Source organism: Xenia sp. Carnegie-2017, unplaced genomic scaffold, assembly GCF_021976095.1.
Source record: "Xenia sp. Carnegie-2017 unplaced genomic scaffold, XeniaSp_v1 HiC_scaffold_6, whole genome shotgun sequence".
Classification (NCBI taxonomy): domain Eukaryota; kingdom Metazoa; phylum Cnidaria; class Anthozoa; order Malacalcyonacea; family Xeniidae; genus Xenia; species Xenia sp. Carnegie-2017.
The window spans coordinates 5,808,325-5,880,413 of NW_025813526.1; the positions used below are offsets into that span (position 1 = coordinate 5,808,325).

The 72,089-nt window shown below is 33.8% G+C and overlaps 3 protein-coding genes and 2 long non-coding RNA genes across 6 annotated transcripts; 3 read left to right on the forward strand and 2 right to left on the reverse strand.

Annotated features, from left to right (window-relative positions):
• Positions 1–12,455: 12,455 nt before the first annotated feature.
• LOC124457516 (putative ammonium transporter 1) lies at positions 12,456–29,546 on the forward strand. 2 transcript variants are annotated; one of them, XM_047007749.1, is made up of 9 exons: positions 12,456–12,686; positions 20,344–20,433; positions 20,917–21,168; positions 24,944–25,158; positions 25,848–25,977; positions 26,435–26,541; positions 26,754–26,892; positions 28,454–28,675; positions 28,779–29,546. In XM_047007749.1, the coding sequence occupies exons 1-9, from the start codon at positions 12,599–12,601 to the stop codon at positions 28,937–28,939; spliced, it is 1,404 nt and encodes a 467-aa protein (XP_046863705.1). In that variant the 5' UTR covers positions 12,456–12,598; the 3' UTR covers positions 28,940–29,546. The 2 variants fall into 2 exon arrangements, with proteins under 2 accessions (XP_046863705.1, XP_046863706.1); XM_047007750.1 differs by lacking the exon at positions 12,456–12,686 and adding an exon at positions 18,101–18,222.
• Positions 12,681–14,905, reverse strand: LOC124457517. Its single transcript, XR_006952637.1, has 4 exons — positions 14,711–14,905; positions 13,919–14,057; positions 13,534–13,611; positions 12,681–13,136 (listed from the first exon to the last, which is right to left on the reverse strand). It is a non-coding gene; the product is annotated as an uncharacterized LOC124457517 (long non-coding RNA).
• A 2,055-nt stretch (positions 29,547–31,601) lies between the features above and the next one.
• LOC124457862 lies at positions 31,602–36,138 on the reverse strand. The gene is made up of 3 exons (XR_006952846.1): positions 36,128–36,138; positions 35,820–35,896; positions 31,602–31,612 (listed from the first exon to the last, which is right to left on the reverse strand). It is a non-coding gene; the product is annotated as an uncharacterized LOC124457862 (long non-coding RNA).
• Positions 36,139–42,489: 6,351 nt separating this feature from the next.
• LOC124458091 (vesicle transport protein GOT1B-like) lies at positions 42,490–55,590 on the forward strand. The gene is made up of 5 exons (XM_047008186.1): positions 42,490–42,635; positions 45,795–45,886; positions 52,660–52,838; positions 54,027–54,108; positions 54,955–55,590. The coding sequence occupies exons 1-5, from the start codon at positions 42,611–42,613 to the stop codon at positions 54,997–54,999; spliced, it is 423 nt and encodes a 140-aa protein (XP_046864142.1). The 5' UTR covers positions 42,490–42,610; the 3' UTR covers positions 55,000–55,590.
• Positions 55,591–62,596: 7,006 nt separating this feature from the next.
• LOC124457006 lies at positions 62,597–63,295 on the forward strand. Its single transcript, XM_047007305.1, has one exon. The coding sequence runs from the start codon at positions 62,597–62,599 to the stop codon at positions 63,293–63,295; it is 699 nt and encodes a 232-aa protein (XP_046863261.1).
• The last annotated feature ends 8,794 nt before the right edge of the window (positions 63,296–72,089 follow it).

A 72,089-nucleotide genomic window follows, 5' to 3' on the forward strand; every position in this document is an offset into this window, starting at 1 on the left:
CTTTACATTTCCAATTATATTTAATAAAAATATTTTCTCAATCCATTTTTAGATTTCATGCAACTAATACAGGCCGTAGGATGAGCATCGAAAAGATGGGCAGAAAATGGATTCTGTTGCATCCCTCTCGAGGCTACATAATTTTTACATGAGTAGATAGATAATAACTTCCTAAACCAGCATCCGTTGCTCCTCAAGCGAAACAGGTAAACAATTGAGAGAAATCTTCCTTCAAACTTTGAAATTTACGCCTATCGATAAATTTGAGCTGCCATTATTTTGTGCTATCTACGCATATGCACACTTGCGAAGCTCGTACTACGCGTTTGGGTATTTAGACGGTGTTATGGAGAAACTTCGCAGAGTTACATCCCAAAGGCTGGAAAATTTTCTGTAGTGTAGGTCGAAATGGGCAAAACTCAAGGGTCAACAGGCTGTAGTAGATAAGAAATAGTACGAAAACATCAATAAATTCGTACAAAAGAACCCTTTGAGCGTTGACTTTGTATTATCATTTGAAATTAGAACTATTTCGAAAAATCACGCATCAATCAGTCACTGACAGTAAAGATCATATCATTACATAACTATGAAATGTATACTCCCAAATATATTTGTGGAAGAGACATGTCTTGGTTCACAATGGACAAGCTAAGATTACCTGGATGACTGTAAATACTACATAATAGTTTTCACTGCATTGTTTTGAATTATCTGACATTGTTTATTAAGTTCCATTTAGTTTATCATTAGTTATCTGACATTGTTTATTAAGTTCCATTTAGACTAACATTACTTCTACAAGACCTTGTAATTCTGCCTTAAAAGCAGTGCATTGCAAATCTGTAAAGCAATTGTGAAGCATTGTGAATCTGCATTAAAAGCATTGTACTTGCCATGGCTCTTAGACATCTGACAAACTCGGATTCAGTAATTTCTCTACAAAGTGGATCGGGACATTATATGTCACATTCCTTTGTGTTGAAATAATAAACTAAATATATAAAACAAACTTTTTTAATACAGACATGTTTTGGCAAACTTATGCCATCATCAGTGTAAATGAATGTGTTACAGAATGTGATACTTAAATATATAAATAGAGTCTTTGTATTGAGTCATAAGACTGCTCTTGCACAGATGAATATTTCCATAAAACAACTGCTGAATATATTCTGAATATAGATGACTATATTCTGCTAATTCATCAAGTCATGGCTATTAGAAATGTTCCAACTATTCTGGCTTGAGATATTGATGATTTTTATGAACACTGGAAAAAAAGCAACTGATAAAACAGAAGTATTGCTTTTGATATGGAACACAGTACAGTAACTGAGTTGCCAAAATGAGAAAGTTTACCAAGGTCAAGTGCCAACAAGTGACATCATCTTCATTTTTTGAGGTAAAGTAAAAGTGTAGATTGTATAATGCCATGCAAAACAGGGAAATTAGAGAAGAACTTTATTTACTGGCACAGGTTGATGCTAAAAAGAAAGACCTTTCATTCTGCCCTAGCATATATAAAGGCAGGATTAACATCATTCCAATTTGGTCAGGATGTAACACCCAGCTAAGTATTTATAGAAGCATACCTACGTATAGAAGAATACCTAGGTATAGAAGCATGCCTACGTGTAGAAGCATACCTACGTGTAGAAGCATACCTACGTATAGAAGTATGCCTACGTGTAGAAGTATGCCTACGTGTAGAAGCATACCTACGTGTAGAAGCATACCTACGTATAGAAGCATGCCTACGTATAGAAGTATGCCTACGTGTAGAAGCATACCTACGTAGAAGCATACCTACGTATAGAAGCATGCCTACGAAGACGAAACTTTGTAATCTACCTGTAATTAATGCTTTCCTAACAGAAATTTTGACAGTGAATAAAATATTGAATAGGAGTGAGGAAATTGTCAACAAATTAAACTGAAAATAACGTTATCAAAAACCAAGATCGGCATCAACAAAATGGATGAATTATTTATCTAATAAGCGTCAAACATATTTTCATTACAGCTATTTAATAAAGCATTAAGTATTTAATTAGAGGTTTCCCAAAAGTTGATATAAGTAGTATTGACAAGCAGGTAAACAATGTCGCACTGTTTTTCCTATTATTTATCTTCAATTTCAAAGCGACTGATATATATGTACTTACCATAAAATGTAACTACAGTATTTATTAAATGTAGCTGATATGATAAGGACTTTTTTGTTCAATATGATTATAAATATTAGCGTAACAATATCGTTCTGTCACTGTCACTTCATAATCTTTGGCAAATTTATATATTCTCCGTCATGTTTGATAAAGATGGTTTTCACCTCGTAAACTTTTACATCATATTAACTGAAAACTAGCAGTTAATAAGACAGTATTTTAACCCAACAACTGACTTTAATAAAGAAATTTATATCGTTTCTCTTTGTTCAACGTGAGAAAATAAGGAAAACAATAGGGAAAACCTTCAGGGAAACCCCATATATCCTAACTGCGCGTGCGTAGATGGCACAAAATGATGACAACTTGTATTTATCGAAGCGCGTAATCGCAAACTTTGAATGAAGATTTCTCTCAATTATGCACCTGTTTCAGGTGGGGAGAAACGAAATCTGGCTAAAGAAATTATCTATCTATTCATGTCAAAATTATGTAGCCTCGAAAGGATGCAACCGAAATGCATCTTTTGGATGCTCATCCTACGGCCTAATATAGCTACAATTTTTTTCAGATAAATGCATTTCAAAAGTATACCAAAAACCTAAACGTGAATTTGTAAATTTGTTCATGCTAGGTTAATTTTTCATCATTAGCATTAGTCATTTCTTTAGAAATTTATAGTTTTTACAGTGAGTGAACACCAGGTGAACACCTGAAAATTTATTTGCGGGCTGGCTACGCCACTGCTTATAACTGAACCAGCCTAGATACAGTGCCCTCGAGCAGGTGTTAAACTCTCGAGCAGGTGCAAACCTGATATGTCCTTCAGTTCTCCCAAGCATCTTGTCGGTTTGCAATAACTTTTATTTCTTAAATAAAGAATTGATCTTGCAAACACAGGCATGCTATTTGAATACTTTTTCAAAACAGGAATTTAACGCGACAAAAGGCAAAAAGGACTGTAACCGTGAGTAAACGATGTCAGTTACTTGTCCTAGTTAAAAACAGCTCAATTTTGCAATAGTTTATCAATGAACCATATAATCTTAACAAAATTTGTGCGACTCAAAACCATTATCATGGGGTATCTTCCAACCCAATAGTATTAAAATGTTTCTAAGAGCACGCAATTTAAAAACACTTATACTATAAAGATATCTCATTATCGTTAATTGTTATTCTTTACTTAACGGTTTTCATAATTTATATGCCTTTTCAAAAAGTAGACAAAGATATCTTGTTAAATTTTTACTTTCTTTCTCACTGAACCCTTTTATAATACACTCTACTTTTACCAGCTACTTTCACCCACTCATCTATATATCTGGCTGTTTAGAAAGATACTTTTGCATGTTGTTCTTGCAACCTGAAGAAACATAAATCAATATTTTATACTGGCTGGCAGGTGTGCAGTAGCTACAACTCATCAAATTCTGTAAGTCTGGTTGTAGTTTGAAAAAAAGAATTGGGTTTTGGACATCTTTCCAAACTCTTTTTGTAGTTTCATAAAGGGTGCAATTCAAAGATATAACGTATTAAATTTGAAGAAGTGCGCTGCCCGAAGCAGAAGTCTGCTCTCTTAATTTAAAGATTTAGGAAACTTGTTATTGATTTTTCTTTTTTTATGCTAGCACGAAAATATCACATAGTATAATAGTAATCCAAAAGCACGTCTTTTTCAACTGATTTGCAAAACACATCATGAAATTTCGTACGATGCTACAATTTATTACCCAATGTAAACAACAACTAATTCAACAAACTGGACAAATATTGAGACTTCGCCAAGTTTGTAAACAAAAAATTACGAAAGCTTAGTTGTCACACGATCTCCTGTCATTGACTTATAACTGAAAAAATGGAACCATAATGGTGGTTTATCAAAATCTCGAAAACTGAATACGCTGTTAGCTACTGTAAATTTTTTAAAAAGTTCTTATTAGTTAAACTTTCTTAGTTCGTGCAGTTTGAAGATTATTGCTGCTCCAGCGAGCGAGGAAGGTAGCAGAACATAAAGTTTTTGGCTGTAAATTTTGAGATTGTAGCTTATGAATACATTTTAGGTGAAATTTTATCTCGACATGCAGTCCTGTCTTTATGTATGGCGAATGTGACTGCACATCTGGTGCTCAACTTGAGTTTGTGTCCTAACATTGTTGAAAATAGAAAACCTGTATATTTATTTCTAAATACATTTTGCCAAAGCTAGCATAAAATTTATTTTTTCAATTTAAATTCACTATATAAGTGCTCATCTATTGTCGTCTTAGTTTATGCCGCATCTTTGCTGTAAACAAAGTGTAAGATTAGATATTAAGCTTAATTTAACATTCATATTCTGAACTAGAGCTTCATTTCTGCTTTATAACGCGAATTTATCACGTTTTTTCCATTTTGCCTTTTGATTTTTGTTTAATTTTGTTTTATTTGATTTTGCAGCGTTTGCAACTCTGCCTCATTGTTATTGTGGTTATTTTCCATTAGTATCATTTTCTTTTATTTCAAATGCTTTTTTGTAATGAATTGTTTCAAAAGGCTATAGAGAAGCTAAGCAAAAGCTTTGCTTTCATGCCGGTCGATAAAAATTATTATAATTTCATATAATTAATAGTTTCATGGCTGTGCTGAAACTATTGAAAAATGTTTTGAACTTTTTGAAATTATTCTCCTGATTTCTTTATGTACCTAACTTCAGCTGTTGACAACTTCCACATTTTTAATAAAATATTCTAAATAAAGTGAACATTTTGAAGCCGGGAGTATCGTTACATGTTTTAGATGTATATCGTCCAGGTTAGTAGAGTTCTGAGAAGGACTGTTTGTGTTCATTTTGAGTAACTTGACTCTGAAGATGACTACTGCAATGGTTGTGGAAACGTCAGTCAACATCAACACCAAAATTCCTCCTCAGGACTCTACTAACTTGGACGATCTACATCTACAAACTTATAAAAATATTCTTGGTGGTCCCTAAAAATTTAGCAATTAAAAAATTCTGTTATTCTTAGTTGTTTTTGAACTATATATTTAGTGTAGTTATAATTTGATTGATTGTTCTGTAACATTGTAGGTCGTAGTCGTACCTTTTTTAACTATCTTTCCTCTTTGAGATGACGTCAGAGTTGCCTAAAATACCACGATGTTTGTCAGCATTTAATTGCTGTATTGGAATAGGAAATGTTTGCAATCGAAAGTGTTCTATAAATTAATGGAAATAATTAAGATTTTGCAACATTTCAATGCAGTGTTGTCTGCCGTGTAATTGGTCAAGGCATAATGCGGTTAGCAATTCATTTTCATTAAAAACATGGATATTTACATAATAATAAATTACATGGTGGGATGAAAACGTGTTAGTAATATTGAATAAGATGGTATGACGTGGGATAAGTAGAAACACGAAAGAAACAAAAAAAACAAACACGAACAATCATAAAGTATACAGACATGAGGACGGACGAAATTAGATTAAAGCAACTGAAGGACAATGGAGATTCCTTGGACGTTAAGAGATGGTTTCATTTTGTTGATTAAGAGGCTTTCGTAAATAAAAAGTTCTTGTGAGTTTGAGCATGAAGAAAGTATTTTAAAATCCTCGAAGGTGTGTCCTGTGAATTTAAGGTGTGATAGTATGGAGGAATGACAGGGATGTTTAGAAGGTTTACCAGTCAAGGGGGTGATTCCCAAATGCTCTGAAATTCTGGTGTGTAGGTGGCGGGTGGTTTGACTCACGTACGATGCGGAGCAGCATCGACACTTAAAAGAATAGGCAACATTTCATTTCAGAGTTTTGGGCAATTTGTCCTTGTAAGGAAACAGGCTGGAGAGGCGTTTGGTGGATCGAAAGAAGAATCGTATTTCACAGTGTGGGAAAGCGGCACGACAGAGGCGATTGATTTGTGTGCGGATTGGGATGAGTGTAGACCGGTAAATGGAAGGCCGAAATACAGTATTTTCTTGGGTACGGTATGAACAGGTGGTTTGGGCTGAAAGACTTTGTCAAGAAACATTTTTACACAGTGATCAAACATGTGATAGGGAAATGAATTGGAAATAAAGAATCTGCGTGCTTTTTCGATTTCAGTATGGAAGTTTTCATAAGTGGAGCAAATATTAAAGAAACGATGAACTAAACATAATATTAAACTGCGTTTATATGTTAGTGGGATGAAGCTGCGGAAATTAGTAAAAAGACCAGTGAACGTAGGTTTTCTGTATATGGACGTGAAGAGCTTTCCATTAGAGCGATGAATAGTGATGTCAAGAAATGGAAGTTTTCCATTGTGTTCGATTTCACTCGTAAACTTAATATTGGGGTGTTTGTGGTTTAAATAGGTAAGAAAGGGTTGCACATGGTCAGCAGTACGAAAAAGGAGAAAACAATCATCAACGTATCTTCTATAAAGCAAGGGTTTAAAGTGACAGGGACAATTTTTGAGCCATATTTCTTCATGGAATGACAGGAATATGTTAGCGAACAAGGGTCCTAAGGGGATGCCCATGGCAACGCCATCAACTTAAATAAAAATGACAATTCTTAACTGCAAGGTTTAAGAGATTGGTAAAGTTGGGGCGACTGAGGCTTTGAAAATAATTATGGTGGGTTAACAAACGGTTAGTAATTATTTCAATGGTTTCATCAAATCGCTAACATATTCCTGTCATTCCATGAAGAAATATGGCTCAAAAATTGTCCCTGTCACTTTAAACCCTTGCTTTATAGAAGATACGTTGATGATTGTTTTCTCCTTTTTCGTACTTCTGACCATGTGCAACCCTTTCTTACCTATTTAAACCACAAACACCCTAATATTAAGTTTACGAGTGAAATCGAACACAATGGAAAACTTCCATTTCTTGACATCACTATTCATCGCTCTAATGGATAGTTCTTCACGTCCATATACAGAAAACCTATGTTCAATGGTCTTTTTACTAATTTCCGCAGCTTCATCCCACTAGCATATAAACGCAGTATAATATTATGTTTAGTTCATCGTTTCTTTAATATTTGCTCCACTTATGAAAACTTCCATACTGAAATCGAAAAGCACGCAGATTATTTATTTCCAATTCATTTCCCTTTCACATATTTGATCACTGTGTAAAAATGTTTCTTGACAAAGTCTTTCAGCCCAAACCACCTGTTCATACCGTACCCAAGAAAATACTGTATTTCGGCCTTCCATTTACCGGTCTACACTCATCCCAAATCCGCACACAAATCAATCGCCTCTGTCGTGCCGCTTTCCCACACTGTGAAATACGATTCTTCTTTCGATCCACCAAACGCCTCTCCAGTCTGTTTCCTTACAAGGACAAAGTGCCAAAAACTCTGAAATGAAATGTTGTCTATTTTTTTAAATGTCGATGCTGCTCCGCATCGTACCTGGGTCAAACCACCCGCCACCTACACACCAGAATTTCAGAGCATTTGGGAATCACCCCCTTGACTGGTAAACCTTCTAAACATCCCTGTCATTCCTCCATACTATCACACCTTAAATCCACAGGACACACCTCCACCTTCGAGGATTTTAAAATACTTTCTTCATGCTCAGACTCACAAGAACTTCTTATTCACGAAAGCCTCTTAATCAACAAAATGAAACCATCTCTTAACGTCCAAGGAAACTCCATTGTCCTTCAGTTGCTTTAATCTAATCTCGTCCGTCCTCATGTCTGTATACTTTATGATTGTTCGTGTTTTTTTGTGTTTTTTTTTGTTTCTTTCGTGTTTCTACTTATCCCACGTCATACCATCTTATCCAATATTTACTAACACCATGTAATTTAATATTATGTAAATAGTTATTATATATATACCGTCTATACTTGTAATTCAATATTGTCTGATGATGTCTTGAGAGTCAAGACGAAACGTTACACTTTTAAATAAATATTTCTTCTATACATTACATGGCTCTTTTAAAAGCACTTTGCTGGGCTTTGATATTTATATTTAAAGTTCGCTTTCCGCCCGGTATATCCCTGGTCACAATTCTAAAAATACATGGATAACCAAAAAAGGCAGGAGGCTATTTGGTTCACTTTTTAATTTAGACACTGAATTTACGGTAGGCCTTGAATGAGACATTGTTTGAAAGATTGCTCAATATGCTTGTAAAGGATTATCAAATTCAAACGTTCAAAGTCTCCCAAAAATTTCAGCACCTAACTGGGGTAAAACTTGGAAGAACAAAACCACAACCGGAACTTTAGAATTTTGTCAAAAAAATATAAGTTTTTATAAAAGCAATGAAATCCTTTTATGGTGAATTCAACCTGAATAGCGATTGAAAACATAGATGCATACGCTATCAATGACGTTGAATTAAAAGTCTAGGCAGTAAATGTACCTCTGATATGAAAATGGAAAAGATGTAAACATTCCAGTTTAATAAACAGCTTTTAAGCTTTGATTGATTATGACACCAACAACTATTATAATTTTTTTTTCACATTAATTTTGTATTATACGAGTTGGCATAAAGATTTTTTGTTCCATATTCGTACAATGCAGGATGCTTCTTTCATAATTAATATCAATTTGACATTTAAACAAAGGCTTATTCAAAAACGGTATTTTGTGACGGAGCTGTTTTATGAGTCACTGAAAGTCTGTTGGAAACCATTTACGACACTGTTCAGGTTAGTTGATGACAAGAAAAATGGAAAAATTGTTTTTCATCTAATCACACCTACAAGTACAAGTTTTTTATTTGGATTGCGTGCAATTAGTAATGCATTCACCATTGTTGACCATTGCTGACCATTGTTGAAGCATTATTTATCTGGCCAATATGCCCAAATGATGTCTGCAGCAACTTCACTATTATGACAATCATCTCTTAGGCACAGCTTAGTAACATAATACAGTAAGATAACTACTAACACTTAAAGGATTGTCTAACTTTTCATTGTTTCTAGCTTTCCATAATAAAGCAAAAATAATTTAGTGAGGGTTACATAAAATTGATAAAAAAGGTCTTTTCCACTCATAATGCGAAACAATTGTTAATGAAATATGAAACTAAGTTGTTTTAAAATAAAACATATTAAGGGGAAAGTTGTTTTGCAACTTTACAATTACAAAATTATATTCACATCAAAACACATTTAATTGTTTGATTGCAGTACTATAGGGTACTCCAATATATGTTTTTAGAAGAAAAGTTGTATTACTCCTAAGATTCAATGACTTTTGTTTTTTTAGTGCATGCTTATATGTTCTATGAAACACTGTTTATCGAGAAAATTGCACAGTCCGCATACGTTGCAGGTTAGCAATGGATGTTTAAGTAACAAATTATACCTCAAATTGACTGTCGTAAAGGTCTTCATTTAAATTTTTCAGCTTTACTTCGTTTTTGTAATAAATCAATTTATATTATTTCAATTTGAAAGATTGTAATTTATTTCACAAAATTCAATATCAAAAATATTGAAAAGTTAAATGCGTGATGTTTGTCAAGAGATGTGGTACAACCCACGGCTTTATCTCACACAATCACACAATCATCATGACAACATTGAATCACTTTCATTTTGCTCTATCTTCTATTATATTTTTGTCAAGAGACAGCAACTTTCACTTTGGTGAATGTTAATGTAGCAATTGCTGTGCCAAAAAAATCAGATGTCTGATAATCAAATCAAACTTTATAAATCAACCGGCAATTCTCTCATATTTTAATGGAGCCAGCTTCACACATGCTATTTTATTCAGTGTAAAATTTTCAGAAGACCAAACGTGTCTCAAATTTAGTGATAGTCGTACCCATATACTTAACAATCGACACTTGAATAAATAGACTACACCAGATCTCAGAGGTTTGGTAATTTTGTCCTTAAAGGGGAAGAAAGAAGAGATATGTTGAGAAAGGCGGAAAACAAATTTAATGGATATATGTGGGAAGGCTGCAGCACAAAGGCTATTGATTTGTGTGCGAATTTGAAAGGAGTTTATGCCGGTGAAAGGAAGACAGAAATAGATGGGCATTTTGTGAGCAGTCTAGACAGGTGGTTTAGGGGCAAAGTTATTATTTGTCTGAAGATGTCTTGAGTAAAGACGAAACGTCACAATAAATTTAACTTTACAATTCGTTTTTTTTGGTCTATTTCTATGGCTCTAATCAGAACTTTATGTTGGGCATTAATTTTTATCACACGAATTCGATTTCCGCTCGGCAAGTCTCTCGCTACAAGCATTTATATAATTACAATTAAGACATGAAGATTATGTTTGACACTCCTCAATAATTACTTCATTGTCATAGCATTTATATTGCACACTTTATCTTGATTTTACCAAACATTAAAGCAAGAGGACAAAAACAACTCAAATTTAACATTTTAAATTTACTCAACTGATAGTGCGTATATTAAAGATGCAAATATACCGTTAAATAATTTTCGACAACATGCACTGTTACATAATAAACGGAAGACTTGTTATGAAGAGCGTGTTGCATCTATTTGGTGAAGTATAAACGCAATTTTAAGACCACGGTGCAAACTGACTGAAAGCACTATTACATCACAGCTATACAGGTACACGTAAAAAATAGAATAATTTCGAAAATGTATGTGTAGCCATTGCTGTTTGAAAAATAAGAATAAGAAACCGACAATTTAAACACGATTAACATAATCCTATTCTTTTACACTCTTATGAATATGTCGTCTCTTAATGCATGTATGCACTAATAAAGTTCTTTCTGATGGTACAAATTCTTTGCTACCATATAAAACAGAGCACGAAATGTTATACAATATACGTAAAGATATAAGTAAGTGTTCAGGTTGTATATAAATTGATGACTTGGCTTATTTCCTTAGCCTGTATGTTTTTTTGCAAACTCTTAAACTTTCGTATCATTTTAAAATGTTTACAATGAGGGATAATATTCTCAAATTATATGACAACAGAAAACTTTGTCATTATGACATGGTATCCGTCATTTGAAATTCAAGCGTCTTTCAATTTCTTCAAAGTTACCAAGATACACAGCCCACGATGTTTTACTTCGTGATGATTGAATATTAATGAATTCACTTTGCTTTATATTCGTCGCTGGCACACGAACTGGAATTCTTCCATTCTTTTATTTCAATTACGAAAGAAGATATGAAATGCTATTCATGTTTCTAAAAGAAAAAACACCATAAACACTCTGCTAAATCAAAAGAAATAACTGAAAGAGACTCTTCTCACACATGATGTTCTCTTACAGATTCACTTGTTCTGTTATTGTGCTTACGCAACACATTACAGTTTTTAACTGAATACTAATTCCAAATTTTTAAGAACAAAGTCCAGCGATTAAGAAACATTATTGAAATTCCAAGGAAATACATTCAAATCATAAGTCTACGTTTGTATATACTCCCATGCTGAAAAAAATAACTTTTTTGTTTGATGACACCCTTCCTCCACGACAGAACAATTCAATGACGTCTTAAGCCTCTTATAACATTTTTCTGGATGCAATTAATTGTCTACAATAGCAAGTGTCATTAACCCACCCTCGATGATTGTCATACATTGCAGTTCTGTTTGCTGCGTCACAAACACCGTGTATAAGCATTTTTTTCCTTTTAAACGCAAAGAAGAAAAGGTTATCTATTATTATTATTTCGATATTGTGTTCATAAAATATATCGAGTGCCATGCAATTTGATTTGACTAACTTCTTTTTGTAAAAAATGCTTTGTCTATTTAACAATATGCTCTAAGTATCTCGAAATATTTTGTTTTTAAAGTATACACACACTATGAGTAAAAACAACATTATTAATGTAGTAACACTTGGCAAGCTTCTACTCCTTTAACTTTAATATGGCAGCAAAAGGTTTATTGCTGCCAGCAGTGACTAAATTACCAAGCAAAGATAATGAAACAATAACTATTTCTACAATTTACATTGATATAGCAACGATACGACAATGCGGTGTGTACTCTAAAATGTTGCGATACCTTTATTTGTGTATCTGTCGTTGAAATTAAAGTTAAAAACTACGCTTCTTGCTATTCTATTTTTTTAGTGAATTTACATTTCCAATGTGTTACGTATTTTTAATAGGAGTTATTTATTTATCGTGAACAAGTGGGAAATATTATTCCACAAAGAATCTAGATTATATTTCTTTTCAGATGTTCTCATTTGCCGTAAACTATGTGTCAATACGTAATCATTAAGCTGCTAAATTTAACACGCAGCAAATGACATAAAGCAATTCAGTTTTCAATTCATTGATATATTGGTATTACATGCATTTTTCCTACACCCCCCCGAATACATTAATAATTCGCCGGGTTTTGTTATAAGGCCTTCATTTTTGCAGAAGCTGTCGCAGTGTAAAGATACTTACAACTATAGAGAGAAGAAGCCCTTCATCGAGGAAATTTGTGCCGTTGGTTAAGAATGGATAATTCAACCAATTCAACAAGGACAGAACTCCATGACAATATGGATCAATTTTTCCTAATAGTGAATGGATTCATAGTTGTCTGTAAGTGATAATTATTGAAACTTAACATAACGTAAGCCCCCCAAAACAGAAAAAGTATGTTATTTAGATATTTTACATCGATTCTTTTCTTATGACTTCTTTACGGCAACTTTTGCCATAAAAGATACAGCCATTTCAAAGAATATCTTTTATTGAATTTAGGTGTTTGAGGATATTTTGTCGAATTATCTCCAGTTATTTCAGCAAATTATTATTTATTGATGTTATTGGCAAAATATATGTTTTGTATGCTCAAAACTTTTTGAGGTTACTATGTGCATTTAAAGATTTTAATTTTTACGCCCACTGCTCTAAATTTTTCACCCACTGTCGTTTTCTATATTTATCAAATCTTCATTATTAAACTACACATGCAGATAGAAATTTTAATATAAGAAGCTGCTATTGTACTAAAGCATGATGTAAAATCCACATCACTTGTCCTTCGTTCTAAAAGCCCAACAAAGAAAAAATGTTTAGTATTTTTTGAGATCTGCATATTTCCTTAAAATGACAATGAAACAAAGACATGTTTAAGTGACTGTATCATGTTTCAAAGTACGAACTTTCACGTGAATAATAAGATAAGATAAATTCTTTGTGGTCGTTTATATGAAAACGCGGAAAATGGTTTAGCGGAAAACGTAGAGAGAAGCGGACCAAAGTTAGAATACAAAGATTAAATAAAACATGCATTGTAAAAATTAACATTGCATGATTATTATGTCTTATTTACATTATATTTTCAATTTTTAAAATCTATTAGAAATTATCGACGCACTAAAATTTTTCTGAGTTTATCCAACGACATTCCACTGATAACTGACGTTTAGTAAACTTTACTCACCTGATACTAAGAGTGGAAAAAACTGTGAAAAACTCTGGATCAAATTTTTCTATTTCAATGCATGAAAACTTGATAAACCTGAAGGTTTAATAAAGTTATAGTTTAAAGAAATAATCATACAAATTTTAACAAAAATTTTCACGGGAAAATAATTAAGTCTTGAAAAATATATATTACAGTATCCGCGTTACCCGTAACTCGCTGAGAGACCCTTCCCCAATGTAGCCGGTTTTTCAACAACTTAAATGTTTCATTTAAACGATTTACGTTAAATTGCACGAATGTTCAAATCATTTTAGCTACAAATATTGCAAAAATTGTAAATTTGGCAAAGAATTTCTATCGCCGAATTGCTATTCAAACATACGTGATACGTTACACATACCAATATTCGGCAGACACAATTTCATCAAAGTTGTTATGATTATCTGCATATATTGGAACTCAAAATTCTAGTTATTTCGTTTATTTCGTTAAAGACAATAATGACAGTTGGTTGTGAGTATTCTTTGCTTGACAATATCCTGAGAAATCAAAGAATGTCATAAGTATAGCTAAATAGTATACTTAAATATAAAATTGTCAAGAAATTTAGTATTACCCAAAATATACAGATCTCTAGGCTCAATTTGTTGATCTTATGACATTATGATTATTGAATACAACTTTGGCACAAAAATTTGTTTCTTGTATTAGTAACTTTCTTCTTAAATTAATCATTCATAAACTCCAATTGAACGATCTACAACGTTTACATGTAGCTGTGTTCATTGATTTTTGTGCTTTCTTTCAATTCACCAGTTTTTGCTGCTTGCTAAGGTTTTTATAATAGCTAACATTGACAATTACTCTCATTGAAAACTTAAACTTTTAAAAGATATATAGGCAACTCTTGGTGACAATCAAGCTGCATTAATTTTAAAGATAATTATTCAATGAGTTTGAAAATCGAAATTTGTCGACTTTTTAATTTATAACACTAATCTTATTAAAAATATCATTGCCGCTGTGTCTCTAAAATGTTACGATGGCTAAATTAGCAGGCAAATTGCAATTTTATGAGCTCTTTTGACACAATGTACTTTGCCCATTTTGAAATAAAACTCTATTTTTACTAACATAGCAATGTTTATTTGACAAGCCGAACTTAAATATTCAATATACTATAGTAACATACCAACGATAGGGCTATTTTGAAAGCTATTTCTTGAAGGGATAACACAGTAGATACTTCCAAACTATCCAATGGTTTGGCACAGGGAAAATTATCGCTGATGAAAATCTCAAGAGCAGTGTACAAATGATATCTTATGCCTCAAAACAATGTCGCCATTAATTGAACATTCTCAATATTTCACAATTTGCCTCGAGCCTTTCCTCACGTGGTCTATTTTGATGACAATATTATTCTAGCAAAAATACAACAATAGTATCTAATATTTCATTAAGCATCCCATAGCATGTAATATCTCTTATTCATGTTCATTTAAGCAGTACTCTAGGTATGTTTGATGGAAACAAACCATTACCCTATTATATGTCACAGGATTGCTATAAGACGATTTTCATTTGATTTGGATGTATGGTATGTAACAGGAAAAACTGTTTGAAATGGATATTGTAAATACCGTACGAAAGATTCCATACATTTTTAAAAAAATTATGTTTTTGTAGTGCAATGTTTGCCTAAATGTAAGCGGTGCATCTTAAAATATCACGTGAAATTTCACGCTAACTGCATGTGAATTTTAGACTTGGAATGGACTTTGAGAGCAACCCACTGTTTTACGAAGGATAAAATATGTAAAGACAAGAAAACTTTGACGTTAATGTATGTTTTTGATGATCGTTAATTGTTATACTAGTTTTTAAATTTAAGGAGTTGAAATATATATGCGTATTACGAATTTGGCTTGAGGCAGTAATATCCAACAATTTGTAGTGGATTTTGTGAAATTCAACTTTATATAAATAGAATACCATTGTTTTTAAACTAACGAGTTAAGAACTAAAACGTTGCTAAAATTATAATGTCGTCTGCAAACAGAATTTTTTCTATTTCTTGATGATTTCTATGGAATGCATTATATACATGGAATGCAAGAAATTTAACGGAAAATGGAAATGAAAGAAAGTGGCATATTTTGTGAGGACTTCACGCTAGCTCAATTAGTTACGGTTAATACATTGGCAACACCTGGTAGAGTATCGAGTTCAATGTTATTAAGAGATCATGTCCTAAATTGCAAAAACATGTTAAATACAACATAATTGTAGGTTTTCATCTTATAGTTTTTCCCTTCTAATTTAGCAGATGCAGAAAGTAAACAGTCATAAACGTTTATAGCTACTAAATCAATATATTGTCTGATGTTTTGAACACAGTTAACACAAAGCATAATTTTCGGGCAAAATTTGTAAAAGAAAGGGTTTTTAAAAGAATAGCTCTTAACTCACAAGAATTTCAAACAATTAAGGTTTTTATTATTTGGTCATTTTGGTGAGCACTTTCTTCAATAATTCTCGCCATTTCAATGATCAAATGCAATATTAAGAACAATTTCGGCATATATTGTTTTGTTGTAAAATTAGGACTCTGGTAAATTAGGACGCTCGTATTGAGTCATGTGGTTCTGCATTTTAATTTTACTCATCTTACAATTATGACAATATTTGCTGTAGTAATATGCATTCAAAGAAATAATGTATAATAAACCCACAAGTATTTTCTTTCTATTTATAAACAACTATTTATATTCTAGCATGTTCGAACGCAGGATTCGATATTTGACGAATAGTTGATAAAATAAGCGTTTTGTAGGGTAATTTGGTTAGAGACTTACACAATTACGAGTAACTAAACCGATGCATATTTCATACTAGCAAATACAAAGCAATATGACAAAAAAAATATGAAGATACATTCATGTTGCCCGCCGGACGAAAGAGCACTCGTACGCCCGTATTTTAAAAGCTCACTCACATACTCAATAAGTGGGGCTTCAAAATCGCTTCATATTTATTCCAAGACTGCAATTTCACTGCACTTATTGCTTGATTTGAAATATCAAGGAGAAAATCTTGCCATAGATGGAGAAATGACTTTGCCAATGATTACAGCGTGATTTTCTTGTCGCACTTAATGACTGTGAATGTGAGTGGGCTTTTATAATACGGGCATTAATCTTGCATCGATCTTTATCAAATTTAAAATTTTCACTTTCAGCAGTCAATTTTTGACTAAACTCTACAAAATCACAACAACAAACTGAGCCAATATTCATATCAATTCATAGTTAGAAGAATTAAATGATATCATTAGCGACGTTGTATTGTATGAATTAGTTCTGTGTATTAATGACATCTTAGGATACGTTCATGATACACATGTGGCTTTGACGAGATTTGAACTTGCACTTTCGACGAGTTGTTATTCCACTGCTCTACTTGTTGAGCAACCATGCCCAAAAGGAATTTGAAACAAGTGAAATATCTTTTTTGATTCTCTACAATGTCCATCTGATTCTCTGATGGTGGCTTTGCACGACATAAAGCTAAAGCCCGGTGCTATCAATAGACTGCTATCGTATAGCTAGAGTGCCTTCTCCATGTACAGCTTTTAAGAGATTCGACTCGACCGCAATCCCTTTGAGCTAGATAGCTCAACATGTTGAAGTGTATTAGTATACCAGGAGTAAATGTATGAAGCTCATCAAGCAGAGCGGTGGATTAGAAAAGCGAAAAGCGAGTTGAAATCTCGTCTTAAAGTCACTAATTTTTTCATGCGCAGATAAAACCGTTTCAGGATTCATGTTTTGATTATATCTGGTTTCATCATAAAATTTCAATCAAGCCTCATGTGAAGTTTAATGACTTAAAAAATCGCCGATTATTTTCTTTGTGTAAAGTTCGTGCTAATTAGGAACAATGCAATGCCTCGAATGACTTATGCAACACAGCACACATCAAAAAAATTTAAGTGACTTTAAACATTAAAGACATTCAGATGTGCCAGTGTCGTTATGTTTTTTGTTAAAATATGGTCAACAATAAAGCGATATTGTCATGACATGTCATACAACACATGTTGATTGGTCATTTTGTCAACTTAGCAAGCAATAAAGATATATGAGCAAACTTTGAAATAATTTTTGTTGTATGTTTAGCTAAGCAGATAGAAATAATACATCATGATATTGACAGAAAGTTATTTTATGCTTTGTGAATAACTTTGTTCAACCATAACTTATATATCATAAAAAAGCGCTGTCTTTATATGATGATTGTTATGGTAACGAAACAAACTGGAAATTTAAAATATTTTTATAGAAGGCAAACTGCAACGCTTTTTCATCTCATGCTCAAGCTATAATTATATTTTCTTTAATAAATTCTACAATTATTGTGTTGTGAGAGATAGTCGTGCAAATAAAATTTGCGCTGTGGTCTTTTGATATACAATACACCGCCATGATCAAACAATCCAAAAAATGTTTTGTGTTTTTGTAAATAATAATTATAATATATACATCGCTTGAATGAACAAGATACAATAAACAGATAATCCAAGCCTTAGCCAAATTTATTCATTTTTGGCGTAGCTGTTTTAAGTGACACAACTCAAGAAAATGGCTTTAGGAGTTGAGTTAGATCAGTTTTTCCTTATCGTAAATGGCTTCATAGTAATGTGTAAGTCTTATTATCTATTATTCCTTTATAATAAATATGTTTAATTTATATCAGATTATACTATCTGAATCGAAGTGCTAATTAAATTGCTTTGATTCAATCAAAGCTTAGGCAAAATCCTTTTGTCAAATACGAAAGTGACTTATTTTGCGCCTCCAGCTTCACAATTTTACGGTTGACCGTTTATTCTAGAGTATTGAGTCATGTTTATATGGTTGTGAAAAGTACGCAAAAGAAAAAGTTATGAAAGCGGTACAAAATTTGCGTTAGGAAATTTTCCCATGCAATAGCTTATTAGAAAAGGAATCTATAATCGTTGTTTTCTTCATCGCCGTCAATACCAAAGAAGATTTTTCGGTAGCATTTTGCCATATACGTTGTTATGTCATGTATGATGTAATTTGTCCATGACTTAAAACGAAAATTCGTCAAACTTGTAAAACATCATGAATGGGACAAAGCAAGTATCATTTCTTCATCATTATCATAGTATATGATTGCTTATACTAGTTTCTATTAAATTTCATCAAATGGAATATTTGAGGATGAATATTTAAGGCACATCAAGACAAGTGTTTTTGTTTCTTTTATCACCATCGGCACGAAACGAAGAATTTTCGATTGCGTTTTACCGTATGATGATAGTTGACGAAAATGAAAAATAAGAAAGAGTAAGCGCTTAAGAAGTTTGTCTTTAATTTCTTATGGAAGATTTTGTAATTTAATGATTGAAACATTTATGATGATTTCTCAGTAGCAACAAAGTGATCACAAAAACGTTAAATCTGTAAACATTTATCACTATATTTACGGAAATTATGATGGCTACCAGCAACATTCTGCTATAGAATCAAAGTTAATTAAAAATAAAATGGAACATAATCTAAGTTTAATTAAAACTCATCATGATTTTACAAAAATTAAAACATGAAAACATTCATATACAAATACCTAATAACCAAGCAACATTCAGAACAACAGCCGAATAAAATTTCAGAATAATGAAATGGAAGATTGTAAGAATGATAATCATATAGTTTATTGTTTACAGCTTATTGATCTCAAGCATTTCAAATAGAGATAAACAATTAACGTAATTACTGTTTTAAGATATTTTCTCTGAGAAGATTTTTACTGTATTGAGGTTGCCCTAAAGCGGGTTGCTTAGTTATCATATATTTTTACCTTAATTAAAAAGAGTTTATTTCCCTCTTTGAATAAGAATTGCACCCTACAGAGAAATAGGGTGGATTTTGAAATGTAAAATATTTGTGTTCCAACTCATTTTTATGATAATAGAATCTGTCCTGTCGATCATTAAATTGAAAGAGCATTCCAGGTGTAATCGAGGTCTGTTTTAAATACACGTGAATTAAAAAGCAATTAGGAATTCTTTGTTCTTGTGGTAAAATATTTGACAGAAACACATGAAGTTAGTGTGTGCTTTGTGCGTGATAGCCTGTACTTATATTATAAAATAAACATGAGACATTTCCTTGGTATGCCGTACCCAGTAGAGTGACTAAATGCCTTTGAGTTGTATAACTTTTACCCAAAAAAATCTTTCAAAAATTCATTCTCTGGTATTTCATAACCAATAACATTGTCAAGAAGATAATTTGAATTTAAAATTGAGCTATAATAAACTTTATTTCATTTACGCAGCAAATTGTACTACGTTTAACACTTACTTAAACATCTCGGTTTTTATAAATATTGATATTGTTAAAGAGATTACGTCATATTCCAAGCACTATTTCCTAAGAAACAAAATGTCTACAACCCTCTGCTAACATAGAGCGTTCTATCAAATGCGTAAATTATAATTAATTTCTAATCTATAAATGTTGTTTTTTCTTAAGTTCTTTGAAAAAATACTAACAACCTGTTTGAGATCTAATTCTCCTCTCCAATTCTCCCCTTCAACAATTTATTTGTAGAAGTGAGTTTTTATACGTTCACCGGTGATAATTTTACAGTATGTTATGCTCTAATTGTGATATTGACTAATTTGTCATACTTAAATTATATCGAAAGCACAATCAAATAAAATGAGTTGAAATTTTCTGTTGACATAGTTATGTCTGGAATATATTACAACTATGTTTATCTTTAATTTAGTTATGCAAGCCGGCTTTGCATTCCTCGAGGCTGGATCAGTTCGATCTAAAAACACGACAAATATTTTGATAAAAAACACCCTTGATTTATGTAAGTACTCGTACAGGTAACTCGTTGGTTAACTTTACAAAATGATGCGTGTGAAATTGGTAACTTTCAAAGACATGGAATTTTGCACGTTCTGTATGTTTCTGTTACCAGGAAACGCAAAACAAAACTTAACAGAAATGTAATTGAATAAAAATTTGACATGGAGAATGCAGTTGGTTATAAATAATCCAATTTTTGCAGACTTCTTTATTTTGTCTGTGATCAGGCATAATACAATCTTAAGATGGAACGTGCAAAAAATCAAGCTCAATACAGGTTTAGGTACTTTGTGTACAGTTAGATTCGTTTACTCCTTAAATAATTAGGTTGATTACCTTTATGTCGGGTGTATGTAAATGACTAGAATATTATAAATAAGAAGGTTGTGTTGTCGTTAGCTTATTTTCTCAGCTTCATTAGTTCATAGAACAATTTTCTGTGTTAATTGCACGTGTCACATCATTAATCTTTCTCCTTCTTTAGTTATTGGCGGCATTATTTATTGGTTATTTGGTTTTGCTTTTGCATTTGGTGGCAATAACGACAAATACAAAGGAGAGGGAGATAGGTTTATTGGCCATACAGATTTTGCACTTGCTGACCTGGACAGTGACCAGTATGCATTCTGGTTCTTCCAGTTTGTATTTGCAGCTACTGCTGCCACAATTGTGAGTGGTGCCATCGCTGAAAGAGCTGAATTCATGGCTTATCTGATATACTCGGGATTAATTACAGGTACAAAGGCCAAAAGCGAGGTAAAATTTAAAAAACAATAAAAAAAATAAAAAATGTGTTTAACATAAAAATAAAATATTAACATACTAATATTTAATTATACACATATTACCAAACATAAGAAAAACATCATCAATATTCATAATTATCTTTGATAGTTTCCAATAACGGGGTTGCACAAAATATGCAGAAGAGATTTATGTATGTATAGGAAATTTGATGAATCTATATTTCCCTCTTGACTCGTGAACCATGATAAAGCTTGAATAAGTGAAATATCTTGATCATTAGTTAGAAATATATAACATTGGTAATTCACGACACAGATTTGATGAATCACTTATACCGTAATCACTTAAAAAGGTGCCACAGATTGCCTTTTCAACATTAGGTCAATAAACAATTAAACGAAGCATTAGATCTCAGGGGACTGAAAATTGCTTTTACAACTCCATATTCATAAGTAGCTGCAAGAGAGCATGCTAATATTGGCATCATGAACCCTTTGTTTTTGTCTGCTTCAACTAGCTTAGCTTCGGTCTTCAAAGTGAGCAAATGATTAAACAAAAGAAAACGCTAATTTCAACTGCTGAGACAGCACGTGGTCTTCATTTATTCGATACTTTGGGTTTGCCATACGTAATTACGAAAAAGGTATCATTTCATTATCCAAATTGTTGTGATAATAGGCCAAGATTGCTATTTAATAAGAAGTCTATCCTCACGTTAATCCTCACAAAAATCGTTGAACTATTACAAACAAGATGCCTGCTCTGCTTAAGCTCGCTCTCCGGAGATGAAACAAATTTTTTTGGGGATGACCCAATCTAGACAGAAGGGAATGCAGCGAAACGCGACCCAAAGAAGAGTTTTTTGTATGTTTTTCTAATCTCGAGTAGCTTTCCCAAGTGTTTGAATTTAACCATCTAATTTATCAAAACATTTAAAAAAAAATTAGAGTTTTATTGAATACGAACAAGAAGGGGTGTAACATTAGCAGAAGTATGAAAGCTGAATTATTCCAAATGGCAGATTGTAAGACGAAATTCTCTCAAGCAAAGGAAGCAGTAAAATTTTGTAAACAGAATTGTCAAAACGTTTTGTAAAAGACATTTAAATTTAAAGTAAATATCGCTCCATATATTATGTTTTAGCGTAGTTTTGTCTCGTATATAGTTTGCACCCCCTACTATTGTTTGTGAGAAGATAACTTCATTTGTAATTGGACTGCCGAAGAATTACTTTTTGTTACGCATTGCAAATAACGTATTATAAAAGCGCAGTGCAACGAATGCGTACTTGGGCAACGAAGTCGTTTTCTCGACAAGCCGGTACCTCTTCTCTTGTCCCTCCAGAGTAGGAGTAAGAAATCCTATTTGCTTTAGTTTCTACGCATAATTCGGTATTCGAGCATCTCTTTAATGATAAAAGGCAATGTCTATCTTAATTCTCAAACAGCAATAGAAAAATAATAGGACCGACAAAATGTATCTTACTAGATGAGAACGGTATTATGACGGTAAAGTTCGTTAGGTTTATAGTTTGTGATCTACCTGGTCTAGAGTACGAAAACATAATTACCGCAGTTTTGAGTTAAGAAAACACAGTTTCCAATAGTCGGAGTATAGATTTGTTTTAAATAAGGCAAGACCGGCAAGTGTATAAAATCTATAGTAATAAGTTTTAAAGAACTTAAGAAGAAACGGCATGCTCGTCTAAAATGTCTTGGATTGACCATCTGTTTGAGCACTGCATGTCTGACCAGGAAGTCACGTGTTTTCTAAATTTCTTGTATACCATACGTTAGAAAAGTAATCCATTGATTCTTTAATATCAATGCAAAATGCTTTATTGTACTTTTAGCCATCAAAAAGGGCTTTAGCCACAAAGAAAATTTTATATAATCTAGCTCCTCCATATGCTTTATAGAGAGGTTTTTGAATGAATGAAATTTTGCAATTATTACATTTTAGGTTACATTTCACCGCCACTCAATTAAAAATATCCGCCTTCGATCTTGTTCAAAGTATGAGTTGCTTTTTACTCTAGGTAGTTGTAGGGCAACGGAAGTCTTAAATGCACCTGTGTATTTTTGGTTTTTCTTCTGTGCCGAGAATTAGCAATTGCACAAATCAACAGGTATTGTCTACTGGTGGTGCATAACAAATTCAGTACTTTTGCTATTATAAAGTATGAATTTTCAAAATTTTGGCAACAATTCATAATACCTGTAAACTCGTTGAACAGAGCCGAAGAGCAAGGTCAATATTAATCAGAAAAAAGTGTATATTGACCCCCAAGTTCAACCACTGAGTACAAATAACATGTTATCATACTACGTCCGCAGACGTTCAAGGCTACGTTTGTCTAATTTTTGATTGGTTGCTGCGTTGCATTATGTTAGTTGTTTTTAAAATTTCATATGCGCCCTGCTGTTAAATTACATAAGTAAACACAAAACAAAATACCGTGCGTTCACTCTAACTTTTTTTGAAGTAAATTAAGTTAATGACTGTCGTTTGTATGTAAATATATAAACGTGTCATTAAACTAACGTCAAATGTTTAATATTACCAATATTTATTAAAAGTAGCTCAGTAAAATCTATATAAATGTCAATACCAACGGTTGTACGAATTTTAATACCAATGACTGTATGAATGTCAATACCGATGGTTATGCAAATGTTAATACCAACAACTATACGAACGCTGACTCTAATGACTGTATGGAAAACAATTTATTTCGAAGAAAATTAATACCGTAGAACTTGCTTTTATGAATATCGCCCCTCCCCTCTAATGGTCTAGCTGGCTATACCATTGTGACGCAATATATAATGGTAGGCTGTAGAACTTATCGCTACGAAATGTTGATGTGCCTTCAGTTATTCCTGTATGTCTTCATGCAGGAAAGCAATGTAGACACGAAATTGATATGTCGAGGTATATACAGTACTGAGTTTTAACACACAACTTCGTACCCGGAGTTAACGCCTGAGCTGGCATCTTCTTAAAAGGCACGTGACATCATTTTTGGATATTATCTGTTGATTGTTTTGGTACTTCTCAAAAAATATTTAACTACTTGCTAATTAGTTTTTCGGTAAAATGCGTATTTGTTACAACAACTCTAATACAAATTGTAACATAAAGAAGCGAACACTGGAGGATTGAAACCCAGAAATGCACCTGTAGGATTTTTAATTTAGTTTATAATGTACTTTTTTGCTCTTGCACAGAGTTTGAACAGTTATAAACATGACATATTATGCAAAGAATTCTATGACAATGTATGATTTCTAATTTTTAAACATTTGTTGAAAGTGTAATCATATTTGAGAGCTACGTTATTTCTAGAAATACTGTTTGCTCGTAAAAAGTAATTCAGAAGTTGTGAAGTATTTTTTTTAAATCTGCTAGAGTCAATAAAATCTAAAATGTTGTCATAAGTGTTTTAAGAACATATCGTTCCAAAGATAATTAATAAAGGTAATGCCTAAGGCTCAAAAACTGTCAGTGTTCGTGTAATTATTATTTCTATAATTTTTTGAAATACGCAAATTATGGTTTTATTACTGATTACCACTTTCGTAAGTTAATCGACTTGATGTAATTAATTGCTAGTTTGCTACAATCACTATATAATAAGATTTAGATGCCGTTCGGGTAGGTATTATCTTTGAAGAATTTAGAGATGCATTGTGTTACATTGCATAAGTTTTTGGATCTTTTGTAAAAAGTGCGGCAATTATGTAGTCATCTTTACTTTTCAGGATTTGTGTATCCTGTGGTTACACATTGGGCATGGTCTAAAGACGGATGGCTTGCAGCAGAAAACAGTGACACTCCATACATGGATTTTGCAGGCAGTGGTGTTGTTCACATGGTTGGTGGTATGCTTGCTTTAACTGGGGCCATTTGTGTTGGTCCTCGTATTGGACGATTTGATAAGTCAAATGACCAGTCTATACGTGGTCACACAGTTCCGGTGAGTGATTGAATTTGTCTGCTTATTTCTTTTCCGGTTCTTTTCAGAAAGACTATTGCCATTAAAAAGATTTTTCTTAATTTAAATCAAAGAACAAAAAAAACATCTTGCGTTTCTCAATTTTGGCACAATTAAAACTAAGCATTTTCTAGAATTTCTGATCTATTTTATCCATTCGTGTTAAAGAAAATACAAAGGAAAATATAGTTCAGGAATTTCAGAATTTATAATTGCTGCGTAATCGTTTGATGCAAACAAAAAACATCAAAATTGAAACTATACTCCAATGATAATAACTTTGGAATAATTTAAGTGGAAATTGTGAGCCACTTATTTTCCAGGTTAGGTATACAAAGTAAGGAATAGATCAATTGGGCAACAACTGTAAAGCTTTGTGTTTCAAAATAGGCAAACGTATTTTTATAACTTGACTGACTACCTTGTTTATCTGGAATAGTAATAAAACAAATATACAAAAGGAAAGCAATCCTTAGCTGTTGCAGAAAAGTAATGCAGAACAGCAATGTTATTTAGTTAAAATCAAATCTTATTTTAAAATTAACTTAAGATATATGCTTTTTTCACACACTTTTTTAATTCACGTGAAAGGGCAAATATTTAATGTCTTTTTACATAAAATACTCTGTAAAAATGTTTGTTTTCTATAGTGTTGTTGACTTCATTTTTAGATGGTCTCGTTAGGTGGATTCATTCTTTTCTTTGGATTCCTTGCTTTCAACGGAGGATCACAATTATCTATTTCAAATGCGGGCGATGCAAGTGTTGTTGCACTTGCCATTGTTAACACGATTCTGTCAGGTTTTTGGAAACGTTTTTTGTTGTTTTTGTAAAAAGCATTTATACATTTACACAGTGGCGGATCTAGAGTTGTTAAAAATAAATAAATTATTGCAGGTTATTTTAAATGCAAAATACTTTCATTCTACCATTGAATTAAAGTCCTCATGACACAAAATTTTCCTATTCAGAAAAAGAACTTTTAACTGTATTGTGTTCCATTTAAAGACTGAAATTTGCATTAAATTCTTTAAAGCAATTTTGTCATGTTTGGTGATTGGTATAAAAATGTCTCTTATATTTTTCCACGCACAATACCAATTAAACATTATATTATATTGAATCGAATTTTTTTTGGAAAAGTTAGAAGTTAAAACCAAAATTTTAGAGGTATAAAATTGATTTGTCAACAGCCAGTATTGAATTCACACTTATAGATGTTTTATGATAATAAATAAACTACTTTATTTTTTTATAGGTGCTGGTGGAGCTGTCACAGCCATGTTGATGAAAAGAATTGCGACTGGATTGTTTGATGGACACTGGAGCTTACTAACGACCATTAATGGCGGACTTGCAGGCATGGTAAGATTGTTACTATAGTTTAGAATCAAATAATGTTCTTTTTTGTTCAAAAAAGTAAAAATAGTAAAAAATGATTTTTTGTTGGCTTAGCAAGTAAATAAAGTAAATAAGGTTAAATAAAAATAATGGCGAATAAAGAAAGTGAATTGGCAAATTATAGAAAGTGAAATTCGATGAAGTTATTTTCTACAAAATTTTTGCCATTTTTTAAGGTCTCTATCTGCGCTGGATGCAACACAGTCGAACCTTTCGCTGCGTTTATAACTGGTCTCTTTGCTGGTATGGTCTTCATGTTATGGAGTTTTGTCCTGGAGAAACTGAAAGTTGACGATCCACTTGATGCCGTTGCAGGTATAATAAAAATTGCTTTGCAGGTCACACAATCTTGCTTTGCTCTATCTTTGACGTTGTAGTGGGAATTAAAAAGACAGTCATGCATCTCAAACCATGCGCTAATCAATTTGAAAACTTTTTTCACCAGGATACTGTAAAGCTATCAAAGATGTAGCTTGTTCTATTTATAACTCTAAACTGATGCTCGTAGTCGTATTCTAAAAATCACTCCCAAGCACTTGCATAATGTGAAAATACATAAATTTTTTTCTTATACAATTTAATGACAATCTATTTCTCCATGAACGGAAAATTCAAACGCTTGAAACCATAGAACAAGTTGAGTGAAAATATAATCTTCGAAAAGTTGGGACATGATTTTGAATACCACTTGCTGACTGTAAGTTTCAGTTTTCAGAATACGATCATTAGCAAGGGTGTAAGTCTTGCATTTCTTTACTCTCACGAAAACTGTTGTTTTTTTGTATAGCTTATCCTTATACAATCTTGAAGGATGACCATATGCAAATATAAAGAGCTGCTTGAGTTTGTTTTGTACAATGGCTCACAAGGGACACCACAAAAATAATAAGAATTATACAAAATAAAGATATTAATACATACACAAAATACATCATACACATACAAAATAAAATTGCACATACAAAAAAAATATACACACAAAATAAAAATACACATACAAATTATAATCGTGGGCGCTTGCAGTGTCGGCTTACTCGGAATTGTTCGGAATTGACCTTTTATGTTTTCAAAGTTCCAATGGCTCCAACTTCCAGAGTACATGACAAAATTCACTCATTTCACTGTGATAAATTATTTCAAAGTTGCTTACGATATTGTTTCCCGTATTCTGGTTAAAATTAAGGCTAATGTGTTGGACTGGTTGCAGCAACGATTCCGTCTCACTCTCGGAATCAAACACGTACTATGATGATTGTTTATCAGAATAAAACATTACACACTTGATAACAGGTTATTTCAATCGTGGTTATCCGTATGGGGCAATCGTCAGACTTTTGAAAACCTCCAGTATTCTGATGTCTATACGGAAACGGCATTTGTGCCAAAAAGAAGCTTTGTCAAGTGATTGTGCACCACAGTTGCCAGTTGGCACAAACATAGACCAGTAGACCACATGTTATAGTCACAATTACACATATCTGATTAGAAACTGATAATAAACTGATAGTCCGACTATCCGACACTGCAAGCGCCCGCGATCATATTTTCTACGTGTATTTTTATTTTGTATGTGTATTTTTATTTTGTGTGCGTGTTTTTATTTTGTGTATGTATTGATATATTTATTTTGTGTAATTTATCATTTTGTGTTATGTCCCTTGAGAGCCACCGTAGTTTTGTTTTTTTACATTTTTTACAGCACCATTTTTCTCGAATAGATTTTACTAATTAGTTAAGGTATATGATGAACAAATGCAGAAATGCTTTAAAAAAATTTAAGAATTTAAGGTCATAATTTAATTATAATTTAAATTTGAAGACTGCTTCTCCTTTCCAAAGTCTAAATTTAACTAAAAGTTTTACTACTATCTTCTAGTGCACTACGGAGCTGGCTTATGGGGAGTAATGGCAGTGACGCTTTTTAAAAGAGATGATGGTGTTTTTTATAAATGGAGCGATCAATCATTTGATCAATTTGGCTGGAATTTGCTTGGTGCCGCTGTCATTACAGTTTGGTCAGCATTTTGGGGATTTGTAATTTTTGGATTGTTGAGAATTTTTGGATTGTTACGTGTGCCTCGTGATATTGAGCTGAAAGGTATTTGTATTTTTTCGAAAATAAAGACATGAATTTAAGTGATTTTTTCAAAAATGTAGCAAAATTTAAAAAGAAGTAATTCATAATCATGTTTTATCCCCAGGCCTTGACGTGCCAAAACACGGCGAACCAGCATACCCAATTGAAAGCTATGGCGATGGGTGGTCTCAAACGCCAGCTGTAAATGGTAATACCCACAATGCTATTGGTCTCGCCAATCGTGGTATTCAGCAAGACATCCCTCCTGGTGCACCGCGAAGTTAATATGACACGTTGTTTCTAGACTTGCCCTAACTTTGTTCTTTAACTCTCAGCATTTTTATCATATATCTTTTCACACACATACACTGAATTGTGTTAAATAGTTTGCGCGCTTGCATTGTATTGGCTGAGGTAAATGTAAGGTTTTCGAAATATTTGTAGAGGATTTTTTCTTGATGTAAATGTTACGATAGCTGCACCTTGTTATTTCAATGTATCCTCAGGCAGACCACTTTCTTGTTTTAGTTAAGACCATACTTGTCTCTTTGCGTTTTGAGTAGTTCATGATCTCATCTACACTTACTTGTCTTGGACGTATGTTTTTCCTCAAATTTAAACCTTTCTGGATGTTTAGACAGTTACTAAAATTGTTATACTGAGTTAGTTTTTCTTTCATAAAATGTCGAAACTAAACATCAAGAATATTAACTGCAATTGATAGATCATCGCATAGGTATATTTGTTTTCTTTACAAAATATGAAATTTGACAGTGACAGAGCTTGAATGATTGTAAATGGCAGGCATGTATTTTTTTGCTCCTGACTTAATATAATACTATAACTACAATTTAATGATCTTATTGTGACAATAAATATTAGCTTAGCACAAGTCTTTGGAGTTGTTCTTTTCATATTTTTTAATATTAATTTATATATATCGTTTGATTTTTTTTGACGAGGTAGTGTTCTTCCTTTGCTTTCTTATTAGAATGTGCTAACTCTGATTTAACTACGAGTACTACTACCGCTACGAGGTTTAAGTGAAAAGGATCTGGGTTCGATGACAAGTTGTCGTACTCGTAGTCAAGCAACTTGTTAAGATAATGACGAGAGATAAGTACGAGAACAACAGAGATAACTTTGCTCGTGTTCACAAAAAAATATGCGTGCGCTGAATGATGTATAGCTGTGTTTGCAAACCGATCTGAGCTTAACAAATCGAACAATCAATCGATGAAACAAATTCTAAATCAGTCATGAATACATTATAAAGGAAAAATTAAAAGGGTTTAATTTTGACTTGTCTATTTCGCATTATTGTCATCTTATAAAAGAGAGAAAAGATGTTCTTAGTTTTGCACTTATGCAAACCTCGGTGACGTTTGCGAGCAAATGGTTTGCACTGAACTCTTGTCCGCTTATGTCCTGTTCAGAAGAATGCAATTTAATTTTATCAAATAAACTTTAAAATTAAACTTTTGTTCCATAAAACCTATAACTTGGACCTATTTTAACGTTACCAAAACTGTGTGGCTACAAGTAATTTACTGAAGTGCACTTGTTATCTTAAAATATACATGGGTAAAGTAGTGGTAGCATTGAAAAAGTAATCTTAACTGACTGTGCAAGGCAATGCTTTATATTTGATTAGATTACTGGCTGGAATGGCTGCACCTACCGCACTTAGCATTGGCTTGGCAATTTTTCATAAAAGGCAATTGTTTGGCTGTCGTTATGGAAAGAAAATAATTACTTTCATCGTCGATTCATACTTTTTCAAGCCTGTATTTAAGCAACATGGTAACGAGAGGAGAGGGCAACTTCTCTGATCACCAATATTGTGATATTTCAGGAGAAATGTTAGGTGAATGTTCCTCTATGCCTTTAGACGCTTAGATCAATACCAGATAGAATGTGGTAGGCATTGGGGAAAACTCGCTTTTCAGATAAGCTAATATATAAATTAACTAAATGTGTGTACCAAACTTATGCAAGTTTTTCACTGAAAACTAAAACTGCTATGACGGAGTAGACGATTTCCAGTAGTGCATAAATCATCATTGAAGAATTAAAAAAATTTTCTAAATATCTTATTTTTCCCTAAATATGGAGCGCCTTAACAACGTGGACTTGTCATTTTATTTATGAACTGTCCAAGTTCAACTGTTCGACATTCTATGTGAGATGTCGAGACAATGTTTCAACTGATAGAGATTTTAAAATCATTTCATATGATGTGAATGCCGATAAAAAAATATTTTAATGAAGTAAATTGCAGCAGGAAGGGGCACACATTCAAAAAAATTATGGGGGGGGGTTCTATTTTCTAGCGGGGACCGAGTGTTATATAGTGTTTGTGATTGATTGAAAAGCTGTCAATTCATAAATACAAGCAGGGTTTTTAAAAACAAAGAGGATTTACTTTATGTACAACTTGATCTTAAAATAAATGAAAAACTTTTCTGATAGTAACAAAGAAAGAAATATTTAAAGATATGACACCAGTCATGAAATGATTTTCCCCCAAAAAGCATCGAGTAGCTTTAAATGGAATTATCAAAGGAAAATTAGGTGCAATTCTCACATTTTTTCCTCGTTGTAACGCCCCTATATAATTTTAAGACGTGACTGGTAACTAGTTCTGTTGTGTTAGCTACTACACCATAATTAATTGTTACATGCATAGCCAATTAGTTATAACACTTTTAGCGGTACAAGTGAAGCCGTGTAACCATGTAAAAGCGCAATGTTAAAAAAATGTTTTATAAAGTCTAAAGTCTGCATTCACCTAACCGAACAAAAATGAGGACAATTCAACACTGCGACTTAAATTCGCTCAAGGTTGCACTAGAAGATGCTCATACAACTTAAAACCTTGACTACATTTCTAAGCCCTTAATAACCGACCGCGAGAAAGATCGGACAGAATGTTTTTGTACAGAGACTATTCAGGGGCTGATAATCTTTTTCAAGCAGTTAGGATGTGATTCAAATCAATGGTTAAGATTGAAAGTCTATTACAGCAATTTTGTATTTAAAGGATTTGTTTTTTTACATAAAAGTATTTTTGTGACTCTAACATTCAAGCGCTGGTTTCAAAATCTAATCATCTAAACAACCACTTCAAAAAATTAAAATCAACGAAGCAATGCGCCTTTGATACCTAAAATCTAAAATTTTTATAAGATTCTATGATCATAAAAATTTTAATGTACACTGTACTTGATGCGCCTTTGTATTATTCAGTTTTTTCTTTCCCATGACTTGCTACCCTTAACACACGGCCACGAAAGGAGACACTTAAATCTGATTGCACTACGTTGAAGAAAATTTTTTAAAACAGAAGTGTTTATTCTTTGCTTAAAATGAATTGTGTTTGTTCTTGTGTGCGTCATAACGGTGTTCTTATGGAAAAAATTTCCAATTTCTTCCTAAACGGCTCATATTTTCCCGATTTTTTCCGGGCCGACTATTTTGTTCAGTAGCAACATCTGGACAGACTTTTCAGACATTGTAGTGGTGCCCCCCCTAATTTGTGCCCCTGGAAGTAGGAATAAAGCTGTATAAAAGAAAGTTAAGTGGCTAGCATGCATGTCATCTCAATCAACATGTCACGGTTTGACGTACTAATTTGTGCGAGTTTTCTAAAGAGAAGGATAAGTGTTCATAAAGCAGTCAATTATTTGTAATAATGTGAAAAGTGTCAATGAAGATTGAAACTGCACACTATAGCAAAATATTAATTTTTGAAACAATACATATCTATTTTCATTACAGCACATCACATCTGGTACGAGATGCAATCTGGTACGAGATGCATTGCACAGCAAACACTGTGCAGTGGCTTGGATAACTGATAAAAAAATCTACCTATAGCAAAGGCTTATAGCGATTTGTAGTTGAATTTCAATTTTTTTTAATACAGAAATAGTCGTTCGAATAGCTAAAATCTTTTTTGAGTTAGGGCTTTTTAAAAACACGCCTATTAACTCTACCTCAGGATTCAATGTATAACTAGAGCTAACTGTCTTTTGTAGTTAATTATAAATCTGCTTGTTTACTGTGACGCTATTTTCAAAAACTTAACTATTTCAAATATGAAATAAAGTAAAGAGAAATTGTGGGCACCCCTACCCCCTTTGAGAAAGGCTATGATATCGGATGCTTCCACTATCTATCTAAATTAGCAGAATCAGATTTATAGAAATTGTGTCTCAACCTTTAGAAACTGATTTCAACATTTATTTTGTCATGAAAGTAAAGAGAGAAAGAAACATACATTTTCTCTTTTACTGTAGGTAATTCTTTGGAAGGACGTAAATGTAAATACTGTAAGAAGCTTTAATTGTTTATTTTTTAATGGAAATTTCACAAGAAACTTTTATAGAAAATAATTACATGAAACTAAAACATTTTAAAGTATGAAATCCAGTGTTAATTTCTACAATTAAAGCTTAAGTTTCGTGCATCAATAAAATATTTCATTGAATTTATAATATTGTTTTCAATAAAACATCTAAAAAACTGAAAAACACTTTTCTTTTTGCAAGAATTTGCTGGAACTTCAATTTTGTGTGATTTAAAGGAAAAGGTTTGAACACGGGAGTATAGCTACAAGTTTGTGGATGTAGATTTTCCAGGTTAGTAGAGTCTTGAGAAGGACTGTTGGTGTAAGTATTGCCTGACGTTTGGAAAATTAGTTGGCGTGGCTCCAAATTAGAGGCTTTGACATGTTAACTGTCATGGCCCTAAAAACTCTATTCTTCCATTAAACATTTAAGGATTCATATCATCTGATCAGGGGCAAAAGAAGCAGGGAGCACAAGCTTCGAAGTTACGTGCCAGGTGGATAGGGTATTTAAATTTGAGACTTCAAACATATTATATTCTACTGTTAAAAATGTCTTACTATTTTAATGACTCAAAGAAACCAATATTAGCGTTCATTGTCGTTGAAATTAAAGAAAAGGCTTAGTCTGTGCTTCTTTTTAAACAAATTCTATTGCAATTGTCTAATTGGAAATCGAATCTCTTATTTGTTTGTGCATATCGAGAAAAAGGTTATTACCGGAAGCCAAATTATCTTACAAATATATATTGACGAAATATCCCTATATATTCTGGATAGATATTTGGCAATTCTTTAACGCAATGTGCATTATTGGAAAATGCATCATTTTCTCATGATGCTTGTGTCGTTGCAATACAAAGTCTCACTACTCTTTTTCTAGAATGCCTTTACCTCGATCAGATCACCAAACTTACCAATATAAAGCACCTTTGTGTCATCACAGAACATGCCCTTACAACTTATACATATAAAATGTATGAATAAAACTTCCTGGTGGTATATTTTGTAAATGATCAGGACTGTACTAACCAGGACGATTTACATCCACAAACATGTAACAATACTGCCGAGTTCAAACCATTTACTTCATTACGATCATTTGGACAACAGAGCAAAAACATAAAAAAGACTACATACGTTTTGCAAGCAACATAAGCCAACAACTCTCGTTAAACCTATGTTGCAATGACTTTAGACTCGTTCCAGCAGCACTTAGTACCCGTTAAACACACAAAGAGGCTATTCAGATTGTCAACTCTGCTAGCGACTATATCATAACAACTGATTATAACGACTGTCACAGACGAATCAACATTACATCAAGCAACAAGAACAAAGACTGAACAAACTGAAAGAACCCATGCCAACGACAGTAAGTAACACTTTACTTTCTACGATGCGAACTTTAGCAGAGAAACGAGCAAACAAGACAAAGACACAACACCAAATCAAACAACAACAAAAACTTAAACGTTTAAAACGCACTGAAACACGTACAAGGCATAAACATGGCGATAACTGGGTGAGGAATATTTCTTCCCACTCATTAGACGAAAATGAAACGCGACTACTATCTTACGGACTAAAACATTCCATAACACCTAGAAACGAATCCTGACTGAGACGATAGTATCAAGTGTCGAGGCTGTCCTAGCCTATCAAAGAGACTTGTCAGAGACAAGCAAAGACGAGATCAGAAGCAGGTTAGCCTCTGCTCTACAATCGACCTCTATACGTGACAAAAACTTGACAAAGGACGAACAACAAGCACTCAAACGTCTAAAACACGACAACAGCATCGTCATTTTACCAGCAGACAAAGGACGCGTGACTGTGGTCATGGACAGGAATGATTACTTTAACAAAACGGACACCCTTGTTAATAACAGACAAATGTACGAAAAACTCAAACGAGATCCAACACCATCACTAGTACGCAAACATAACAGCAAGATCTTCTCTATGAGAAAATCTAACATTGTATCTGAACGTATTTACTATTGACTCAGATGTTCAGTACCACGACCACCCAGACTGTACGATCTACCAAAACTTCACTAACCACAAATACCCATGCAAGCAATTGTATCATTCTGTCATTTCTGTGGTTCGGTTACTTGTGAACTCTGAAAATACTTGACTGGCATACTGCAACCATTTACAAGCAAATCAAACACAAGCCACAATCTACTGAAGCCTTCATTAATAAACTAAAAACTATACAAATACATGACAACTATATACTGGTGTCTTTTGACGTGAAATCACTGTTCACCACTATTCCACGTGATCTGACATTTATTTGTACGAAAACCCTCACTACAAACACTACGGACGTACTTCCACTACCAACAGAAGACATTATGCAACTACTGGAGCTCTGCCTCACCTTGACTTACTTCCAGTACAAAGGTGCAAACTACAAACAATTACATGGAGCAGCAATGGGTTTACCTGTTTCAGTTCACCCGTTTCCGCTCATGACTTACAAACATGCACTACCTTTTTGGTTCCGCTACCTAGATGACAATCGCAGCACTACATGCAGACGAGATTCATGACTTTCACACTCACATCAACAAACTGAACAGCCACATACAACTTACCAAATATGTCGAAGAAAACGGAACTCTTCCTTTTCTCGACTGTTTAGTAAAACATGACAATCGAAAACTACGAACAACAGTTTATTGCAAATTAACACACACCGACCGACTACTAAACCAATCATCGTACAACCCTACATCACACAAAGCCACCACAATCAGAACATTAACAAGACGTGCACAAATCATATGTGATTCACCGGACGCTCTACACAACGAAAACAACTATCTCAAACGTGTTTTTGACAAAAACAACTATAACTCAGACTTCATCAAACGCAACTCTTTTTTGGAAGAGGCGTGACGCAGAAACAGAGCTTCACAATTTTTTGGACAATATTTGTTATTACCGACAGAAGACATTATGGAGCTACTGGAATTCTGCCTCACCTCGACTTACTTCCAGCACAAAGGTACACACTACAAACAATTACATGGAACAGCAATGGGCTCACCCGTTTCTGTTGTAGTTGCTGAAATTGTGATGCAATCTTTACAGGAACGGGCACTAACGACTTACAAACATGCACTACCTTTTTGGTTCCGCTACGTAGATGACACAATCACAGCACTACATGCAGACGAAATTGATGACTATCACACTAAACATCAACAAACAGAACAGCCACATACAATTTACCAAAGATGTCGAAGAAAACGGAACTCTTTCTTTTCTCGACTGTTTGGTAAAACATGACAATCAAAAACTACGAACAACAGTTTATCGCAAACTGAACGACTACTAGACCAATCATCTTACAACCCTACATCACACAAAGCCACCACACTCAGAACATCAACAAGACGTGCACAAATCATATGTGATTCACCAGACATTCTACACAACGAAAACAAACATCTCAAACGTTTTTTAGACAAAAACAACTATAACTCTGACTTTATCCAACGCAACACTTACAAACACAACGAACACAACGAAACAAACAACTCAACGACAACAGCAACGATACCATACATAAAAGGGACGTCTGTAAATATTTACGTATTTTACAACCATACAACATACGTGTCGCACATTAAATAATCACAACGTTACAACAAGTACTAAGAAACATAATGGACAAAGAACAACCCAACGAGCGTCAAGGTACAGTTTACGAAATAAATTGCCCCGACTGCCACACGATAAACTGCTTCGCTTGAAGTGTTGCCTCTTTTCAATGCGTCGAAATGATTGTACGCCTCACTGAGTCCCAGTTAGCCGGGATCATGTAAACAGCCCCTAACCTGATGTTTACTCCTCTCTTGACTCTGAACATGACAACCGCTAAGATTTTCGAAACGTCAGTCCTTCTCAGGACTATACCAACCTGGACGATCTTTGTCCACAAACATTCTTTATTGTCTTACTTAAACAATTTTCTTCTTCCATCCTCTTTTTATCACTTTTAAGAGATTTTAAAAAGTTCAATAAAGTAGTTTTCTCTTCAACAAGTGAGCCCACCAAACCATGTAATCTTTTGACTTCTGTTTCGGCTTTCGTAATTCTTTGAAGCATTCCATTCATGAAATTCGCTTGGTCTTTTCTGACCATTAAAAGCTCGTGTTTCAGCTTACTTCCAGTCAAGTTTCTTACTTCCAATTTCGATTCTTTATTGTGTAGACCAAAATTTTAAGTTATAAATTAAAATTTGCAATGATTTTGTCCAATTTAACTGTTCCCGATTCTAAGTTACACTGTAAATACTGATTGGTTAAAATAACCATAAAAATTGGTTACCTCAGATGCATTTAACTACTTTAACCAATATTTTTATGGTTACTTTAACCAATGATATGGTTATTATCTGTACGTTGATTATATAAGTATGGAGGTATTCGTTAATCGTTATTGACAGATGTCTTATTCGTCGGATTACGTTTGACACTTTTCTTTATTTTGGGCGTGAAATGGATTGACATTACCTTGTTAGATCTACGTCTAGTTTCCCCACCGTGTTTTAGCGATGATTTTTGGTTTTCACTAGATTGATTAGATACTTTTTCATAGTCGGGTGCATCATCACTTTTGTTTTCCGAGTGAGCGAAGGCATTAAAAAAAACGTTATTTAGATTGATTTTAAAACCAATGGAATGTTGATCAATAAAGGTTTATTTATCGAGATCTTTCTGCTCTTAGACGTCCTGTAAACATAATCTGAAACTAAAGATTTCAATTTTGAAAAATTCATTGTCCTTCCATAACTTGCTATAATCTCACAGTGAAGGAGAAAAATTCATTATGTGACTCGTTTTCAATTTGACATTTCTTTACATTTATCGAAATCTCTACCAACTCGCTTTTCGCATTCAGTTTCCTTATCATACAACATCATAGTTGTCACGACTACCAAGATCAATCAAATAACGCGGCTTTCTCGACAAAATCCATTTGTCGAAAAGGTGTTTCTCAGGGATTTTAACTAAGTAAAAAGATCCGTCTTCAGAGTTTTCTACATGTTCTGTCACAATGACTGTTTTTGGTGGTTATCTAGTTAGCTGTCTGCATTTTCAGGGATAGAACCATCTTTTGTGTTACGTGGGATTAAAGATTGATTTGTAGACTTTTCCACTATTGTAAACAGAATATTTTCCTATTAATGCTCTTTGCTGAATTTTTGTCGGAATTACTAATATTATAAAGGGCTTTCAACAATGTATTTGACCACGTGTTGTCTTAGAGGCCGAACGATATTCTTTTCTTCGCATATAATGTTAAAGCAGTTTTAAAATTGCATATATAATACTTCGACGGATCTATCTATACTAAAAAGGTGAAGTAATGTCTATCGAAAACGAAAGAATGCGATAGGTGACGAAATAAAAAGTGCCGATTTCTTCAAAGTTAAACGTTAGGACAAATAACTTGAAAATTGACCAAAACGCAAAGAACAGTTTAATAAACAGTCCCAATCCTCGAAAAACTTGTTTGTAGATAGAATATTCACAGTCCAAGCTAAGTTTGAGATTTGAATAGTCGATTTATTATCATCGATCATCGCGTTGTCAGATAAGTTTGCTGTCATAGACATTATTATAATTACTCTCACATACCGTGACTCACACAAGAAGAAGAAGAGAAAAAGTGTTTAATAGAATAAAGTGATGCAGAGTGATGCATGATTGATTATGATTGGTTAAACTAGAATTTCCCTCACCGTCACTTAGAAAGGTATCACTTTAAAAAATTGCTTCCAAAAATTTTACGCATCTAACTTTTTCAATTTTCTCAGTTTCTGGACAATAAACTAGATAGGCTGGACTTCTCCGGCGTTTTGCCCATAAGAAAAACAAACAGACTCAAATATATGCATTTTACTTAGGTTAGGCCTAAAGCTAGTCATTGCTTCTATCATTAAAACACCTGTTTTTATGTAAGCAGATGTCACGACAGCATACGTCAACATCATTTTAGCAATAAACATCTTGCCATATTAAATAGACATGACCAAGCCCTTTTCACGGTTCCGTTTTGGTGTGGCGAATAAATAAGGTGCACATGTCTCATGCACTAATTTGTTTTCACGAAGAAGTGAAATGTCTAATGCTTCCTTTACCCTCTTGTCGGGGGTTTTATTTCTTAACTGAGTCATCTTGCCTTGTGTGCATATCTTACATTCCGGTTCGTCATGGTTTGTACTTTGCTTACCCTCTACAACATTTACGAACATCATCATAATTACAGAGACCGAGTATTTTGTGTCATTCTGAAAATGAAATCACATTATTTCTTGAAGAAGAAATACTTTTAATATTTAAATATGACAAGCGCCCTTTTTGCTCAATGTTATAAATTTTTGCAAACCGAGGTCCTAAATTCATTTTCTTTATTAGTTAGACTTACGTTTCCACCTTGTTCTACTACAGCGCAGACAGAAAAAATGTCCTGCTCGTAGAATGGGATATAAAGAATATTTCTTAAAATTCTGTCATGTGCCGTGCCTCTTATATCAAAAAATTTAACCAGATGAGTTTTGATTCTTTCCTTGGTTTTCTCTACCTGCATCCTGCAAACTCTTTGCTGATCCTTCTTGCTGCGACAGTCAGAGGCGTAACTAGTACTTTAATTGGGGAGCGGGGCATATTCATATATTCCGTTGTGCCCCACTGATTTCTTTTGAAATTGAATTGAATTTCAAAAGAAATCAGTAGGGCACAACAGAATATATGAATATACACCCCCCCAGTTAGCGTTCTAGTTACGCCTCTGGCGATAGTCCTTCGTATCATGTGTCTTGCTTTTACAGTGTGCAGACCATTTTGCCAACGTTGACCTTTTTATCACATTTTAAGCAGTTCCCTTCGAATCTCTCTCATGACTTTTCGTTACCTCTGATGATCATAATATTATCGCCTTTCTCAACGTTCTTCATCAGTATCGTCGATCAGTTCAGTGTAAATTGCGACAATCCGAGGCTTTTCCTTGCCCTGATAATGTTGTCTCAACACTTTCAACGCTCTTTGCCGGTCGCCTCTTGCTGTTCTTATAACCAAAGATAGACTTCTGTCATCCACCTTCGCAAAGGCGTCCGCTTTCTATGCTACAGTTACCTCTGTATCACTGTTTCCCGGTATAAATACATCATACAGTTTTTGGAGTCTCATTTGCGCCAAAGATTTGACTTCCCACAGTTCGCACTCATTTTCGTCTCCAGTAAATAATACTCTTCTGGGCACATAACCTGTTAAGTTTGCTGTCGCAGACATTATTATAATTATTCTGACACACCATTACTCACACGAGAATAAGAAGAATTATTTAATGGAATAAAGTGTTGTATCTATATACATGAGATAGTTGATTTTGATTGGTTGAATTATTACAGTGCTATAATTAAATATTATAAGAAAGAATGTTTTATGCAGTGCGGTGTTTGAAATTAAATGTAGATCTGATCTTCGCACTTTGTTGGATAATTTAAGCAATTGTCCTAGTCACCTGAATTTTCAGGTTCATGAGACAATTGCTTAAATTGTCCAACAAAGTGCGAAGATCATATCTACATTTAATAATTAAATATTGTCCATCGGAAGATATCGCGAACCCATACTGCATAGGAAGATAGTATATCCGTTTGTCATCAAAGGAAGGTAACACTTAACAGTATTACTGTTTACAATGTTACATATATTACAGCATTATTAACATTTTCAACCATTATTGAGACCTTTTTCTTCATAGAGACCAGGAAAAAATGCGTATGGAGGTTTGTTTTTGATACTGTCGAATCAAGAGGGAAATGCACTTAGATAACAAATATTAAGGTAAATGATTTGGACCCGAGAGTATCGTTACATGTTTGTAGATGTAGATCGTCCAGGTTAGTATAGTCCTGAGAAGGACTGTTTTTGTTGATGTTGACTGATATAGCGGTAGTCATCTTCAGAGTCAAGTTACTCAAAATTAACACAAACAGTCCTTCTCAGAACTCTACTAACCTGGACGATCTACATCTACAAACATGTAACGATACTCCCAAGTTTAAAATATTCACTTTATTTTGAATATTTTATTAAAAATGTGGAAGTTGTCAACAGCTGAAGTTAGGTACATGAAGAAATCAGGAGAATAATTTCAATCACACCTTTGATGTGAGGTATCGTTGCTGTTGTCATTGAGTTGTTCGTTTCGTTGGGTTCGTTGGGATTGTAAGTGTTGCGTTTGATAAAGTCAGAGTTATAGTTGTTTTTATCTAAACAACGTTTGAGATGGTTGTTTTCGTTGTGTAGAGGGTCTGGTGAATCACATATGATTTGTGCACGTCTTGTTGATGTTCTGAGTGTGGTGGCTTTGTGTGATGTAGGGTTGTAAGATGATTGGTCTAGTAGTCGTTCAGTTTGCGATAAACTGTTGTTCGTAGTTTTTGATTGTCATGTTTTACCAAACAGTCGAGAAAAGAAAGAGTTCCGTTTTCTTCGACATCTTTGGTAAATTGTATGTGGCTGTTCTTTTTGTTGATGTGAGTGTGATAGTCATCAATCTCGTCTGCATGTAGTGCTGTGATTGTGTCATCTACGTAGCGGAACCAAAAAGGTAGTGCATGTTTGTAAGTCGTTAGTGCCCGTTCCTCTAAAGATTGCATCACAATTTCAGCAACTACAACAGAAACGGGTGAGCCCATAGCTGTTCCATGTAATTGTTTGTAGTGTGTACCTTTGTGCTGGAAGTAAGTCGAGGTGAGGCAGAACTCCAGTAGCTCCATAATGTCTTCTGTCGGTAATAACAAATATTGTCCGAAAAATTGTGAAGCTCTGTTTCTGCGTCACGCCTCTTCCAAAAAAGACTAACTTATTTTGTGTATGTTGATTTCGATTATTTTTATTTGGATATGCACATTCCATTGAGTTTTTTTCATAAGGTCAATGCTACTTAGTGCATAGGGAGAAACTAGAACGTTCAGGGGGGGGAGGGAATATTCATTTATTTAGTTATGCTTGACTGATTTAATTTGTTAGTGATTATAATTTAAAAGGAAATTAGCAGGGCTGAGCTGAATTTATTAATATTCATCCACCAGTCAGTTAACGTTCTAATTTCCCCCTGCTTAGGCGATATCAACCTATTTGAGAACAAAGGTATATCTTCAGTCAATGTAGTTCCAGGTCCCCAGTGTTAAACGATCGTTCTGTAGAATATGACAAGGCTTGGAACCTGGAATGGTTGGAAAGACGCCGCACTATCACTGTAGCACTGCAGGCAGAAATAAGTTAAATATGTGCACAAAATTGCATCATATATTATTAATCTATAAACATAAGTTTTGTCAAAGAAAATGAAATAGTCGATAAAATCAAAGAAATTTCAAGATAAATATTTGACATTTCTTATATGAAGTAACGCTGTTTATCGAGTCATAATTTACCGCCGACTCCGGTCTCATGTGTACGTGGCCATTAAAATTTAACAAAGATGTAAAGTTATGTTACATGTGTTGGTTGACTCCATAAAGAGAATGTGTCTTTGATTATTTTGCTGGTTCTCCTACCTTCGAAAAGATGTTGCCGATAACGGATTATCAAAGTAAGTACGCTAGAGCATATAAACTAAGCAGTATTTGTTACTGTGATGCTGGAGTAAATAGTGGAAGCATAAATGCAGACTCTACAGTACTTAGAATGGAATGTTGAAATGTTTCTTTTTATAATGCTCACCGTTTCTTTTTAATAATCAATAATAATGTATCTTTAAAATAGTTGGCACAAATCCAGTCATGCTTTATAATTCTTTCAATTAATCGTCTTCTAAAACTTCCGAAGAAAACTATATTAAAATGGTTACAATGATGGTGTAAAACTTGTTCACCTATGCAAAAAAATATGAAAATTTAGACATTTCTAATGTTTGGAAGATATGTGGTTACCTACATATAGATATCTTAAAGACAGTCCAATTTTATATTACAAACATCTCTAACTTTAGTAGAGTTGTATACAACTGTAAAAGCATTGTTGCTGTGAGCTGTAGGACTAATCCTAACACTGTGGTACTGGTTGGAACCCATGACTATATTCATCTCAATTACATTGCTTTTGTCACCAGAAGTCTCATGCAGTTGGGATGCATATGTATTTGTTTGTTTTTGTTACCATATCATCAATAAATAAAGAACAACACAGCATAGTTATATAAGGCTGCAGTGTGTCTTTCATCACTGCATTTGGCTTAAAACTTACTTTGAATATGGAGAAATCATGACATTTTGTTTGTCAATCTTCTCAGACTATTCAACATTTCTAAATGTAAACCTTGGGTGATAACCATGCATGCTTGTCTTGTTTACAGCATCAATGTTGTGAATATAATGCAGATTTTATTTGATTTTACTGATAATATGGACACAATTAAAAATGCCTTCAATTTGTTCTAGTCAATTTACTTTCCGATTCATTAGATTAAATGCCATTGCTAGTAATAGCAGAAAGATTGATAATTTGGGGGTGACAAAATTCACATGTTCATGTTGTATGTTTTATAATTACAATAGATTTCAATGGAAACTAATAAAGTATAACATGTATATATGAATATTAGTCTCCTTCCTCCAATTTTCAATCTTTTGTTACTCTTGCATACAAGTTCAAGCAATTTGAAAAGGTAGACTTTGAACATGTTAAAGGGAAAATTTTATGTCAATCTTGCTAGTCTAATGCTTTAAATATTTATATCACTGTCAAGAGAGTTTAAGAGACATAACAACATGGTTGATGTATGTCAGTCAGGCTTTAAGTATACAATAGGAACGAAATAATCACAAAGTCGATTACTTAAATCATTTACCATTCTTTTTCCATGTTTGACTCTCCTTGAGTATCCTTACCAAAAGAAAATAATGGGGAACATACCTGCGTAATTTCTATTTATCACTTCTAGCTTTGGTTCTCTCATTAAAAGGGCTCCTTATTTTAATTATGAAGATTTAAGGTTTAGCCCTCACACTTATTTTGCTCTGCTATCAAACATGAATTAAGACTCAATGCTGATATCTTTTATATGAGTTTCTTACGTTTACCGTAACAAGAAAGATTTAAGAACAGAAGACTTTAACTATTTTTGTATTATTATTAAATTAAAGAAAGCTATTTAACTTAAATTAGAATGTAACTATATAATAACAATGAGTCAGCATGATAAAGCTAACTAATGAGTATGACGTTATCTTAACGTCATAAGCTCTTTCGTAACATTTAATAACCTAACTTGATTGGTAGTATCATGTGTGTGTGAAGTATTTGTTATTTTCCTGGCATTTGTTAAAGTACAATGATTCTGTAAAATTGATGAATAGAAAACTCTGAGGAGTAGCCAATCTCTTAATTATTACATATTGGAAAGATATATTAGAAGATTATGGTAACTCAAGTTAAAAGCAGACAGTATCAACTATGCAACGTTATAAATGTTATATAAAAAACACTTTTATATCGGTTGATATTTTTAAACTTTACAATTCTATGTATGGTGTTGTGTTTTATACATTGATAGCATCTTTAATATATTAATGCCAATGCGGTAATGCCAATTGTATGTACAGCATGGCAAAGAAAAAACTTAGTTATAAAAAAATTTGTTGTGAAGCGTGAAGCTTGTGCGTAATTCGTGTTTGCTGTATGGAATGTAAATGTTCGTTACAAAATTACACGAGAGCAATTGTACTCCTTGAAAAAACACGGAGTGTAATGTCCCTCGCTGTAGATATAAATGTTGTAGAGTATTTTAAGTTAGGAACAATGTCAGAAGGAAGATTTAATTTCAAGCAGTGGGAAAAGGGAAATTAAAACGTAAGCATAATTACTCTGAGTTGTCCTTTTTATGTGCATTTTATTTTATAAAAAATAGGATGTCCAACACTACGCTGAGGTTCTGCGACAAAAATGTTAGTGTCAAAATCTATCTCTAAGCCCTACAATATCTCTAAGTTTATCTTTTCATACACCTCATACAACCATAGTTTTTTACCCAGCTTTTGTGGAGGATGAGAACAAGAGTGTTGGTTTGAGAAATAAGAGGTTAGCTTTAATTACGTGAGATAAAGAGTTAGAGTTTTTTGACAGATTCTCACTAGAGTAGAGTAAATTTTTGCGATATTGGCTTCGCTATTGAGAGCTATAAATTACTTACTGTATTTGAAATCATTTAAAATTTTTGTGCGTTCTGCAGCCAAAGTACAATAGCAATACACCGCGTGAGAATTAAATATCTTGTTGATCTTTTAAATTGCAAAACTAGAACTTATTAAATTGGGGGTAATGAACATAAACGCCCCAGCATATTATCCAATAAAAACACAATATTTTTTCTTGTATTTACTGCGGTGTTTCCTGGTCGTTTCAAATAGAGTGTTATGTTTGAAAACGAACTCGTAAAACTATTATCATGAGAGAAAGTCGATTAAAATCAGCGATTGAAACACTTTTGTTGCTAACAAATGTGTGGAAATTTTGTAACATGTGTATGAATGAGGAGGAAACAGTTGACATTAAGTCATGGTCAAAATACCGAGAATGAATGATTCATTTATGTGTATATTACAGTTAATGAAAATGTTAAATTATGATACTTAATTTGTTTTGTTTGTATGTAATAGGCTAGCTAGCTACGCTACAGCAAACGCAGAAATTGAGTTTTTATCTGAAAATGACCCATTTTGACATTCAATGCCACGCTTTTTTCTTTTCACAGAAATTGGAATTGGTGTGACAGGATTTGGTCTGTTTTTTCTATTCTTTGGTGTGATATTCTTCTTTGACAAAGGTCTGCTTGCCATTGGAAATGTAAGTTTTAGGCTACTTTGTGAACATTTTTTTTATACTTATAAGACATGCGCGGTTGGGCTCTTATCTTATGATATGTTTCTTTCTATTACCTTTTCTGAGTTGAAGCGTTCGCACTTGTGATGTTTGGCATCTTCTTAAGACGTTAATGTCCTTGTAATTAGATTGGCTATTTACCATATCATGATGTTAATGTTGATGAAAAATTATTTGTCTAGTTATGACGTCACGTTTTCTTTCTATATTTTGCGCATTGTTATGAGCCAATCGGGTAATGTGCAGAATGATAAAGAATCAGAAGAGACATTCTTGTGAAATTTTCTTACTAAAAAACTCATTGGCGTAAACGGGACAAAATACTCATTCTAAAATATAATTTTGTACCTTAAACGTCGTAACAATTCTTGACTTTGAAGAGTCTCATTTAATATTTAATTGATTCAGCATCAGCATTCAACATTCAGCATCATTGAATTTTAGACCATTTGTAAGTAACTCTGGATTGTATGACTTCTCCGACATTCAGAACCCGTGGGATTTATTGAGCCTTCATGAGGATCTGGTGTTTTAGGCACCAATCCATAAGTCTCCTGCCAAACATGCCAGAGCGAGAAATCCCCCCTCCCACATGTTGTTTATGTAATTGGCCGTTTTTATGTTGTCTATTAGCAGACAAACCTTCATTTGGACTTTGCCTTTTGCGAACGTTTGAATGGCAAAGCCCTATCCTAGTAGTTCTAGGCAATTGATATGAAGCAGTGGCTTCCCACGGTCGATACTCCCATAAAATGTGCACCTAAGCCTTTGTGACAAGCATCGGCTTGGACTATAAGATCTGGCAATCTGGGCACAAAGCCTTACAATTCTATGTCTCTTGGCTGTGTCGCCAAAAAACCAGTTCCTCTAGTGCTAGAGGGGAGAATGCTACCTGCAAGCTGCATAACTGACTGAAAGAGAATGCCTTGTTTTTTAATTGTTCTAAGTGGCGGAAGTGAAGGGGGCTGGAATGGCTGCTTGTATAGTGGAGGCCAGGAGACTTCAGCCCCAAAGAAAGACTCTATAGCCCCCAGGCATTTCCTCTTTACCTTCCTTATCATGTCTTCTGCCAAGATCATTGAATTGACTAGAAACCCTAGAAACTCCATTTCTGTTGTTTCCATTGAATTGACTAGAAACCCTAGAAACTCCATTTCTGTTTATGGAATTTGAAGTGAGATGTCAAGACAAAAGATAATGCAAATTTAGCTACTAAGAAGTCGTTTTTGAATAAAATTTACATAATTTTATTACGTTTTCGGCTCGTTCCATTTTAGTCAAACATTTCCACGTTTTACCAGTCTACCAGATGATACTAAACTTGTAAGCTACCGGCTTCAAAAAACATTTCTCAAGAAATGTACTTTCTGCCATGTTTAATTGGAACCATCGCGTTTGTAAAGCATACAATACAATAAAAAGTTGAATTTGCATTTAGTTTGCAGTGATGACTGGCATTTAGAAGGCTTGTTGGGCTAAATTTTAAAAAAAAGGTGCATTTCCCATCGGCGGAAAACTGTGATTTTTATTAAATTTATTTGTTGAAGAATTACTCCTTCGTTTTGCAACTGAAAGATTCGTACAACATGTCACTTGAAAGTTAAATAAATGGACTTAACAAAGGTGCAAAAACCAAACGACTTTTCCAGCCGAGCGTTAGCGAGGCAGCTCACTATTCTTGACAGTCAATTCACTCGACCCAGTCCTTTTCCGCGACCTATATATTGGTGAAATCTCGATTTAGCCTCAAATCTTTGAAGGAGGAAGCTACGGCCTTACTGTTCAATGGCCTTGCAAAATTCACTAGGCGAACCTACTTGGCAACGCAACGCAGTTTCTTGCAGTTCAGTTACTGGAGCGGCACATTCATCCGAATGCATGGGTCGTCTTTGCCAACGTTCAAATTCACGCTAATCTTATTTGTCACTAAACTGTCTATAAGACACTGAAAGCTAGCTCTATTAGAGTTTACTTGTCTGGCGTTGGGGTCTACATATCGAAAATGGTTTTAATAATCTACCGAAGGCCTGCCCCCGATTAGAACTTGTGCTTTGAGAAGTGAAACGATGTCAAGGCTCTGGTACCCGTACCTGGTTGCCGATCACAACTGCAATAATGAACCGCCTTGATTTTGAAATGTACTTCGAGATGTGATGTTTTGAGCAGCCTGCAGCGTTGGATTTTTTAGTTACCTTAGATCGGGCGAATTCATCACCAATTCCCCCTACGATCCGGGAATGCATGCAACTATCGTTAGAGGATCAGATTGCGAGCTAAATTTAACAACACTGCTTTAAACTTAAAAGCGTCTAAGACGGACCAATTTCGTGAAAGACAGGTCGTTTGTATCGGCAAAGCTAACTGTGGGTTATGTGCGGTAAGAGCAGTTACGCGATACCTCAACATCCAAGGGCCTATCCGGCATCCGCGGGCTGTTGTTCATACACGAATGTAGTAGTCCGCTAACACGTGAAGACTTTGTTTTCTGTATTCGTGATGCTCTCGCTCGTATCGAGATACACGGTAACTTTTCAGGTCGTATAGCTTTAGAATCGATGCTACAACTAGCGTTACGAAAGCAGGGCTGCTAGACCACAAAACAATGGGACGATGGCTTAGTGATGCCTATATATTGTACATTCCAATGTCATCGGCAGCATAGCTTCATGTTTAACACTGCTAGATTCTTCAAGGCACATAATCGTTGAGGGACACCTAACATCTACTTATTGTAACTCAAATTACATGTAGCGGTAAACTTTATATTATATGTGTTACAATTTTACCTACTGATCTATACTAAGTAAGTATACTCTGTCTGAGGATGACTTTGAAATAAAGTCGAAAATTTACAGTTTACTTCTCGTCTTGTTTTGATTCATATTTTGCAATCTCAAGATGTCTTTCTTCTTCGGAATTTGTTTTAAATTATAAGTAAGTATATAATTGTAGTGCTTTGGTTCTGGGACAATAAACAGTTAAAAAAGCACATGATTAAAGCGCATTGCTCGCCCAGATTCGTTAATAGATAGTCAGAAGTTTAGCTGGAAAGGGGGTTGACCCATGCGTTGAACAATTTACCAAATGGTTAATAGACATGGCTGAAGCGATTGCATTAGGATATATAGTAGTAAGCTGAAAGCAAAATTGATTGAAGTGCAAAATGTTGTTGCTGTTGTTGTTGTTGTTGTTGTCGTTGTTGTTGTTGTTGTTGTTGTTGTTGTTGTTGTTCTCTATCTATTTCTCTCTATCGTTGTTTCGACCATATTGGTGTTAAGGTTTTAGTTGAGGTGGGTGGTCAGCTTAGAATGCCAGAAACATGAATCCTAATCTCGACGCAAGGAACAGTTTTGGTGAATTAGGTGTTAAAGGGAACTCCACCCTCACATAATGTTGGTCTTAAAAGTTCCATTTTTATGCAAAGGTTACTATATTTTGAAATTTTTACATCAGCTATTTTATTTTTGACAAAATCACGTCTTCAAGTGCGCTATTTGAGCTGTTTTGAGGTTTAGCAGCGTGGGCACAGAAAGCGTCAGCGGAAATTATTTTGACGTCATATCGTCAAACCGATTTGGAGTTGTGTTAACAACAAAGTAAAATAATAACGCACAGCCTTGCACAAAAAACAAAACAACCGCTTATAATGGCTTTTTTGGAAGAACCTCGGCCTAATTCACCAATCGATAGTGAAATGGAAGACAATCCAGCAAACAATATTCGGCCATATCAGTTTGAGCCCGAATGGCCGGCTGATGAACACAAAGAAGCTCACCAGTTTGAGGACAACGAAGAACAGGAATTTGTGTATATTGAGGATGAACCTCGGCGCGACAATCTTAAATCGTGGGTAATAAAATGTTATATTATTTTAGACCATTAATTAGATCTCGAAAGAACGTTTTCAGTTTTTGAAGTTGACCACGTCCACACACACATAATACTTCAGATTTTAAGTTTATATTGTAAGATACAATCTATATTGAAATTTAGACATTTACTTTTCAAGATCCTTTCTTTTAACATATTCAGGTGTCAATGTGGTAACTGCCAAATAATGGACAATAACGAGAAATGTTTATGCTGCAAAGAGATTTCCAATATTTGTGACAAAAATGTAGAGGCAGTAGAAATGAATGAGACCACCGAAGTCCCTTTGTGCATTACACAACATCCTGGTTTTGAGCCGGTTTGTCTTATCATGTTGGTTTTACAAACAGCTTGGTACCTGTACAAGCAGCAATATGAGGTAGCATATGATGGGCCCGAAGACAAACTGTACCGCCATATTGCATATAGACAGTTGACAAGATGGTGCTGGGGTATCTTGGGTAGAGAAGTAAGAGTCGTCTTGCCATCATGTGCAGTTACTTGCATTAGAGAAACATTTCCTCCACCTGGCCCTGCAGAGGAATTTCAATTTGAAGGCTTCCACTATGTTGATTTTGCTATGTTAATATTTAAGAATGAATGTACAAAAGTTGTCTTCACTGATTCAACATCATATTATATGGGCATGGCAAAACCTAGCATCACCACTGACATTTTATGCAAATCTAGACTGATGTTCCTTTACAAGTACTTCTTTCCTGGGTGGACATGATTTAGAAATGTTCTTTGGAAGATTCTCGCCATGATGTACAAGTTCAATCTCCTCAGTTTTGCATGCATTCACAACCTCGGCAAGTAGTTTATAAATGTACTGGTACTCTTTCTTTTCTTTCATTGCTTTTACAACCCATTGCTTCTTTGTTTTAGCAAAAATCATTTTGTAACGGTCTTGCCCTTTGTTTGTCCCTGACTTAATGACTGCTTTACCACGGTTAATATTGTTGTTGTGATCTAATGCTGCTAACTGAGTGCGGGCTACCATTCCACGAAATGAAAAATGCTCTCACTTTGGGCAGTATTTCAGTAAAAGGGAATGGTAAACCTCCAACTCTCCTGTGTGACAAAACTCAGATAGCTTCCACAGGTCTTTTAGAAGCCTCTTGTCACAAATCACCTTCTCTGCAGCAATATATGCTTGTGAAGTAGGAGATTACCACTTCTTCTGCTTGTTTATCTTTCTGTTAATTGTTGGTGGCAATATTGATGAAAATATGTGTTCCCTCTCCAGAAATGCTTGTTATTGGTTAAGGATAGACTTCTAATTTTCCACCAATTCTTCTGCATTCTTGTTACAACTTGCAGAGCACCACCAAAGATGATTAGAAATGGACTTAATCCAATGGGTCAAGTCATCGTTTCCCTTAATGTTAGACTTTGTTTGTTTTTTTTGTGACAGATTTAGACAAATGCCAAACATTTTGGTGATCAATATGAGGGTTTGTTTTTCATAGCACTGGCAATTTTTGTCCCAAATGGGACTTAAAAAAGGGAAATTATGTACAAATAATTAGGAAACTATAAGTTCATACTTTACGTCAAGGAAACTACACCTAAATTCTATGCACGAAAGGCTAATTTTACAATGGTTTTATGTAGGATTATTTTCTAACCATAATGAATCTAAATTGCGCAACCATGTTTTATTATTATTCAATATTTATTCATGGCAATAGACTGGTTTCACATCAGTAGAAACTGTTGTTAGGGTTGAATTCGGAGGACAAGCAAACGAAGCAAACGGCATTACACCACAGTTTCCACACAAATTAACCTTTGTATTTTTTAAAAAATAATATTAATCGACATTCAAATTCTATATGTAGTGGGAAACTGTGCGATAATGGCCTTTATGGATGTGAAATCGTTCTATTAAAACAGAATACAAATAACCAGCTCAATATTTGCATGTAAGCTATAAAAGTTGTTTGTGTTTATACTTATGAATAAAAAATTCTGACGAAACATTTTGTGATTAGGAGAAGCATTTTGACGCAAGTTTGTGCAATGACGCAATTAGGAGAAGCATTTTGACGCAAGACTGTGCAATGACTTTACATAGAGCTTTGAGCAGCAATTGACGATATGACGTCAAATACAAGCCGCTGACATATTCCGCTCCCACGCACCGGATGCCCTAGCTACAACATTTCAACTCTTTTTTTGTGAAAATATTGAATCAAACAAACAAAAAAATTGCCGCATATTTATTTTCACGGGACAGACAATGTTTTAAGACCAACATTGTGTGAGGGTGGAGTTCCCCTTTAATGAAATCACTTAATTACGACATACTCATAAACGAAATACTCATAAAGCTAGTCTTCTTATAAAGATAGCTTACTTCCCTTCAAGAAGAAATATTTTTAATCTTCATAATCCGTTTTCGCCAAACATTTGTATTGAACGTCTTTCATTTACTACCCAACAACATGAAAACGCTAGTTTCCAGCCATGGAGGGTGAGATCGAAAACTTCAAATAAGTGTCCTTTCTTGTTAGTTACCTCATCTGTGAAAAAGCTAGAAACAAAAGCTATTTATTATGGCAATGTTAAGTTATTGTTTGTGCTTGTCTATAATTTCTTAGGACTTAGGATGCACTAAAGTGTGATTACAGTATAAGCTGCGAACGTTGAATCGTTCTTTACTTAGAAATCCGTTGAGAATAAAAGATTTATGGTCTTGAATAAGTTCTATAAGGTCTAGAATAAACTATCTTAAGTTTTTAATGATTTGAAATGTTTGACGTTTAGAAATTGAGCAATGTGCTAGTTATATATACACTTTTGTTTTACATGAAGTAACCAGAAGATGAAGAAATATTATCTATGACTTTTTCTTACTCTAGATTCTTTTCATATCTGGACTGACATTAGTCATTGGTCTGGAAAGGACATTTAGATTTTTTTTTCAAAGACACAAACTGAAAGGTAGCGCTTTCTTCATTGGTGGCATTTTTGTAGTTTTGATTGGTTGGCCTATGGTGGGAATGGCCCTGGAGTCTTACGGTTTTATTCTATTGTTTGGGTAAGTGGTTATGACTTCATCGTGAACTGAAATAATGAATAATTATTTGCTAAGCTGAGCCTGGTGTTTAGCTGTTTTTTCGTCTTTAGATCCTCGCCAAAAAGAGCATTTTGTTTTTTATTTTCATTGCTATCTACTTTAATGAGATGTGCTATTATATCTTATACAGCTAATGCATTCTGTAGAATTAAAGTTTTTACAAAAAAGCATGATTTTAAGAGCTAGTTTATCATTTTTGGCTCGTCACTCCGTTTTCAACCCGCTTGTTTTAAAAAGAAAATGCTTTTTGTGCGATTTATAATAATTCCCTTTGCTCAACTTCTGACTCCATAGCTTCCATCTTCATCGCACTGACATGCTCAAATTATTTGTCAAGTTTAAAGGTTAAAAAAGTACTACCAATGTTTTAATCACGTTATATACAAATTGCAAATTCAGTTTTTTTCTGCCCGACTAAAGTTCACTTCCGAGTTTTTTGTTGGTGAAAAATTAGTGGTTTTGGTGACAATTTGAATACGAGCAAATTTATGAAAGAAATTTTTCTTATATTACTCTGACAAGATCGTTATATAGCAGCAACTGCGATCGAACGGAGCTTTCAAAGAAATGCAATTTAGAATTCGTCATTAATGTGCTACCCTCTCATTAAAATAGGTACGCAGTGTGTTCTTGCGCGTAGCGTTGACCACAGTTACACTATACGGAACAAACAAAAGTCAGTACTCCCACTTTACTGTGCAACTTGGTGCTGTATTTTTCATTAAATAGATAACTGGCTGCAGCCAGCCATCTTAACATTCTTATTGTTTAAATAATACATTTTGCTTTGCTGCACCACGTCAGTCACATGGGCAATAAGATATTTGCCACTTCATACCACTTCAATTAGAGTGGGACTATTGTTTCTTACTTTACTGTGGCTTTGAGTTGAACTTAGTTTTAATTATACAGTACAGAAATCATAAAAACATGTATAGTGAAGTCCTAACGACACACAGAGACGGACACTTTTTCACTACAACATAGTGGGTAGCCTGCGAACAAACTACTCACAAAAACTATTGTGTTTCATTTATGTGTCTTAGGAAGCAATTAAGTTGACTTTAAAACTTATCTTCAATCTTGACATGTTTGTTTCATATCACTGTAATGTTCACTATGTGATGTTAGTATATTTGACTTTTTAAGGGGATTTCTTCCAGTAGTCGTTAACTTTCTAAGAAGAGTACCATTTATTGGTAACATATTAAATATACCTGGAATAAGTTCGGTAAGTACAAGATACAATTATATTACATGGGTGTAATTCTAGAATAGAAATGCAACTTTAAATATCTTGAAAATCAGTTTTAACTTATAATTGCCAGTGTGCATTCGTAATGTGCAGTAAAACGTTCACTGATATAAAATTTTTATTGAACAAGCTTTCGGCTGTCTGTCTACAGCCTTCGACGTGTTATAAAAGAAAAAAAAATAGGCTGTAGACATTCAGCCGAAAGCTTGTTCAAAAAAATTTTATATCAGTGAACGTTTTACTGCATTATGTATAATCCTGATATCGGATCACGCATTTTTCTCTATTCGTAATGTTGACAAAATTTCATAGCAGACATGTTTGAATAAATAAAGTATCGTACGAGCCACATATGCAAAATAATGTAGATAGGTAAATGAATACATAAATAGATAGATAGATTTTTTATTTCACATATTAATATTGCAGCCATAAGTGGCTGAATTACACCAATGTTGATTAGTTTGGAAAATATGAAATATGTTTGTGAAGTTTTCATCTTACGCTATTTTCAAATATAATTTTCTTGAAAGCATTAATTGGAAAAATGAAAAAAAAACAGAGAACGTTTATTGTATTTATATTATTATGAGTTCATTAGGATATCACCAATGAGAAGCTCAATATTTTTTGTCATATTCTTTGTTGCAATCGGAACAAAGCGAAAAAAGGTTTGATTGTAAAATGTCCCAACAGACAAATTACAAAAAGTGCTCCTTGGAAAAATTGGTGCTTGAGAAAACGTTAAAAAAATTTGTTTTGCATTTTATATTAAAACATATATTCAAGTTTGATTTTAACAATTAAACTTTTCCGTTATAGGTCGTCAACAAGATTGCTGGAGATCCGTCAAATTCCATGGTTTAATATGTTTTTAAAATTACATGATAAAGATCGAGGGTTCTCAGTCCAGTATTCTGATTATAACAACATGTCTCGGGTAAAAATCCCGTATAGATCTGTCACAAATATAAAAAGCACGTGATACGTAGATTAATATATGACATGCTAAGAAAATTATGCAAAATAGTCAAGTATATCCGCCTAACTTGGATATTTTGGAGTAGCTTAGCCAGCCCACAAATTTGTCGTGCTATGTAGATTTTTGATCATTAGCAATATTCGTTTCTTAAGAATTTTTTTCACACTGATTGAACACCAACTAAGTTATGCATGAATTAACTTAGGGGCTGACTACGCCACTGGTCTTAATATAAAAACAACTCTAGCTTTGTTGATGTAAATTATTTTGTATTATGCACGTTGTGAGTATAATGGTTACCACAGATTTAGAACTAAACCCACTGCAATTCAAACATCGGAAATCATCCATCACAAGATAGCTTTATTCTATTTGTATTATCAGAATACAAAACACGTTTTAGACCTACCTTTAAGAGTCCACCTTTTCTTGACTGAACGTGCCTACGAAATGAATAAAATTGTGATTTGATAAAATGTGATTTTTATTCACTGTTTAGTCAAATAATTCATTAACTGTTTAAGCCTCTCTTTATTTGCCGAACGCTTTTGCTTGTTTGCCTTGGTTTGAGTGCCAGGCACGTTCTCTTACTTTCTCAAATCATTTGAAGTTAAGTCGTTTTGAGTCGATTGTGTGAAAAGTTGCAAGACCATCCATTCTTCTCTCCAAAAGGCTTAGTTTGTACTGTGCTATTGGCTTTTTTATTTTAACGTAGCTAACTGCGTAAAAGCATTATTGATAATGCGCATATAATAAATACGTAGTAACAAAGTTGTAACTTGAATGCGTGTACTGTTCCGCCTTTCGTTTTCGCTGAAATTGAAAAACCATATTGGCAAAAAGCAAATCCGAGTTTTTCTAGTTTTTCATTCGAATAAAAAATCGAGTTAAAATTTTGTTTTTCGTTTTTCGTATTTGACGAAATTCGAAAATTGAGTCCAATTTTCGTTTTATGTTTCTCAACTTGTAGTGCATACACAGACGCTGAAATATAACATAATGCATGCATAGTTGTCTTTACTTTTCCCAAAACATTCAGGGAGTAAGCGTAAAATTAAGGTGTTGTGCAAAGAAATTCGAATCAAATTATATAATGATTGAATAGGCAGTGCATAAGGTATGAAATTTTGATCTTAAAAGTTTCAACCACGAAAAGAATTGAATGTGGGGGGTTTCTGGCAAAAAAAGCGGCTTGTTTTTACTTGTACAGCGTATCAAAACAAAGTGTATCAACTTTAATATCTATAATCTCGTGAATTTCATATTGTATTTTACTTTTGTATTTTTATATAGCAAATAAGATGAACTATCCAATTACTTTTTTATTTCATAACACTTAGAAATGACCAAGTACTCCCTAAATAAAAATTGTAAGTCAAAATTCCTTTTTTCATCATTGGGAAGTGACTGCTGCATGATTAACGATGTATCATTACCATTTAAACGAAAGGAAAAAATCAGTGAGTTTTCTCCCGTATCACACCACGCTAGATAATTTTCAAAAAATGCAGGTCCATTTGAGAAGTAACAGTTGAGTTAGAATTTCAACCTTTTGTGTGGATGAAACTTTTAAGATCAAAATTTTATACCTTACGTGCTGCTTGCACTACTTGTTCAGCCATTAGGTCTATGGATGCATCTTTTATGCCCTGTTTTTGATTGGCATCAACCTTCGATAGTGCAAGTTGTAAATCCTCTAGCATTAGGATAATGTTCGTTCAGAAAATCTGAATTCAGGAATTCAGGGCCGGTTGCACGAAGCCTGGATAGCGTTATCCATTTTGATAGCATTTTTTTTAAAACTTTTATAAAACCTTTTAACTAGCAAAAAATATAAAATTCGAACTGAGCAATCACTGAAATAAAATATTGTTTCGAAGCTTACGAAATTTCCTTGTCGTATGAAAAACATTAACACCATTTTTATAAGTTTGAAAATTTTTGCTATCCAATAGATAAAGCTATCCAGGCTTCGTGCAACCGGCCCCAGGAATCTGAAAAGACAGGTAGTCCTTAATAAAATCGACCCAGTGGCTATAAATATAATTTGATTTACTGCTGAATGGTATTTTTTTGCACATAACCTTAAATTTACGTATATTCCTCCTCCCCGATTGTTGTGTTAATAGTAAAGTAAACTGCGTTGTTATAATCCAGCGTCTGTTTACGAACTATAACTTCAGAAACAAAAAACGAAGATTGGATTAATTTTTCGAGTTTCGTCAAACACCAAAAAACGAAACACAAAATTTGAATGGATTTTTGATAGGAAAGAAAAACGAATTTTGGAATTGATTTTGCCAACATGATTTGTTAATTTCAGTGGAAAACGAATGGCGGAATGGTACACGCATTTAATATTATATAACAACAATAATTTATATAATTATGAGTAGATTTTATCTAAATGATACAATGAAATATTGGTTAGAATTATTTAGTGTATTTACAACTGAATATTGTGTTAAAACGAAAAACCTGATCGTTGAGATTAGCGTTAGTTTTGTTAATGTAAATTGCTTCTTTGATTTTAAGTGTAAATGTAGTATCTGAAATGTCGATGATTTTAAAACAAGAGGGAGAATGGTAGTTTTGCATAAAGGGGATTTTATAATATTTCGACAGATAAGTGAGTTTTGTCAGTTTTGATTATTTAGCCATTTGAATTTCTTTTTTGAATTCCAGAGTATGGATTGAACAATATTTACGCTGGTTGAATTTGTATTGAACAGCATTTGTTTAATAGAAATCAGGAGGGAGTGAATGATAAAAAGTTTCAAAGTGGAAGATTTTCATCCAAAATTTCCTATATGCCGCCATGTTTTTATAACCGGTTCCAGACCTCTCTTCCCCTTCAGGTAATGTAATAGAACTCAATGGTCACATACGGCATGCATGTGCAGGCTCGAGTTCCGGCCCTGCTAATTTTGTTTTATTGCGTCAAAGATAAATCTTCTTGCCCAAAATCAATTTGATTTTTTGAGTTTTTTAAGGAAAGCAATAGAAAAAAAATCTATAGTTCGGGTTACGGAGAGTGCCAGGGTTTTAATAGTTAAAGTATTATACTGCCGGACATTTAGTGTTTTGAATTACTTTCCCAGCTGCCGGGCATCTAAACACGGCGAACAAAAAAAGAGATTGGACTTCTCATTTCAGAAGCAATGAGAAGAATGAAAAACGCAAAAAAAAGAGTTCGTTGAAATTACGGGTGATGTGAAAATAAACATGGGCATTATGTTTTTTTGACGAAGTTAAACCTTGTAAAGAGAAATTGTTGCCTGTAATTGTTGAGAAGTCTTCGTCAAAAAACGAGCAGATGAACGCTGCCTTTGCCAAACACTAAGCTCAGTTTCATAATAAAATTAACGACCATGTAAAGTATGTTCTGTATCATCCAGACGAATCAAATATGGATAAATTAAAAAAATTAACAAAGATTTTCTCCTCTACAAACACAAAGCAGGATATGGAAAACTTCTTTTTCGAATTAACTTCTACGTTTTGTCGTGAAGTGACCACATGAATAGGTCGTTGAAATGAATTGTAAAGCATTTGTTTGATTTGAGTGATAGCTACTGGCTTTAAGAATTGCTTGAAAATATTTGGTGTTTTGGAGTTCGTCAGACAACATCCAGCTAAGTCTAGCAGTCTCTTTTAAGACTATGGTGATAATCATTTACGTGCTGAAGCATTGGATGAAATGTTCCACATCAAATTTTCCCCGGAAGGAAGTAACAAGCGTAGTCCAGAAGAAGCTGTGGCTTTTCACTTTTTCCACTTTTTAGATGATGGAAAAAAGATAAGTTTTGGAACTTCAGAAATGAAACTGACGTGACATTGCCAATTCGTGATAAACTACAATTTATCACTAGCAGTGCATCAGTTCCTGCCGTTGGTTTTGACCCTTTGCCTTCAATTTCTTTTTATCTCCCTGAAACTGGGCGTAACTGCAGGACAATACATGAATGTACAAATCAATTTTTGTTGGCTGTAAGTGATTTACTGTTTGTTATGATTCCTTCCAAAAGGAGTTAACATCGTATGTATGTTGATATCCCCAGGCTTTGGTACAGTGTGTATTTTTTGGAGAAATGTGAATATATACTTGGGTTTTACTATTTTCATGAATAGTGGTTTATTTTTTGTTTCTATTCTGTGAAGCATGCTCATTAAATCATTCACTTAGACTACATTTACTCCACTCCGAAGACATTATCATAGTTAATTGTAAGGGGTAAATGAATGTGGGATAATAATTACCCCTATTTCTGGGTAATAATTAGACCAAAAAGTTAGACAAGTTTTCTTACCTTGAAGACAATGTAAACAGAAAATGGGGTGAATCAAAATTGTGTGTAAAAGATACTACCTACGTCTTGGGTAAAACAACACTTAATAAAACAAGAATGGCGGATTTTTAAGAAGTGAACGTAGCGATGCATTCTTATAAATGAGTTAAACTAATTATAAGGGCAGGCGTATTATATGCTACGATGAACTTTATAAGATAAAAACTAATTTTTTGAGAACGAGAGGAGCGTGTGTTCATGTCATGTGGGCATAATACGCAGGCTTTCATGTGTGTTGAAACCGGAATTTTCGTAAAATTGCTTTAATACAACAATGACATGAAAAAGTATTCACCGTTACACTAACAATGCAATTTTTACATGCTACATACATTATATATCTGTAGATATCCACTTTTCAGTGTGAGTTTTATTTCACATTCATCATTAAAACTCGAGTATTCAGAACGAGAAACAAAACAAAACTCTTACTTAGCATGCTAACCGCTTACAGACTCAGGGGCGAAATTTAAGGGGGGTATGGGGGTGGGGGGAACTAACCCCCCAAAAATGTTAACGTTGCAGGGCTAATTACAAAACTAAACACTAGGATACGTGCGAACAGTTATCCACATAATTTGAAAATATAGTTCAGTTTTAATTTAAGCTGGATTTGCACTTCATGGGTAAGAACGGAAAACGATAAACGGAAAACGGTAAACGGTAAACGGTACGCATCAAGGAAACTTGTTGCTCCAAAAATTACCAAGTGTAGTGAATTACCATCGCTCTTTTGTTTGCTTTTAAGAAGTGTTTGTAAGTAAAATTTTTGAAGTTTTTATATCTTAAGTTGAAACACCATACTATATTTTTATTTTTACATCAGTAAACACAAAAACTAAGATAAATTTTGCTGATTTAAATTGATTGAAGCTTTTTAGTAGCTAGTGTTTGTATAGTTTATTTTACAAACAAGGAAAGTCAAGGATGAATGGTAAGTAATAGCAATTATTTAAACAAAAAACCCGAAACCAACAAATGTGTAAATGTGATTGGTATTTATTGATTATAACAGAAAATTCCAAAGTTATCAAGAACAAGAGAAAACGGCCGTATCGGAAAAAAATTAAGTGTTCTGCATGTAACAAAGAAATGTTCAATGATAATTTTTCTAAACATAATAATTCCACTCACAAAGGAAAGGGCAAAATTATCAACATCATTGATCCGTCACAAAAACGACTCTCATTTGCGTCGTGCAATGTAAGTTAAAATTTGTTTTGAAATTCATAAAAGTACAGTAACAAAGGACTTGTTTTATAAAGTCTGTTTTAAACTAATGTTTAGAAAAGTACGACGTCTTTAGAGTCAAGCTGCACCAGCCTTAACGAGATAAATGAAACAGCTGTCGTTGTGTATAAAGAAAAAAACAAAGAGGAGTTGGAGTCATGTGCTGTTTCAGAAAATCCGTTTACTATTGATCCGTTTATTAAGACAACACGTCTGGTACGCATGAAATAGCAGAATTTGAGGCAATGGTAAATGATAATATAAATGAAGAAGTGGAACTTTGTGTGGCTATTGAAGAGCCATTATTTGTTGACGATGACACTTCTGTTAACAGTCACGCAACGAGATTTGTAGCAGTAGAACATAGTTGTTTGCTGAGTGATAATAGTTCAAATGAAGAGGTAGACGTTAAGGTTAAATCATGTAATACTTATTTCATTAGTCTTTTGATTGTTCAGAATAAAAATACGAATCTTTTTTAATACGAATCTTTCAATTGTCATTTATTCATCTGTTAAAAGCAAATTTTTGTATTTAATTTACTGGATGTGTCTTTTTTACAATGTCTTTATACGTTTAGGCTGCACAAAGTGAAAAGTCATCAAACTGCGATTCAGATAACCAAGAAGATATTACATGGATCACTTGTGCAGGACAGTTAAGAGTTCTATCACAACTTATTCATCACATTCTTAATGAAGTGATAATAGATAATGACGGACACGTAAATGTGAAGCGCTTTTCAGAAAAAGTGAAGCACATACCAAAAAAAATACAAGATTTGTCTGTGAAACTGATAAAAAATTGTTCAATTGTCATCAACAAAGCACAGTGAGATGGAATTGAAATTGATTGCCCAGTTTTAGACAAAAGCACTAAAATTACTTCTCGTGATCCAAGCGAAAGGCCACGAGATATGAATGACGATCAAAGAAAGTTTCTCATGCAACAAGGACCCTGTCAACCTAGATTGAAGTCTTTTCCTGTAAATCAAACAAAAGCCAAAAATAAACCTAACAAATTTAATGCATCTTGGTACGACTCTTTCCCTCATCTTGAGTACAGTCGGAAGGAAGATAAAGCATATTGCTTTGTATGCTCATTATTTCCAAGTGGGCCAGGACGAGAAAAAAGTGATCAGGCATGGATAAATGGTGTACGATCATGGAAGAAAATGAGGAGCATTGGTGCAAACAAGAAAGGAAAACTTTATAAACACTTCAGTAGCAAGTCCCATCAAGCTGCTCTGGCTGATTTTGTTCGTTTGATCTGGCCATATTGATGTAATGATGAATGCGAAAATGAAGGAAGTATTGATTCAAGAGAAAGCAGGTGAAGAAAAGAACAAGGAAATTATGTTGATTCAACTTGATGTAGCTCGCACTCTGGCAAGGCAGTCATTGGCATTCAGAGGAGGAGGCGATGACAAGGATGGAAATTTCATTCAGATTGTAAATCTTCTCTCAAGACATTGTTCTGCTCTCAAGCTGTGGCTGGACGATCAGCGCCTCAGGCCATATACAAGCTCAGAGGCACAAAATGAGATGCTTCATTTGCTGGCTCAATCTGAGAGGGATGAAATTCGTGCTGAAATTAAGTCAGCCGGTGTATTTTCTGTGTCTGCAGACACTACACCTGATACATCGAATCAAGACAAGCTTATCGTTGCTGTAAAATATGTCATAAAGATGTCATAAAATCTTTAATGGAAAATGAAATCGATATAGATATGCTTGCATTTCAAACATACGATTTCACAACATCAATGTCTGGACGACTAAATGCTTCTCAAAAAGTGTTGCAAGAAATTTTAAAACGACAAGTGCCTTACATCCCTTGCCAGGGACATCGGTCTAATACATTCAACGAGCATTGTTGCAAACATAGCTCAATAATTTGATCAATGTACGACGCTCTAGAAGACGTATATGTGTTTTTTAGAAAAACAACAAAAAGAAATAAATATATAGAAGAAAGTTGCAAAGATGTTGAAATCAATTTAAAGTTTCGAAACTTGTTAAAGACGAGATGGGTTTACAATTCTGAGTCTGTTGATGCTGTCTTGAGAAGTTATGAGGTAATACCAACTGCTATTGTGAAAGTTATTAATGCTCGAGATGTAGAATCAAAAGTAAAAGCTAAAAGCGATGGAATAAAAAAGAAATTTCTTAGTTTCGACTTTCTTTTTGCTCTTATGTTCATGCAAATCATAATGACAAAAACCAAAATCCTAATCAAACAACTGCAGGAGGAGGAGCTAAATATAGTAAATGCACTTAACCTGATTGATGCTACAGTAAAAAACCTTAGACAAATTCGAAGTGACGAGAACGGATTAGACTCGGAGATAGAGGCAATGGTTGCATTTAGAACCAAAGTAGGAATAGACGTAATGGCAGAATACACTCGTCATCATCGATCAAGAAAGCCACCCAAACGAATTGGCGAGCATTCCGAAATAACAAGAGAAATATCATTTAAAGATTTCTACCGAAAGGAAATGTACTTGGTTCTAGACTCACTTATTACCGAGTATACCGATAACATTAAAGATTGCATCGACAAAATAAAACTCTTGGAGAGAGCTTACAGCTGCCACTAGAAAGGCCGATGGCTGAAACAGTTAATGAAATGTGTAGTCTTTTTCCACCGGCGTTAAAAGATGTTGATGAAGGAATACTGCTGTCTGAGTTGGAAATTTTCAATATTATTGTGTCATCACAACTTAAATCAGAGCCCAAATCCCTTCAAGACGTTGCGTTATTTGCTTTCAAACACAAAAACGTCTTTCCAACGTTGTGCAAGGCGTATCAACTATTGCTCACCGCTCCAGTGTCCGTGGCAAAAGATGAAAGGTGTTTGAGCAAGCTTAAGATTGTAAAAAATGCCTGAGATCCACAATGAAAGATACGCGATTAAATGACTTAATCGTTCTTGCATGTGAAAAAGATCTTAAGGACAATGTTGACTTAAATTTTATATTAAAAAAATTGGCAACTGCAAAGATGCGAAAACTGCCATTAAAGATTTAATAGTACGCTAAAGTGCGTTCTTCCACAAGAATACAAGAATACAACATGCATTACAAAAATGCATAGTGTAAGTACTGTTCCATATGATCTGCAGGGCATCTTGTGTCCTTGCAGGGCAATTTCATCCCAGCCCCATTAAAAGGTGCTAGTTTCGCCCCTGCTTACAGTTCAAGGAAAAGTTAACACAAAAATTAAATACAAAGTCTAATTTATGAAGTGCAGGCCACGAGATGATAATGATTTTCTTGATGCTTTTATGACAAACCAAAAATAATTTCACCTGCTTTCAATAATGCAGATGGCTTTTACTACAAAAATTATTGGCTGTTCCTCACTGTGATCAGCCCGCAACACACAAACAGTTTTACATAAAATTTCATGTGTAGAAACTATTTTTCATCTGAAGAATTATTAATTATTTCTTATAAAATGCAATTGAAGCGCGGGAGGACTCTTCTATTACAAATAAAAGGTAATGCTAAACTATTAATTTGGTAACATTTAAAAATTTATAATTTTAATATGACGCGCTGATTTTACACATTTGTCAAAAACAATGTGTTTGTTACCGCTTTTGCATACATACAATACTTTGAGAAATATCTATAGCTTAAATAATATTTACATCCTTCAGTAGATGATTTTGTTATTGACTATAACACAATGTTTTTCACCAGAAAGTCCAACGCCTTGTGCTCTCATGCAAAAACAGCTATATCCGTAGCTGTCTTTGATTAAGAAGATTAAGAAGCAACACCTTCAAGAGAACATCGTTCTGTATCGGCTCAACTGCTGATCCAACGAAAGTCTTGCACATACCAAATTCCCTAGAATGATAATACTTAATTGATTAGACCCACATTGATTCAAACTGTTTGCATGTTTTTTATGTTTTATTTTTATATATTTATTGTTTATTTACCAATATTTATCTTATCGCCAATGAAAGTCTTCATTAAATTTTGTGAAATGAAAAGCATGCAAGCGTTTTTTGACACATCAATACCAGAGTTAAAATAACCCTCAAAAGTGCTGATACAAGACCAAAATCAGTGTTCATCTAGCACCAACCAAGAGTGTTAATATAGCACCTATTTAAAGGTGTTAAATTTAACACATAAAAGATGTCATTTTTGCCATTTGTATTTAACACCTTTTTTGGTGTTGATTGAACACCCTAAAATGAACAGTGCATTGTTTACTCTGCATCGATCTAAATTTATCTCTTACACAAAGGATTATTTTATTGTATATTTTTTAAAACTTCTATGTACAATGTTTTTAATGTGATGTAATAATCTGTGGTTTCAAATTAATCAATGCTGCACAGACAGACACAACAGAATCAATATATGGTTTCATTGTTAATGGGATAACACCTTGTAATATAGCAAATGGCTTCAATCGTTGAATAATTCTTTCAATGGGAATCGTCTTTGTAACCACTCTCCTTGTCATTGTTGTTGCACCAGTGCCAACATTACCTTTATGCATAATTGGAAGTGAAATTAAACGGACATATTGAAGGGCAAGTAAATCTTGGATATTAAATCCTTTGTCAGCCATGACTTCCCTGCAGCTAGCTCTTCCAAAAATTCACATGTCTTGGTTATTTCCTTGTCGCTTGTGCAACCGCTGAACAATGTAGAGATATAGTTGTATATGTAAATATCAAAGAGGTGGCATGGAAATAAAGAGTTCGAAGGTGTTTCTGCCCTTGTCGTTACTATGAGTCCGACGTTGAGTTGAATCAATTATTTCACGAAGACATGGATTAGATTCGTAAACTTTAGGCCGGGTTATTCCTTCGATGTCTTTCAAAGTGATAAATGGAATAAATAGTTTAAATTCCTTCTCAAGAAATATCACCCATGTGAAGAATATGCTGCTACCACCAGTTTCTGACACTCCAAATTAATCACATAACATCTTGAGACTAAGGAATCCTTTGATTTTCAACAATGTGAATGTAAATTGATCATAAACGGAAGGTTTAGACCGTGTCCTAAAGACCACGGCTTTATTTGCATTTTTTATTGAAGACCATTATTTACTTTGGACTCCAAATACATACTGCAACAAAGATTCATACGTAGTTTCTACTTGTGATCTTAAAACGACTTTCATTTTTAATCTTATCGTTGGATTTATCGTTTTTCCCATAGTTTTATGTTTGTGATCAAACATATGGTACCACTATGCATGGTTATATCGTGGATATACACGGAGTCTTATACTGTCCAAAGTATCGTTTACGAAAAAGAGCTTTGTTTAAAGGAGTTCATGCAAATGATGGGATTGAGTAATTTTTACATTGGATTGCTTGGTTTATCAACAGTTTACTTAGTATATCCGTCACTGTTGCATTGCTCACTTTAATATTGAAGGTATTTTTCTAATTATGTACTAATTTATCCATATCAATCCCCCGCAGACAAATGTACATGGTTGGGTTTTTTCCAGTATGGTAAGATTCTAACGTACAGTAATACGTTTCTCGTCTGGCTATTTCTAATGGAGTTCGCTGTGGCTACAATCATTTTCTGTTGTTTGATCTCCGTGTTTTTCTCGAAAGCAACAATGGCAGCTGCATGTGCTGGTATTCTCTATTTTCTTACCTACATGCCTTTTGTGTTCATCTCCATACGCGAGAACGCTGCTGCTGCTAAAATCAGTGGGCTCACCAAACCGCATTTGGTTTGGCATCCAGATATTTCGCTTTGTATGAAGAACAATCAGTAGGAGTCCAATGGTCCAATATTGATGAAAGTCCAGTAAGTTTGTCTCCTTTCTCTCGGCTATATTTCTGTTTCTTTTTTAATCACTTTGAACATTTATTTTTGTAGTTGGTTGGCGACGACTTTAACATCCGTCAGATATTTTACATGTTGCTTGTTGACACTTTTGTTTATGCTGTATTGGTTTGGTACATTGAAGCTGTACACCCTGGATCTTATGGTCTTCCCAGACCTTGGAAAGTAGAGGTTTTGTAGATTACATGCTTATCATTCATTGTGTACATAGGAAGCTATTAACTGCATTACACCACTATTAACTTGAGTGTTTAATTGAGCAATATTTATGATTATATATTACTGTACCCTAGTACTGGTCTTTTTTTCTTGTTTATAATTTCTGTTTTCTTTTCCTTCCATTTGATAAGCAATTTTTAAAATTTCACCTGATAGGCCTACAGATAAATTAAATCACAGCAGCTCACGAAGACCTTTATTTTTTGCAAGATATGCAATTATACCGCGTTATAACCAACATAGTAAAAAGTGAAATTGTATACTTGTATAATAGGCTGAACCATTAACCACATTTTCAAAAAACACGCATTTCTGTATACTGCTGGTGTTAGCCAATAACTCATTCGCATAAGTTTTAAGATATTTATGAGTTAGGTTGGTTTGAACAGCAGCAACGTTTTCTTTAAAACAAGAAGAAGTTCGTCTTGGTCTTCTTGGATATCACGGAGTGTTATACTACGTCTTTCACATAAGGTTAGGAGGCCTTCAGCTGCGTATATTTCAGGATGTTTTGAAGCTCATTTTGGCCGTGGATTATATACTCTCGTCATTGTTTTTTTTCGTTTTACCGTTAGTTCTCTTCTATATGAATTTAAAATAAATGTATAAGCTTATAAAACGTTCAGCAAGCTTTCGTATAATTCACACATTTATGACAAAAAACAGTCAACACTTAAATTCTCAACAATTTTTATCGCTGAAATAGGGTGTGGGTTATCTACAGTAGGACCATTTTCCCCCACAAATTGAAGACTAAAAATATAACTGTCTTTCGTACACACAAATCTGTCACCTCAGTGACACGCACGAATCCATTGCTCTCACTTGTCGTTATGGTATTTCTTCCAAGGGAAATGTAAAAAAAATCCTTGCTTCCAATTGCGTCTCGTTTCAAGCGATCAGGATACCTTGAATTGCTTTTGTAGGTTCCCCAAGCGCAACTCTTTGTCGTAACCATTATTATTAAATTACTCCGCCATGTTTGTCCGAGATTTTCTTTTTAGCAAACACGTGTTTTCACATATATGAAGACCGCCTAAGTGGTGTATTGGAAAGCTATCTGTTCAACGTATTGTATAAAATTCACCAAATAATACCCACTATTACATAAGGAAGATATTTTTTACCCATAGTCTGTATTTTCATTACACAGCAGACACCAGTAGCTACATTGTCCAAATACAAGAACTTAATATATTAACACTAGAGCTTTATTACAAAATGAAAAATTTTCAAAATTGCCATAATTGTCGTTTATATGTCAATAAACATACATGCAAAGATTTATCTGCAGCTTAACCAAAGTGGTTCAAATTAAATACCTTCTAAGTTCCACATTTTCTTGAGTTTTCACCTATCAAGAAATGTATTTCACTTTCTAAAGAAAAGATTTTTTATAATGAAGAAATAAGAGCAATTTCTGAGAACATTTCTCTATGTTTAAAATGTATACGTCAGATAATGCAAAAACCTGGCCTTGGTTGTAGATCCTAAACATACACCAAAGTACCTTCTACCCAAAACAATGTGACATATGAATAATAGCTTTTAGCATTGACACACCCAAAAAAACTAACAAGAGTGAATTTATATTGTAAACACTTTCAATTATGCATTGTGTCTGGTCGGAATAGAGGAAACGTGGTTTGGGAAAGATCTTGGTAGTCTTCGTGAATGACACTGGTTAACTATAGTAGTGTGATTTGAATTTCCTCCAGCATAGAAGGATTTACTTGGGTGGATGAGGAAGTGCAGGGGCTGTCATCCCCCAAAACAATAGGTTTCACCCCCTAAATAAATTTGTCATCCCTCTAAGAAATATTTCAACCCCCCAATTTTAGCAAAACAATTAATAGTACTTCCGAACTGATTTTTTCACGACAAAATTTCAAACTTCCACACTACCTTCAACAGGTGCACTACCAGATCACCATAAATTATACACACTTAGTTTCTCTTGTGTTATTTCATTACCAACTCATCCCCCTAAAATTTTTAGCACCACCACTGTAATTTTTTAGCACCAACGCATCATGGTAACTAGCTCGAGCTTTTTCTGTAACAACTTCTTTATTTCCTTGTTTTCTATTTTTTTCTCTGTTTTGTTTTCTTTCTTTAGTGAAAAAATCTTCATTGAATGTTAAATAACATACAATGTATACCACAATAAATTCGAGTAAACGTCAATAAAATAACCCAAATGGTAATTTCAGAAGAATAATTTTAATTACAAACAAACAACTGCATCGAATTGTTAAAATAGCAACAAATCAACTTAAATTTAAATTTGTCCATTCTTATGTTTCTTATACTCGTACCAAAAAGAACCGTTACAACCTTAAATTTTGCAAAACTTTGAAGTCTTTAGGTATTTAAAAGAAACATTGGCAAAAAGATTGAAGTTCAGAAAGTCCAAAATACCACTTAAGGATACGGGATTTAGTTTTTAGGAAGGAAAATTAAGTATGAATGCCGTACTTTTAAATGTAGACAATAAGAGCGCCATCAAACTTGTAAAAAGTATCTTATATATACTGTAGGAATAAACAGCAGACGTCATTTCAAAGCCTGTTAGTTAAACCCAACTCACATGAAAAGGTAGATTGAAATAAGCCCAGATTATAAGCTTTGGTTAGTAGTGTTAACAAGCAAAAAATGAAGATGGGTCTAACCCAGGTTAGTTGATGTCGTGTGCAATATGGCTATGTCAAGTTGAATGGGTTAATAACATCTTTTTGAATAAACCTGCGAAAAGATAAATGCAAATAAGGGTGTCAATACCGCTCTTCATATATGTCATATTGTAAATAACTATAGTATTAGTTGCTCACTTCTTTTATTGATGAACGAATTTACTATCTTTCTTTATAGCATATGCTCCCAATGTTTTCTTGTGTACCATATTTAGTGATAGAACTAAAATATAATTTAAATATTTTCAATATAGTTTTACATGAAAAGGACAGTGGTATTCAGGGTTAAATGTGCAGCTAATGTGGGTGATATGGGTGTGGTTTAAGCACGTAGTTTCGAAAAACTCTTCTAAATTTCTTCAAATTTTTAATTAAAAAAATTTGGTTGACAAAACGATTTTTGAGGTGTACAGTGGACTCATATTCCCCCAATTTCGACGCCCATGCTTGCACGATGGCGTGCATGAGTATTGCTTAGCCCGCACAAGAAATTGTCAATTTGAGTGCATTTTTATTAAGACGGGTTACAGCATATGTTCACGACATGACATTATAAGGGAATGTCTGATTCTCTTAAAGATATCTGCATTTCTTTGATTGTTCAGTAGCAAAGCCAGGAAAAGTTCTAATTTAATGTTTCCATTTTCAGCTCGATGATGATAATATGTCTTGATTGCTGTTATCAACCACAGCAGTCGTCCAAGCATAAAAAAAATTAATAATTCCGACTAGATGTTAGAATTCATACTTTCACGCAAATAATGTCGTGCTGCTCAAGTTATTTTGCTGCAAACATGGCGGATGTGACGAATAGCAAATGGATAATATAAAAAAACTATACGAATGAAAGAAAGTGATCACTCTCTGGTAGTTTTCGACATACAATACAATGTTGTAACTCACAATCATACCTGCGATAACGGCTGTCCAATAATTATGCACTTCATGTAATAGGTGCGATATATTTACTTATAAAGACAATTAAATTACAACACAAACACGTACTGAGTAAAAGTGATGATTATTTGTTGTACGTATTACGTACGTACGTTACCTGGCAAACAAATACTCCGCAGTGATTTAGATTTTCTTGTTGTGGTATGTGCTAAAAATATTCAAAGACAATCACAATTAAGGCACAAATGTTGATGATAACCTGTTGGGCTTGAGGAGAATCTTTGTAATTTCGATTTAGCACATTACGTTAGCTATTCCATAACTCCATAATTTTCAATCAATGTTTGGAAAAACAGCAGCCACAAGATTTCTGTTTAAATACATTGAAATTAAAACTCCTTAAAGATATCTGCCGAATGCTTTGTTTATTTTCCACCTTATTGACGTTATGTGAATGGATGCCTTTGTATTAGCCGCGACAAGGGAATCATAGTATGTTATTTGTTTGTCTTTCTTGACAACAATCTAAAATTGTACTTTAAAGCTAATGTAAGAAAGCGGACAATAACACAGCTCGTTTTGCAAGAAGACACATTGTTATACATTGATACACCACATGAGCAAATGTGTGTGGACTTGTAACATGAAACATACACAGATTGTCAAGAGCCAATTGTCATTGATAGGGAAAAATAACATATCTTTGGTAGCTGCGTCTCTCTAACATTATAGTAAATCGTATTTATGACACGGTATTACAAAATAAAATAAATAAAACACATTCGTTGATTGCTCTATAGCCGTGTTTGTATTTGATCATGAAAAACAGATCCGAACTCAACTAATTTAATCAATCAAGCAACAAAGAGAATTTGCAAATCAATCATTTTAATTTATTTCTTAATTTAAAATGTAATTGAAAATATCTTAGACGTTTTATGTGCATGAAACAAATATTATCAAACGCATCAGTTTGGTCATAAAGCTATTTACATTACCTTTGTCATCCATCTGGCAAAGGTATCGGTATGGCCTTCCCTTTGGAACTTCTTGAAGAAAAAAGTACTTTGAATGGACACTGATAGTGTCTAAATGAAACGAAATATTGCATTATTTTCAGCACTTGATTAGATTTGTCTCCCATAAGTTTTTATGTAGTTCTGTGTAAAATGATCATAGTCAAAAACATGCCAGATAGGGAAATTTTCTGCAAGATGACAAATTTTCTGCAGATATGCACATATTTCACAATCATTTGAAGAACAGTGTGGCAAATCTGTGACTGCCCCCATAGATGTCAAAATGTTAATTAATACCAATACCAATAGTTCATTTTAGCATTGCATGTGCTAACCTAGACAATCTTCATCTACAAACATATGCTTTTGGTATACTTACACATGATTTTTTCAGTAAGTATTTTGAGAAGCCCAGCAAGGCTATTTATTATCTACACATGTAACGTAAAGATAGAATAAAAAAACATGGCTACCATTTATAAACAGCATTTATCTTTCCCTTAAAGTTTATTTAAAAAATATAAAGAAATACAGTTGGCTGATATGTTTGAATTAATCAGTCTAGATATACGTAAGTGTGTCATGGTCATTGCAGCAAAATATTTGCCCATTTATCAAAGAAGACATATTCAACCAATTTTCTATCAGTAATGTAGTAAGCAGTACTTCTGTTATTTATTACAAGCTAAACACCAGTTAAGATCAATCATTCAAAATTTATGT

Coding starts and splice junctions, on each gene's coding strand:
- LOC124457516 (XM_047007749.1), top strand. CDS start 12,599: ATGGATAATTCAACCAATTCAACAAGGACAGAACTCCATGACAATATG. Junction 25,159..25,847: donor TACGTGGTCACACAGTTCCG/GTGAGTGATTGA, acceptor CTTCATTTTTAG/ATGGTCTCGTTAGGTGGATT. Junction 26,542..26,753: donor ATGGCGGACTTGCAGGCATG/GTAAGATTGTTA, acceptor CCATTTTTTAAG/GTCTCTATCTGCGCTGGATG.
- LOC124457006 (XM_047007305.1), top strand. CDS start 62,597: ATGTACGACGCTCTAGAAGACGTATATGTGTTTTTTAGAAAAACAACA.
- LOC124458091 (XM_047008186.1), top strand. CDS start 42,611: ATGTTGCCGATAACGGATTATCAAA. Junction 42,636..45,794: donor GCCGATAACGGATTATCAAA/GTAAGTACGCTA, acceptor TTCTTTTCACAG/AAATTGGAATTGGTGTGACA. Junction 54,109..54,954: donor ATATACCTGGAATAAGTTCG/GTAAGTACAAGA, acceptor TTTCCGTTATAG/GTCGTCAACAAGATTGCTGG.